Source organism: Prenolepis imparis, unplaced genomic scaffold (genome assembly GCF_030444845.1).
Source record: "Prenolepis imparis isolate NDT839.2.m4 unplaced genomic scaffold, iyPreImpa1.0 SCAF_12, whole genome shotgun sequence".
In the NCBI taxonomy this organism is placed as follows: Eukaryota; Metazoa; Arthropoda; class Insecta; order Hymenoptera; family Formicidae; genus Prenolepis; species Prenolepis imparis.
Window position 1 is genome coordinate 15,564,633 of NW_028141170.1, and position 72,089 is coordinate 15,636,721.

General features: G+C 37.9%; 4 protein-coding genes across 4 annotated transcripts; 3 read left to right on the forward strand and 1 right to left on the reverse strand.

Annotated features, from left to right (window-relative positions):
* The first annotated feature begins 565 nt into the window (after positions 1-565).
* LOC145943445 (uncharacterized) lies at positions 566-1,102 on the forward strand. The gene has a single exon (XM_083050950.1). The coding sequence runs from the start codon at positions 566-568 to the stop codon at positions 1,100-1,102; it is 537 nt and encodes a 178-aa protein (XP_082907076.1).
* An 11,773-nt stretch (positions 1,103-12,875) lies between these two features.
* LOC145943446 (uncharacterized) lies at positions 12,876-39,769 on the reverse strand. The gene is made up of 6 exons (XM_083050951.1): positions 38,388-39,769; positions 14,883-15,288; positions 14,486-14,809; positions 14,003-14,221; positions 13,595-13,814; positions 12,876-13,200 (listed from the first exon to the last, which is right to left on the reverse strand). The coding sequence occupies exons 1-6, from the start codon at positions 39,759-39,761 to the stop codon at positions 12,876-12,878; spliced, it is 2,868 nt and encodes a 955-aa protein (XP_082907077.1). The 5' UTR covers positions 39,762-39,769.
* On the forward strand, positions 28,937-29,656 carry LOC145943930 (uncharacterized). The gene has a single exon (XM_083051851.1). It carries the CDS (start codon positions 28,937-28,939, stop codon positions 29,654-29,656), a length of 720 nt encoding a protein of 239 aa, XP_082907977.1.
* Positions 39,770-64,746: 24,977 nt separating the features above from the next.
* LOC145943447 (ceramide glucosyltransferase-like) lies at positions 64,747-65,676 on the forward strand. Its single transcript, XM_083050952.1, is given in 2 exon segments — positions 64,747-65,350; positions 65,352-65,676. Coding segments are annotated over 2 exon segments (915 nt in total). The 5' UTR covers positions 64,747-64,760.
* The last annotated feature ends 6,413 nt before the right edge of the window (positions 65,677-72,089 follow it).

A 72,089-nucleotide genomic window follows, 5' to 3' on the forward strand; every position in this document is an offset into this window, starting at 1 on the left:
GATAATATGATAAATAGTATTATCAGAGTTTACCATGACGATATGGGTCACGTTGGCTTAGAAAAGACAGTTCGTGGAATTCTCGGTCATTATTGGTTCCCCTGCCTTATATAAGTGGAAAGTGAGGCTATATATTGAAAATTGTATTAAATGCTTAAGTTGTACGATAGCGTCGGGAAAAAAGGAAGGTGAGATGGAGTTGGTGGAGAATTGTACCAAGCCCATGCAAATATTGCATGTAGATCATTTCGGGCCTCTTGAAAGAGAAAAAAAAGGATTTAAATATATTTTAATAATTATAGATTCATTCACCAAATACGTATGGCTTTTTCCTTGCAAATCGACAACTTCCGAGGAAGTCATTAAACATTTTTCTTCACTTTTTCTTTCTTTCGGCCTTCCAATAAAAATAATAAGCGATAGAGGAACTGCTTTTTCATCAAAACTTTTCGCGGAATTTATGAATTCGAACGAGATAATACATACCATGACAGCAGTGGCCTCGCCATAGGCCAATGGTCAGGTGGAACGCGTAAACCGTTTTCTTAAATCCACATTGGCGAAAATGATTGACAACTCCGACGAATGGAAAAAATATTTAGGCAAAGCCCAGTACGTGATAAATAATACCGTGCATAAGGCAATTAATACAACTCCGAGTAAATTGTTGTTAGGGTTCGAACAGCGGAATACGAACGATGATGAATTACGACAGTTTATCGAAAGTTTGACGAATATCGACAGGAATTTTGTAGAGACACGAAATGAATTAAGAGATGCGGCAGATGTTGTAAATCACGCGTTGAAAGAATATAACAAGTCTCAATTTGACAGGCGCCATAAGAAACCGACTAAATATTGTGAAGGTGACTTAGTATTAATAAGGGTCTTACAACATAAACTGGGCACGAATAAAAAGTTATTACCAAAATATAAGGGACCGTACCAGATTAAAAAAGTTTTGAATAAAAACCGGTATGTAGTAGTTGACGTCCCGGGTTACAGTCACTCGATAAGACCCTTAAATACTATCTTATCGGCAGACAAAATTAGAAAATGGATTAAGATATCGGACAATGATCCTGGTGGATCCGACGTTTAAATTTGTGTGAAAAAAAAAACAAAAGTTCATATTGGTGTTTCATTAAATTTTTGACGTACTCGAAAACTCGTAGCGAAAATTAGTTCGAGACGCTAGGACGGCCGAAGCTGTAGGCTACCGAATATATATATATACTATCTGTATGATTTTGGAGCTATGACAAAAGGGCACAGACATTTGAAAAATAACGAAAGAGCGTAAGAGTGGGATAAAGCTTAGGTATGCGAGACCGCGAGAGCCGAGGCAGGCAGTCTGAGTCGAGCGACGATCGTAACGTTATAAAAGCAAAAATCGATCGCAATAAAAGAAATATAATTTGCGCACTATAAGATCGGCCTATTTGTATTACCTATATTTTTATATTGTGGAAACTAATCAGTTACGTTTGTTTTGTTACGTCCTGACCTGTGGGAAGGATAGGCCGCAAGGAGGTCGTAACAATGTTTTTCCCGAAGTCTGTGTGATTTCGGGTCGAACAGACTGTCTGGCCCAGAGGGAGGTCAACGACTAGATAGTCGCTTTTACCTGGCTTATCTCGGATGTCCGTTCGTCGGTCTCTTTTCGGTAAGGGAATTAAATCCCTTTTACGCGGGATAGGACCTTGTGCGATCTCAGGGAAAGTAGGAAGGAACGCAGGGGTTTTAACAAGACGCTAAATTTGCATAAAGTAACAATTTAGCATTTATTCAATATTAAACAGAAATAAACAAGAGATGAAAGAGTTAGACATTTGACTTTGAAATGTATAGATAGTTGTATAATTTTATGTGTGTATGTGTCGTGTTTCTACGGTATCTTCGTCGGTGAGGTCGATGACCTCTGGGTTTTCAGGAGAGTTAGGAGGGGAATCGTTTATGGTTATTACTAGGGGGGAAGGGAATCTAAAAGAGTAGGTGTCTTCTGATAGGGGGAGAGGGGAGTATGAAGGCTCGGGATAGTCGAAAGAAGACGAGGAAAGGAGTAAAGAGGTTGAAGAAGTCGAGGGTGATGAGGTGGATAAAGACCCCGAAAATGAGGTGGAATAGGAGGAGGAAGAGCGATTTCTTTTAGGAGCCGACGAGAAAAACCGCTCCCTGAACTCCTGATAATTGTGGAAGTCGTATCGCAATGCCACCAGTCTAGCGAGTGTTCGCATCGGCCGTGAATTATCTTGTTTCCACCGGAGGGCGCGTTTGACCGCTTGGGGGGCAGCGATTTCCACTGAGACTAGTGGTTATTTAAATCGCGTTGGCGGATTTAATTATTTTTTACGCGATGTGGATAAGTGTACTCAGTACTTGATCTGTACAAGTGGCTGGTCTGTGATGACAGTTCAGTCGACTCTCCGGATGGCTGGGTTCTCTCGAATTACCGAATGAGTAGGATGCTGGCTGGTTGCTAACTGGTTGAGATTGATGGTCACAGTGAGTGTGTATTACACGGTGCGCAAGTGCCAAGATGCAGCCGGAATGAGCGAGTCTTCTTGAAGATTTGTTGCTTTTATACTATTCGTCTGCCCTTCTTGTAGGGCAAAGGGCAGTTCCTGTCTTGTGATTCATAGTCACAAGTTCGGCGTTCTTTAAATCCCTCTTGCGTAAGAAGTTCTTTCTTAATTTGTTCTTTGGTCTGTTGATAACGTGTGTCGAGCGTGATATTTCATCATTACCTATGACTTATCGATTATTGTGTAGGTTTCATAATTTCACCGGTCGAGCTGTTTCACAATCACTGTCTTTTTCCGTTTATTTCTTATAATTAATTTCGGGTCTTACAATTAATACGTTCGCGGAACGCGGATTTGCGTAAATCGGGGAGGAGAAAAGAATCGTGGAGTCCACAGGACGTAACAGTTTATTAAAAGAAGTTATATTAATTTGTGTGCTCCAATAAAGTGATAAAAACTTTTAACCGTTCATTGTAAGCCATTCTGAATTATTCATATCTTACATACGTTTGTAATCTGATCCTCACAACATATAGACGGATCCACGGTGATTGTATGATAATGTGCAACTCCACCAAAGATGAGATTCAAATATCTGTAAGTTTATACATACCGAAGCATTGTAAATTTCTAACACTACCGATTGCAATAATAAGGTCTTCATCTCAGATATGGCGACATAGAATATTTAATTCTCTCGTCTTGGGTCCAACAACCCCGGAGAGAAGCCGTTATTGAAGATGATCCCGTTGAATTATCCACCATTATTTCGACTTGAACATGTCACTTATCAATAGCTTACTTATTCAATTATTGTATCACGGTTTAAATTATGCGCTGAGGAAGACTCAAAAAAAGAGCCGAAACGTTCGCCAAATTTTTATAAATGTTCAATGTATATTTAGACTCACATTAAATGTGATGAAATATTGATATGTTTATTTCATTTGACTAGTACTGCGCCCCAATAACTGCGCTAGAGCTCTCATAGCCAAATCTTATATAGATTGTTTTATGTTTAATTTAAGCAGAGCCATATAGATTGGTTTGTGAAGTCTACCAATCTAATTAATTTATTAGTTATATATAAAATATTTAATTAAAAATATATTTTTGTAATATCAAATTTATAATTAATAATTAATCACTTAATAATTTCATTTCGATCAATCTTATATAAAGAAATGTCTCATCAATAAATCAGCAACAATTTCATGAATAAAGCTTCATATAATAATAAATGTAATAATAAATGTATATTTCTGACATATTGGTTTGTAATTATTCGTTATTCTTGCGAAAGAGTAAGCAAAGAAATTTGAAAGATCTGTGGTATTTACTATAAGCAAAGAGGATCGTTGTATTTTGATGAAATATAACGGGGGTGGTGGCGAGTTCTTTGCTTTTTTATTTTAAGATGTTTGAATAAATATATACTATAAAAAAAATTGATATAACAAAAAAAACCTTTTTTTAAAAAAAGGTTTTTTTTGTTATATCAGTTTTTTTAACTTAAACAAAGGTAAAAAAGGGGCATCAAGTTTACGTATCATGTAAAAAGTGTTATACAAAAACAATGTTTTTAAATTATTGTAAAAAAACATATTTCTATAAAAAATAATGTTATCAAAAAATTGCGCCAAATAAAGGGCCTAGGGGGATAAGCGTGTAAAAGTTGCCCCCGCACGTATCAAGTTTAAATTGACACCATAGATTGGCATCTATGTAACTAAAAAATCCTGCAAATATCAACCTTAAAATTACATTTTTGTAGGAGTTATGGAGGTAGAAAGCAAAATCAAAAAGTGACGGCTGAACCGATTTTTATGAAAAAATATATGTTATAAACATCAATGAGACTATTTTAAGAATAAAATTTAAAAAAAAATTCTGACAAAAATACAAGTAAAAAATTTTTTAATTTTTCAAAAATTTCTTTTGAGGTTATGTTTTAGAGATACACCTCTAATTTTTGTTTTAACTAAACCTTGAAATGTCTACTTTAACATATATTTTTTCCAAATTTTTCATGGAGGTACTTCATGGAGGTACTTCATGGCGAAAAATGATGAAAATCATGCATGCGGTGCGGCTACAGTACGGTTTTAAACTTCTTATTGGGGTACTTTATTAGTGTGAATCCCCCTTGCCTCTCACAAAATGGGGTGCTTTTTTAGTCTGAGGCCCCTTGCCTTTCTAAGGCCTATATCTTAGCCTATCATGTATTACTTCTAAGTCACACTGTATAAGCTGTACATGCTGCGTTCATGCGATAGGCCAGCGTGGCCCCTGACAACGGGCATCATTGCGATTGCGTTTGTTTTAACAGTCTTTGAAAACGTCTCTTACGAAGTAGACGTGTGAGTTAATAAAAGTATTTGTGATTCTTAATTCCGTAATAAATCTCGTCGATTTCCTTTGAGAACCGATTCCACGCTTATCCTCCTGCCTTCCATATCCTGATCATTAAAATAACCAGGCTCTTTCAGTTCTTCTTCTTCAGCTTATAACACTCATTCCGAGTGTGTCCTTTAGAGCGACAATAGACACAGTAAACGTCCTTTAAATGATTGGCCTCCTTGGAAGATGGCGTAGCAACCGCCTTAGCCGCCTGATTCTTCGGAAAAAAAGTCGGAGACTTCCTTTGAATATCGCCAGAAGCCATAGTGATACGATCCATCTCTTCAAGAAACTCATCTATTGAAGACACCCGAAGAGCAACAGCTAACTCTCTCAAGGATCTGCTTCCAATCCCGTTGATCAGTCAATGAATGGAATCCCGGTCTGGTAGTCCCAAATTCTTCATAAGAACTAATTTGTCCATGGCATAATCATGAAGACTCCTTCATAAAAATCCATTTACGAGCCTCTACTTTCTGCATAGCCACATGGAACAGGACTGTTCTTCTAAAGCGCCTTATAACTGCATCTCGAAAATAAGACCAAGACTCTATTAGACTGGTTATATTCAGATCTAACCACTTACAAGCTGTTTTCTTCAGTTTTCCAGTTGCAGCTAGGAGCAAAACATCATTTGAAACTCCATGTATTTGAGCAATTCGCTCAACGGTATGGACCCAAGACTCGACATCCTCATCTTCAGAGCCAGAAAAATCAGGAAGGTGTGTTGAGAGAAGCTTTACTGCTTGAGACGTGGATGCAGTCGAAAAAGAAGACTTCTGTCCAGGAAACGATGAATCAGGAAAAAGGGTTTGAGAACCTGAAGCTGTAGCTGTAGTATAAGGCCTTGCATTATTTAAGTTCATAGCCGCGAACATCTGCTGCATCAATAATTGCTGCTGTTTTGATTGTTCTATCACCAGTGAGCACATTTGCAAGAGCGATCCTTCCGCAGAAGCCGAAGATGCATTATTGGAAGAGTAGCATTTACCTGAGAACTTGTAGCAGTATAAGCCGTATCAGATACCGTTGTGACTGGACAAATAGAAGGTATAGCAGCATTCCCCAACAGGTCTCGGAGAGGTCCATTCCTCTCTAGATGTGACATAATCATGTCTAAACATAGATTCCTATCTGATGGTGGGACGAGGCCATAACGAATTGCTTCCTCTTGAAGTTCGAGGAGCGACAGTACCTCTAACCGCTGGCGATCCATTATCCTCACAGTAAGGACTTGACAACAGCTAGGATGCAGACAATTAACTCCCGCGGCGAGATGAAGCTCGTGTTGAAAACAGATGAACACCACTATATCGTGCCGCAATAAAATGTCTGCTAAATTCTTTCTACAGGAGACCAACAAGAGAGCTATCCTTGTGCACGTGTACTCCACGTGCACAAGGATAGCCGGGGTATTATTATTACTCCGTAGCTCGAATCACAATACTGAAACCACAGTCGTGATAGAGCGAAAAACTATGCTTGATCAAAAATCGCGAAGCCACAAGACAATAGCTAATATAAGGCTTACAAAAAGCCGAAAAAGAAACGCGATCTTGATTAACGAGTGTCGACCCGGCAACGACAAAATCAGTATGACCCCGTGGCACTAACCGACAAAAATGTAAGCGCGACCACGACAAAATCAATTCGGCGAAATAACGACGACGACTTAACCGCGTGTATGACTCACAAGACGGATAGATTGAAGTACACTGACTCGAACTCCGATAAAAATTCGACGACCGAAAACCAGAGAGAACCGAGGGAGTATCCCACTTCTGAACTGAAAGAGCCTGGTTATTTTAATGATCAGGATATGGAAGGCAGGAGGATAAGCGTGGAATCGGTTCTCAAAGGAAATCGACGAGATTTATTACGGAATTAAGAATCACAAATACTTTTATTAACTCACACGTCTACTTCGTAAGAGACGTTTTCAAAGACTGTTAAAACAAACGCAATCGCAATGATGCCCGTTGTCAGGGGCCACGCTGGCCTATCGCATGAACGCAGCATGTACAGCTTATACAGTGTAACTTAGAAGTAATACATGATAGGCTAAGATACAGTGTAACTTAGAAGTAATACATGATAGGCTAAGGCCTTACAGTTATCTTTTAAGATTTTATTAGAGAATTTGACCAGAATGCCACTCGTTATTCCAGAGATTTAGCTCTGTAAATTAAATTATGACGCATTCTTTAGTATATTATGCTTCTTTAATTTATCGAATGGTACAATGATATTTGCTTCTTCGATGTTTCTGTTAGTATAGGAATAATCTTTCAATTTTATGAAATGCATATCTCTGGGAGAAAGATAAAAATATTTTTTAACTAAATTTTTCAGATTATGTATTTGAGAACTTAGAGCTTGATAAAAAAAGGCAATACCATTTAATACTATCTAACATTCATTTCGTGAGTGATTGACCTCTCTCACATAAAAAATCTCTTCCTTAAAATATCAAAATAAGAATTTGATGCGGGGGAAAGGAGAAATATACAATGATAAATTACACAGGACCACAAGAAAATTTTTTTGTTTTGTTTCTGAAAATAGAGTAGGTGTTTCTTATAGATTTTGGGTCCCTGAATCCGAATCTGTAACCCGTTTTACTCTATCACGTTTAGTTTTTTAGATAATCATAAAATGAAGCGAAAAAATGTTAAAAATGGAAGAAAATAAAGGTTTTTTTTAATAACTTTTTTTTTCTAAAGATATGTAAACGAAAATTTAAATTGTTTTGATATATGGGTGATTCTACAAAAATAGGAATTTTTTGCGGCTCTTGTATTTTTATACTTAAATTAACATTAAATTGGATTTTATTTTGAATTAAAATGAAGATAATACTTGAATACATATAGACATATAATAAAAAAGAGGTAAAATAATGTTTTTATTTTCAAAACTTATCTTATAAATAAGAAATTCTCAGTTCCCTGGTGTGTCACACAAACCTAGAATGCAAATTTTAATACATTGTCACAAAATAATTTTAAAATTATATAAAATTTTTATGTGTGATAACTAATTTACATTAGTCACTGATATCAACAACTGTATTATTTATGTTATTTAATTTTATTTTATTGATAAACAACGTTATTAAACTTTGTCCCAAGATTTAATTTTCAGTCCCCTGACATTAAAATTATTTGCATTGTAAAGTCATATACGGTCTCAGCGAAATAGCTATTTGTACCGAATGAATGAGTTTGAAGTAAAGTTAACGTACGTCAGTCATTTTTATTTATTTTTATTTTTATTAATTTCATTTCGCGTGATTTGTTATAATAAATACGTGTTGGGTCAGTCAACTTCTCAGTCCCCTGGTAAGTGTTATGTTAAAAGTTATTGTTTTTATTAACTTTCATTTAATGTAAATTATATATAAGTTTAACTTTTAAGTTTTCCTCAACTATTTAAACCTCTATATAATTCAAACAAGATATTTTTCATTTATAAACCTCAAAATTATCAGTCCCCTGGTTCTCAGTCCCCTGGTTTTCAGTCCCTATTCTCAGTTCCTTGGAAAACAATATGACAGGAGACTAGGCACTAACCGGGAGATTGATAAATGTATATTAAAACGAATGTATCTTTGTATTTAAAGAGCGTTTCGCATTGTTTCTTGAAAGTTATTGGCAGTTATTTTATTATTTTACTTACTTATTCAATATTCTCCTATGAAAGAAATTTTGTGATTCCAACTGAAATATTTTTTTTGTAAAAAAAGATACCAGTTTTTAATTTCAATATAAATTTTTAAATATTTACTCGTTAATTTTTTTATTTAAATCTTAGTTTCTTGGAAATCTTTCCAGTCTCCTGACCATAAGTTTTGGAAAAATGCTCATAAAATCTTAAATACATATTTTATTGACTGGCCGCTTTTATAACTATAATAACATACCTAGTTTCACATCATATGCCAATTATAATCCATCAAATATATTAAAAAAGGATGTGGACAAAAATAATGTCAAATAATTCCTATTTTTGTAGAATCACCCATATGCAAATGGAAATCTATCGATTTGGTTCATTAAAAACCATTTTTGTATAATTGGCGGAAGGGGGACTAATGTGAAGTTGGCCCCAAAAACTTTTGAATAACTTTCACAGGACAAAATTTCTTTTTATATATTTGGAACTAGGGTAGGTGTTTCTAATAGATTTTAGTTCCAATTATATTTTTAAAAAATGTTGTCCTATAAAAGTTATTCAAAAAATTTTGGGGGCCAATTACACATTAGTCCCCCCCCCCCCATTTGTATAAAAATGGTTTTCAATTAACCAAATGGATAGATTTTCATTTACATATTACAAAACAATTTGAATTTACGTTTACATATCTCTGAAAAAAAAGTTATTAAAAAAAAAATACTTTGTTTCCTTCCATTTTTTACAAATTTTTCACTCTATTTTATGATTATTTAGAAAACTAGACGTGATGAAGTAAAACGGGTTACAGATTCGGATTCAGGGACCCAAAATCTATAAGAAACATCTACTCTAATTTCAGAATCAAAACAAACATTTTTTTTATGGTCCTGTGTTACCTTTGATAATAGTATGGACTAAGTTTTAATGATGCACGTGAAATAAATTAGTAAGGCCGATTCTACAATAGGTGTAGTAAGCCCTAAGCCTTAAAAAATTGACCAATTACAGTCCAATATTCTCCTCATACTTGACTGTAATTGATCAATTTCTTAAGGCTTAGGGCTTACTACACCTATTGTAGACCCGGCCTAAACGATGATTCTGAAATATTTCGATTGAAAGCTTGTCAAGTCAATATTTAATCCTTTTCGAAATGTTTCGAAATAAAGATAGCCTGTTACATTTCACCACGAATTTGTTCAAACAATGCATTATTTACAAAACGATTGATGGATGATCGATCACAATTGCAATATCACGTAAATTATTTTTTTTATCTACATAGCATCCAGATTTAGAATGCTCTTGTCATATATCTTATCTAATTCTGTCGTGTATATTTTTATCTTCCTTCTTCCCCCCTTTTTTGATAACTATAATTTATATACATATATCATTTATTTTATTTTGTTTTATTTACTGATAAATGTTAAGAAATTTTGACCGTGTCGTAGCATAGTCTGTGGTCGTTGATCCATTCCTTCGATTTGAACTCGCAGAGGCGCCGATGCGGTAACCGTGCGTACATACACACGTGCACGCATGCGGTCGCGTTTTATTATACAGGGTGATGAAAAAGTATGGAAACCTTGAAAATTCTCGAAAAATATAAGTTTTACAGAAAAGTGTTTCGGATAAAAGTTGTAGGGTTTGAAGTGCACATTACAAAGCAATATTATTATGATTTTGAAGAGTGTTGTCACGATCACGTGAAGATCACTTTCAATTTCTTAAATGGAACCCACTATTTTTTATTACATATTTTTGTAGCTTATTTCGAAAGCTTTCCAAAACATATAATTAAGTTATTTTTTATTAAATACTTTCCGAATTATAAGGCTTAAAATTTACAGTAGTTTGACATAAAAAATAAAATATCTTGTGAAATATTTACTTTTCGGTAATCTTACCTTAATACTTTTATGCACATAATAATGAGACCAACCATTGGTGTGAAGAAAACACATAATTGATTTTTTAAAAATAGGTTGCAATTTATATACTTTTTTTATAAAATATAAATGATTATATCAAAATAAACGATGTGAAAGGCTATATAGAGCCAGCACGGGAGGTGGAGCACAAATAAAAAGGAAAATTAGAAGAAAGGTTTTTTTAATAAAAACAAATTGTATATATAGATTACAAAGGAACGTACGTTTCGGTCCACTTTTTGAACTATATTCAGCGTTGAATATATAAATGTGACAGATTAACGTAACGTAACTTAACAAGGTAACATAACAAGAAAGTAGTTGCAAATATCATTATATAAATATGTATTCAAGAAAGAAATAGAAGGATCTACATTTTGCAATGTATACTACATACATGTGATATGCAATACTACTTATATGTGATGTTCTATATTTCTTTCACAATAATAACTACTTTCTTGTTACGCTGCCATCCTATGCTACTATTCCTTTCATAAGTATATAATTGTTAATATAAAATAAAGAAACAGTATATTTTGCATATATGTCCGTATTCTAATGATTTAAATATGTTTTACATTACAGATACAGAATGAGGACATTGTAATCTTTTGAAATAGTACTAGAGTTGCTCAAAAAGTAATGCCCTACATTATTTTTTCAGAATATTTATTCAACAATTTATACACAATATACATGGTAATCTCAATCAACTTCTATTGCTTTATGCCAGTACGATACATTATATGTATTTACTTGCCTTTACTGTACCAACTTTTGTCCTTTCCACGTAACCATGTTTTCACATTTGAATCACGCCCTCTTCATCTTGCAAACCTTATTTCGCGAAGTGCATTTAATTAAGTGGTTCAAAAAGTTAAATATTGGAAGCTATCGCTAAACTGTGTTAAACATATAATTTAAAGATCTCTGCGAAACAAGATTGGGAAGACGATGAGGGGATGATTGAAGCTGTGACGACATGGTTACATAAAAAAAACAAGAGTTGATACAGTAAAAGCATACATATACTTGTATCGTGCTGGTATAAGGTTATAGAAGTTGATTGAGATTATATTAAAAAATAATATATATTTAAAAAGAAGAAATATCCATGTATGTTTAAAAACATTTCAAACCTGTTTAATAAATAGTTTCTGAAAAAAATGGCATTATTTGAGCAACCCTAGTAAATCTCAATCATATACAAAAATGAATGATATCCCTATAAAAACTTACCTTTAAAAAAAAGGTAAAAAAAGGCGCCTAGTATGGGCACGCCAATAGTGAAAAATTACCCATTGCAAACCCATGTGTAGAATCGTATGAAAAATTACTCATTGCAAACCCATGTAGAATTGTAGTATAAAAAATTACCTATTGCAAACCCATGTAGAATCATATGAAAAATTATCCATTGCAAACCCATGTAGAATCGTACTACAAAAGTAATAATATCAAAAAAAATTGCGCGCCAAGTGAAAGTAGAAACTTTTGTACCAGTGGAAAATTTAAGTTGCAAACCTATGGAGTCGTATAATGAACCAGTGAAAAATTTAAGTTGCAAACCCATGTAGAATCGTATAATTATAGACCTCTCTTCACGCTGAAAGTTGCAAACCCATGTAGAATCATAACAAAAAAATAAGACAAAACACATAAGAAACAGAATAAAAAATTAATACAAACATTAAAAATTAAAAAATTATTAAAATTAATACAAATAATTAATATAATTAATAAAAAAACTAGGCACTGCTAAATTTCAAAATTAACTTTAGCATATTGTTTAATTTAGCAGTGCCTAGTTTTTTTAATTAAAATTTTTTTTATTTTTTTTTATTTGTATTAATTTTAATAATTTTTTAATTTTTAATGTTTGTATTAATTTTTTATTCTGTTTTTTATGTGTTTTGTCTTATTTTTTTGTTATGATTCTACATGGGTTTGCAACTTTCAGCGTGAAGAGAGGTCTATAATTATACGATTCTACATGGGTTTGCAATTTAAATTTTTCACTGGTTATATTCACTTTAATTGTGTAAAAGTTTTCGAAATAGAAAAATATAATCATTTCTGTCGGTACGGCAGAACCGTTTAGGATCCCCTTAATTCATTGTTCGAAATATTTTGATTGCGTTATTATATGTTTTATATTTTGTTATCATCCACTTATTTTTCATCACGCAAGTGCTATGCAAGATGTAAGGTAATCTGGGACGTAAAAACGACAATACATATACATATATAAGAATTCGTAGTAACTTTATATATATATTTTTTTTTATAAATAATTTATAGTAAAAATGTTGTTTTAGATCATCTTTATTTAATGTTATCAATGTTGCTTCTTCGCGCTGGACACTGGTTTGATACGTGCAATTACGCGTTTGCCGATGGAACAGATAATTAATATAAAGTAATGATAAATAATACATGCTACGTAATATAATATGTACGTAACGAAAAGAAGTAATATTAATATAAGTCCTATTATGTCCCATAGTTGACTCTTGTACCAGGGCATATCTCGCGATTTGTTCCGAAGGTGCTGTGCTCCTTTATGACGTATGACGTGCTCGATCCACCAAATGGCATTGTTCAATGGATCGTACGGCACATCATGCAGTAAGTCGCGCAACTTCAGCATATTTTCCTTGTAACTAAAAGTAGAGAGATAGCACAAATAAATTAATTGCTCAAACATTTCAAAATTTATTTCTATTTTCGAAAAATTTGCTTCCTATTTCTCAATTCGTTTATGTTTATAGGTTCTAGAAAATTTCGATAGCTTTAATAGAGAAATTGAGTTCCTATTTTGTGCCCTGACAGTAAACGAACAGTTTTTCACTTAGAGATTTAAAAGAAATGCTTTTGAAAATTGTAGGTTAAATATTTCAAAAATGATGATCTGACTGCTTAAAATAACAAATAAAAGTTAGATTAAAAATTGAGATCAAAAGTAAAAAAAAATTTCGGGATATTGATAACTATAGGAATATGCATATTTTTTAAACGACGGATCCACGACTGATAATAAAAAAACAAAGGAATTACCTAGATTTCGTAATGATCTCATATATAGCCTCTTTGAGCTCGTCTTCGGTCACGTCGGTGATGCTGAAGCTTTTTCCCGAACCATGATTTACCAGTTGCTTTACGTTATAGTGTTGATCGGCAATAACGGGGAAGCCAATTACAGGTACTCCATTTTCTATTGTTTCTTCGGTACTCTGTAAGCCTCCTTGATACATGAAAAGCCGTATGTTTGGATGTGCTAATAAAATAAATAGATAACTTTTATATAATCGATAATTTTCGACGGTATTACATACATTTTTATCTTTTTTCATGTGTCATTTATTTTTATAAATTTATTTCTTAGATATCTTAAAGAAAAATTAGCCATTTTAATCTATTTATCAATATTCCATATAGAGATTTCATGCAATAAAAACTACAAACCTAGAATTTCATGCTGCCGCAACCACTTCCTCATAATAACATTGTTTGGTTTATTCGGGAAATCGGACTCAAACTTCCACACTATATTGTAGGGTAATTTTTCGAAAACTGTACGAAACATGTCACGTCTTTCGATAGATAGAAAATTACCTCTTATATTGGAGCCTAAACTAAAATATATAAATCCTTCCTTCGCGTCATCAATTCTTTCTGAAGGTCCTACAAAAATGTACACGTTTTGCTTTAATTAATTTTACTTTTTAATTTTATGTTGCAACATTGAGATAAAAGCAGTATCTGTATCACATTATATATTAGAAACATTTTGCAACAAAAATGTTGCAACAATGGAAACTTTGTGTATGTATATGTATATTTGTATGCGTAGTATGTTTTCGTGCCAAACGTTTTAAGATGTTGCAGCTTAATATTAGCAGATGTTGCAATGACATTTTCTGTTTACGGTTTACATTGCTCTTATACGCACCTGTGGTAGACTATGGTTCTTCTGAGTGATTTGACGAGATTCTCTTATGGGAATGATTCCGGGAACGTATGCGTTTGGATGATGAAATGGATGATAATTCGCTAACAATAATGCCATATTTGAGGCAAGCTGATGAGCGGGCGGCACGGTGTCCCCAAAATATTTCCTGACCATCTTCTGCACGGGGATAATCTCATATCGATACCAGCATAATTGACGAATGCTGTAGTACGCGTTGAAGAAACGATCTATCAAATTCATATCTTCATCCAAATCATTCGCTAATAAATCCGGCAAATAAGCCCACGATATGGGATTTCCTGCGAGAAACACAATTACAATTGGTGACATAATTGTACACACATATGCACGAATATTAAACATTCCGCTTACCGAATGTATAATGATGAATAGCCATAAGCGGTACCGACGTGATTCCAATCAACGATGCATTGAAGCGGTGCGATAGCGCATAAAATGCGTCGTAAACCAGAGATTTGACTATGATCAAGTCAAACTTTCCGGTGTAGTTGGATGATATTAGCTGTTGCATGACTGGATTGGATAGCGCACTATCGGTCATTTCTTCATTACGTTGATAGAAATCATTCAGAATCGGCCATATCCCTAATTTAGTATACGCAAATACGTCTACGTTCTTGTTCACTTTGTAAGAGGAATAATTCAACTTTACTTCGATGTAATTCTGAAGAGACGAATTGTTCATGGGAGCCGGCGTAAAAACTGTCAACTCATGTCCTCTACGAGTCAGTTCCTCCATTACCGGTCTGAAGGCCACCTATAAAGTTGTGAAGATTAGTATAATTATATCGTTTAATATTTATCGATTTCTGGAGTTATGAAAAGTAATAAGCGATATATTTGAGGCCTATAATTATACACAATATGCACCTAAATTATAATCTTGATATCTTTTAGAAAGAGTCATGGAGCTTTTGTAGTTATAATCGGAAAATATTTAATATATACAATTATTGTCATAAAATGCTACAATACATCATATAGGTATCATAAAATCGTAAAATTTTATCACATAGATTCTTTTTAGATATTTCTCAAATAATTTAGAATACTTTATTTTGCTGTAAAATAAATTTGATAATCGTTGATATAATCAGTCAGGAAAATCGGATTTTATTTTGTTATAATTATTACGCATAAACAATACATGTGTTGTAGTAATTACATTTTCCGAAGTACACGCTTGTCAAAGTCTGTCCACACATAGCCATGTGTAAATAATAATAATAACAACAACAACAACAACAATAAGAATAACAAGAATAACAAGAATAACAATAATAATAATAATAATAATAATAATAACAACAACAATAATAATAATAATAATAATATATGCGGACACCCCATGCTCTCCAAAATTGGTTCAACTTTAAACAGTCGTTCAAGGGCTTAAAATTTAGCTAATTGCATCTACTTTCTGATGCCGAGTGGCGTTTTTCAAAATTCAATATAACAGACTCATTATATCGGGGACTTATATACCTATAATCAGGGGACGGCCAAAAAATTTGGATTTTCAGGCGAAAACCTTTATATATAATTTTGTTGTATTTTGGATAAAAATCGTCATTTTTGTTGTCGCTGATAACGAATCTACATGTTGACATATGATATGCAGGTCCCGCATAAAGTGTTACAAGTTATTTTCTTTACCATTGACATTAGAGATATTAACGTTGGGGGGGTTCTTAAAGAACAAAACGTTATTTTAAGAAAAACTGTAATGCAAAAATTAATTTTTGTATTGAAGATTAAAAAAATTTTTTTGGTTGTCCACTGCTTATAGCCACTATATTGAGTCCATTATATTGAATTTTGAAAAACACCACTTGGCATCAAAAAGTGGATACAATTAGCTAAATTTTAGGTCCTTAAACGACTGTTTAAAGTTAAACCAATTTTGGCATGAGGCATGGGGTATCCTGTTGAGAAAGAATGCCCCATATATATTATTATATCAATTTTTTTTAAATTAAATTTATTTAATTAAATAATGTGCCGTGTGCTAATATAGATTAGTAAAAATAGTAGTAAAACTACATATCCTTAATGATAAATGATAAGGTAGAGCAAAACCAGGCAAATTTTTCTATAAGCATCATAATAAAATTAAAATGTCGATACATATTTAAATTTATAGTACTAAATATTTTTGAAATCGATTAATATGTGTCGCCCGCGCATTGCAATTAAAGTTTCGTAGAGTGATTCAAATTTAGATACTTTTGAATCAAAGTCAATTTCAGTTGTTAAAATAAATGTAGAGAAACTTGAAAGTTTATATCAAAATTTATCTATTCTCTTCCTCTCCGACAATATTTCCTATAATAGAATTATTCAAGTGATTTATTGTGTAGTATTTAAATAATTTCTCAGTAACACCTGAGCGAGACTAACTGAATGAAAAGAAATTCTCTGAGATAAAGAAAGATGAAAACCGATGTCATAAAAAAATTTTTGAAATAACAACAAAAAACAACAGTATTGTGGCAAGAATTAAAATTAAGATTTCTAAGCGACCCCTAAATGTGAAACAAGAAAATTTTCTCGGCAGAAAACAGATGGACTCGAAATACAAAATCACAGAATAGTAAAGTTAAATAAAAAGTAGAGATATATAATTAAAATTAATAAAAAAAAAGCATAGTGTGTATATAAGATTACGAAAACGAAACAGAAGTAAGACAATTTGCAATATAATTGTAGCATACACACACATTCATATATGTAAACACACAAAATTTCCAAAGCACAATTGGTATTAAGTGTATGATTTTTAAATTGTATGTTAAATTGCATGTGCGTACATTCTTTTACAAATCGAGCGGATTTTGTAAAAAATATTGGGTCACTTTTATTATTTGCTTCAAACATTTTTTACGCGTTTCTTATACAAAATAAGCCGACACGTATTTTGGCATTTTTTTTTCGTCAATATTTTCGAAAAAACAGACGGTTAAAATTTTGAAAACTCGCCGATTATGCACTTATTTAAATCGCGATAACTCCGCTTCTATTCATCGTATAGAGTTCAATTTAGGCTTATTTTCAAGGTAATAGAATTATCTTCATTTTAATGTCGATTATTATTATATTTGTTGTTAACTTGTAATTATTATAAACAATTAAAGTATTTAAAGTCATTTTCACTACTCGAGGCCATCAGTTTAAAAATGTAAAAAAAATACCATCGTATTCCTCGATTCATTTTCTATAAAAATAATATTTTTTTAAAATGGTCATTTGATCCCATCTGTATGGAATAAATTAATTTGTACTGCAGGACGCGCTTCGCGGCGCGCGGCGGCGGACGCTTGGTCGTACTGCGCAGCACATGTATACGCATTCGCGTTTGTGCATGTTCTACCGGAGTCAGTTTTTGGTATCTGTTCGTGAGCGGAGGAATATCCCGCACCGCGAGAATGCGAATGCGAACACCGGCACAAGCCTCGAGAGAGGCACGCGATCGGGAACGTTGCGCGATATGAATCGCTATCGGATAGGAAGAGGAGGCGAGAATGACGAGACACACAGTATCACAGGCACTGACAGAAGAATTTATTGCACAGACAGTTACATGAGGAGGCCGACGGGAATTGAAACTGACGGTACGCTGAGGCGTGACTCCGACGATTGACGGAGATCTTGACGCGCGAATGATGTTGCGACGTAATGTCCGGCTCGGTAACCGAGCGGTAACGCGAGAACGGAAATCTTGTCGGGGCGCGGGATGGCCAGCGCGAGCGCGGTTACGCACTTCAGACGCGAGTCTTCCCGTCGGTCTTCACAATAATATTGGCTCTTAATGGAGCGCGACACAGAGTCCCGAAGATAGAGACGCGCCCTGAGCCGCGAGCGCGGGGCAGGGCCGACGATATAAAGTCAAGCGCGGCGGCGGTGCACTCGGCACGATACAATCGCACGCACTTTTCGTTTGAGTTCTTTGACTGGGTGATCGAGCAATACACCCGGACCCGCGATGTCCCAGTTCGGTCGATCGTGGCGCGCGAGCGCACGCGAAGTGCTCCGCCAGCGAGCCTTCAGAAATTCACGATCGGTGAGAATGATGATGATATCGCGGTTGATTTGGTTTCCGCACTGGTGCAGGGCAAGCGATTCGTAATGTCGCTGCTGCTGGCGAAAGACGCGAAACTTGCGTTCGCGACACGGCTACTGAGATGCGATGTGTCGCGTGCGGCCTCCCAAGAGGAACTGAACTATAGATGATCCCGAATAGGATCGGCAACTACGAACTAAATTATAAAAACTGACATTCCTTCCGGTCACTCTCGTAGAGCATGATCACGCACTTAGCCGGAGAGCGACAGGAAGGAAAGAACGCGACAGGAAACATTCGAACCATACGAGAAAGAGAGCGAACGAAGACATACGAACACGCTAGGCTCTCTCTCTCTCTCTCGTCCTTCCGCGATACCGCGACAAGTAAACACGCAGGAATTTCACGGCCGTTTGACATGAGAACTAAAGCTAACGAATAACGCGACGCAAATACGTTCGATCTTGAACATACCGCCCGCCTTGGAACGTCGTTCCAATATTAGCTTCAAAATGGAAGACACGTTAATTAAGCGCGTTGTTAGATCCCCGAATCTAGAAGGACGAGAGAGCTTACATGAGGTGTCCCCGAAGGATAGCAACAGATACATGGTTTTGAAGAGCCGCCCGCCTTGACGAAATAACTTAGATAAAGACGCGGCGAAGTACGTGAAGAAAACGCCAAACGCAAAGAATAAATTTCGAATAACACTTGACGAACTAACGCTAAGAACGCCAAATAAAACTAGAAACGCGAGATAACGCAGAATTGAACGAATAGAACCTTAAACTAGAAACGCGAGAACGCGCGATTGTGACTGCGAATACAGCACAATAGAATCGCAAATGAACGCAAATGAGAGCGCGAAAAGAAAGAGGCGGTGCACTGACATCGAAATATGACATGACCGCGAGTTATGAATTGAACTTAGCCTACGAGATTATCGCATTACTTAAGAGTAATCGCAACGAATAAACGCATAGAAAATGAAAGACGCAGAGCGAGAACGAAAGAAATCGCGAAGAACCTTAAGTTAAACTATAAGTACCAGCTTTACGACGCCGAGAGCGATCGCGAACGCGGGTCCTTCGGGCGATGAGACTTAGAATTTACGCGAAAACCGGAGGTCAGACCTTGTCCGCCCGAAGATCTGAATCATCTGGTAAGTCTATAGGGAGCAGACATAATTTACCGATAGGGCGAACAAACTCCGACGACGTGGTTTTGACGGTGGCCACGCGCGGAAGGCCATCCGGACCAGGATGAACGCAAGTGACGCGGCCGATTTCCCATTTACATGGAGGAAATAGAGGATTGCGAATGAGAACGATTTTGCCAATGGACAGAGGAAGGTGCGGTTTGCGCCATTTATTTCGCTGCTGTAGAGTATTTATGTAGTCTGCGGACCACAATTTCCAAAAGCGCTCCGCGAGTTGCCGAACGGTTTGCCACCGCGAGAGTCGATTTTCCTTCAATTCCAGAACCGACGGCTCCGGAGGGACCGTTATCGAGGCTCCAATCAGAAAGTGACCGGGGGTCAGAAACTGAAAGTCGTCGAATTCGTCAGACAGCGGCGCGATCGGACGGGAATTTAAGCATGCCTCGACTTGGCATAAGAGCGTAGTAAGCTCCTCGAAAGAAAGAGTGTGATCCCCGACCACGCGATGGAGATTATATTTAACACTCTTTATTCCGGCCTCCCACAGTCCTCCGAAATGAGGAGCGGAGGGCGGAATAAAGTGCCAGCTTATGTTATCCCCGGCGGTGATGTTGAGCAGCTGGGGATCCCGAAGCGTCGCGCCATATGCTTTAGAAAGCTCGCGATCTGCGCCAACAAACGTCGTACCGTTGTCCGAGTAGATGGCCTGGGGAAGTCCGCGGCGAGAGCTAAAGCGATTGAGAGCTTGTATAAACGCGGCGGTAGAATAGTCCCCGACTAGTTCTAGGTGGATGGCGCGAGTAGCGAGGCAAATGAAAAGCGCGACATACGATTTGTGGGACTTAATTCCGCGACCGGCAGCCGAACGAACTTTGATAGGCCCAGCGTAATCCACCCCGCAATGAGCAAAGCTCCTAGGCGGAGGGGACACTCGCACGGCCGGGAGATTGCCCATTAATTGCTGCGGAACCGCAGCGCGTTCGCGGACACACGGCACGCACGCATGAATAATAGACTTGACTAGCGTTCTTGCGCGAAGGATCCAATATTCCTTCCGGAGAACACTGAGTGTCAGCTGAGTCCCGCCGTGTAGCGAGCGGAGGTGCGCGTGTGACGCGATGAGCCGAACGAGGGGGTGGCTGGCCAAAGCAATGGGATGACGCGAGTCGTACGGAAGCGGAGCGCAACGAAGGCGTCCGCCGACTCTCAACAACCCGTCGCGATCAAGAAACGGAGTCAGTGGCGCGAGCGAGCTTTTGACAGATACGGGGTTTCCTGAACGCAGCGCGCGGAGTTCCGCCGGGAATGACTCGAATTGAATTTGCTTGAGCCAATAAACTTTTGCTTTGGAGAATTCAGCGGCAGAAAGCGCGCTGCCCCCAGGAAACTGAGCAGAATTGCGCGAAAGGCGCCGACAGCAATGAATGAAGCGAAATAAGTAAGCCGTCACACGAATCAATCTCGGCCACGACGAGAAACGGGATGCGAGGTCCCACGGAATGGTCGGAGTAGCGGCGTGACAGACGCGAAGTTTCTCCTCTCCGGGAGAATCGTCACTGAGAGGCTCCGGCGCCGCGGGCCAATCATCTGAGGGCAGTCTCAACCATGGGGGGCCGTCCCACCATAGATGATGATTTAAGAGTTCGGCGCTGGAAAGGCCCCGCGAGGCACAATCAGCAGAATTCGTCGCCGTGGGCACATGACGCCACACCACATATGGTGATGTAGTCTTAATATTCGCAATGCGATTTGCTACGAAGGTTTTCCATCGCGATGGATGAGACCGAAGCCACGCGAGCACGATAGTCGAGTCGGTCCATCCGAAACAGGGAACAGAATGCAAATTGAGCGCGTCGCGAACGAACGTGATCAACCGGGAAAGAAGAAGCGCGGCGGAAAGCTCCAAGCGCGGCACGGTCATAGGCGAAATCGGAGCGACTTTAGATTTGCCAGCGATTAATGAGACGAAAACCCGACCGTCGGAATTCGTCACGCGCAGATAAACGACGGCGGCATATGCATGGGTGGAGGCATCTGCAAAGCCGTGCAACTCCGCCGAGGAATCTGAGAGAGAATTAGTCCACCGCGACAGCACTATACGATTGAGATTAGGTAACGTAGAATAAAGAATTTGCCATCTCGCCATGATCGCATCAGGGATCGCCTCGTCCCAGCCGATCCTTGCGCGCCACAACTGTTGCATAACTAGTTTCGCCGCGACGGTCGCGGGAGTGACCCATCCGAGCGGGTCGTACAATCGAGCGATTACCGACAGAATTGACCGTTTAGTATTTGGAGCTGTAGGCTCCGTTGACACTTTGAATTGAAATGCATCGTTCGCGGGATTCCAAATGATACCGAGCACTTTGACACTCTCACCCTCAGAGAGATCTTTATGACAGGCTAAACCGTGATCCGAAGGATCGAGATCCGCCAGTAAGACCGATGAGTTGCTGGCCCATTTACGAAGCTCAAATTGACCGCAGCGAAGTAAAGCAATGAGTTGATCACGCTTATCGCGTAGCGCCTCGATCTGATTGTCACCGAAAATGACATCGTCGACGTAAATCTGCGTTTTTAGAATTGAGGCAGCAAGAGGAAATCGATTACCCTCGTCGTCGGCCAAACATTTGAGCACGCGTAACGCGAGAAACGGAGCGCACGCCATGCCGTAAGTGACCGTAAGGAGTTGAAAATCGCACGGGGCGTTACCTTGAGCCGGATGCCACTTTATTCACTGAAAATTTACATCGCGAGAATCTAATAGAATTTGGCGGTACATTTTGGCAATGTCCGCGATATAAACATACCGAAATTGCCGCCAGTTGACGATAATTGATCGCAAATCAGTTTGTAGCTTCGGGCCAACGAGTAGGTGATCATTCAGACTAGACCCGTTGGAAGTAATGTACGATGCATTGAAAACCACGCGCAACCTCGTGGTTGCACTGTCCGCGCGAGTCACGGGATGATGCGGAATATAAACTGAGTGTGACGAAAAGGTGTCATCCGCGACACGACGCATGTGTCCGAGCGTCTCGTATTCGGTCATGAACGCGAGATAGTTGTGGTAAAGATCGGGCTGAAACTTGAAGCGGCGGAGAAGGCATTGTAGAAGACGCTCAGCGGAGCGTTTTGAGTCGCCTATAGCTAAAGGCGGCGGAGATTTGAACGGCAAGCGGACAATATATCGCCCGCTTGCGTCGCGTGAGTGAGTCTCCTTAAAATGAGCTTCACATTGCTCGTCTTGAGGAGAGTAGATGCGCGACGAAGGGAGCTCCTCGATCTCCCAAAACTTTTGTATGTCCTCCGAGAGGGACGTTAATGATGTGCAATGATGCACTGAAACTGCGTGAGAGGAGCGCGGCGCCGAATCCGGAACGGGACCGGAAATAACCCACCCAAAGATCGTCTGTTGCGCAACGGGATATCCGGGCTGTCCTTTACGAACCCCCTCGAGGATAGCCTCGCTACACAGATCAGCGCCGATGAGCAAATCGATTGATTCGGTGCTGGTCGGATCGGGATCAGCCCACGCTAAGTGGTAGAGATGAGAAAGCGCGGATTTATCGACGACACGTTGAGGAGCATAAGCCGTGAGCGAAGGAAGTATGAGAGCGATGGCGGATAAATACGCCGAGGAAGGAATGAGAGGAGAAATTTTAATGTAAGCGGCTTGCCGAGCCGTGCCGGCAGCGCATCCGCCGACGCCCGAGATAGACGTAAGCATGCGAGTGCGCTGTAAACGAAGAGTCTGAGCGAGCGCTTCAGAAATGAAGGTGGCTTCCGAGCCTTGATCCAACATAGCTCGGACCACCACTGAACGGCCTGAGGCCGACGCAACGTGAACACGCGCGGTAGCGAGAAGGACCCGCGGTCGCGAGCACAGAACCGCGGATGCCGAAAGCGAATTGACTGCCGGGACCGTAGCCGACGGCAATTGAGACGGAACCGGCGGCGGAGTGTCTTTCGTCGGAGACACGGAAATTCCTGGCTCAGAATCCGATCCAGTGTGCAGCATCGAGTGATGCCGTTTGTTGCACGACCGACAAGAAAATCGGCTTTTACATTCTTGAACTGAATGCAGAGAACTTAGACAATTGAAACACCGTTTGAGAGATTTCACGGTCTCGCGGCGCTGGATCGGAGTCTGAGCGATAAACTTCGAACATTTATTTACAAGATGCTTAGATCTACACAGCGGGCAGGTTATCGGCGAGGACGCGGACGCGGTTGAGGCGGAAACGCGTTGATGGCCGGCGGCCTTTTGATCGTTTCCGGATTTCGAATGCACTTGAAGAGTGCATTCATCAAGAGCTCGAATTCTGTTTCTCACAAATGCGCACAGAGCTTCATACGTTGGCGGAGTGTCGGAGTCAGTCGCTCGAATTGTCCATGCTTTTCTCGTCGCGGGATCAAGCCGATGCACGGCGAGGTGGACGAGAAAGTCGTCCCATAACTCACTCGGCGTGCGTTTGAGCTGCTTCATGGAAGCGACGGAAATATTAATTTTATCAATTAACGATTGAAGATCCGAGGCCGACTCTTTATTTGACACCGGCAATCCGAGCAACGTAGTGAAGTGATGCGCCAAGAGCCGACGCGGATTTTCAAATCGCCGACTAAGCGCGTCCCATGCACTTGAGAAGTTATCCGCGGTAACCGGAATATTGCTTATCGCGTCGAGAGCGCGACCTTTCAACGACGAAGAAAGATAGTGCATACGCGCGAAGTCAGTCAGCGACTTGTTTTTTACGATGAGTGTGAGAAAGCGATCGCGGAAATTCTCCCAGTCTGAGTATGTGCCATCGAACGGCGGAAGTTTAATGGGAGGTAAATAAGAAAGATTTAACGCGGACGCATCCGTAAGCCCGACAACACTCGCATTAAGAGATTGATTTTCACTTCCGATTGGCTCGAGTTCCTCGAGCCAATTCGTCATGAAGTCTCTCGTCTGTTGATAGATGTCCTCCACCACATCGCGGACGTTGTCCTTGAAGTAGCTCACAGTAGGGCGAGTCGCTAGAGGAACGGCCTTGAGTAGTTGAGCGTGCCCGTCCTGGAACAGCATCCAGCTTTCTTGGAGGTGGGAGAGTCTGCTCCGAATCGTGGGAGCAGTCACGTTCGACTTTCCCATCTTCTTGAAGTTTGAGAGCGAGCGCTCGATCGAGTGCTGCACACTGCCTTGCTTTTGCAGGAGATCCTGCATGATTGCCGAAATAGCTTGCGATTTTTGTCACTAAACTCCCGCGATCCGACACGTCCCGGCGATCCGGCTCGAAGGACCAGCAATATGTTCGTGAGCGGAGGAATATCCCGCACCGCGAGAATGCGAATGCGAACACCGGCACAAGCCTCGAGAGAGGCACGCGATCGGGAACGTTGCGCGATATGAATCGCTATCGGATAGGAAGAGGAGGCGAGAATGACGAGACACACAGTATCACAGGCACTGACAGAAGAATTTATTGCACAGACAGTTACATGAGGAGGCCGACGGGAATTGAAACTGACGGTACGCTGAGGCGTGACTCCGACGATTGACGGAGATCTTGACGCGCGAATGATGTTGCGACGTAATGTCCGGCTCGGTAACCGAGCGGTAACGCGAGAACGGAAATCTTGTCGGGGCGCGGGATGGCCAGCGCGAGCGCGGTTACGCACTTCAGACGCGAGTCTTCCCGTCGGTCTTCACAATAATATTGGCTCTTAATGGAGCGCGACACAGAGTCCCGAAGATAGAGACGCGCCCTGAGCCGCGAGCGCGGGGCAGGGCCGACGATATAAAGTCAAGCGCGGCGGCGGTGCACTCGGCACGATACAATCGCACGCACTTTTCGTTTGAGTTCTTTGACTGGGTGATCGAGCAATACACCCGGACCCGCGATGTCCCAGTTCGGTCGATCGTGGCGCGCGAGCGCACGCGAAGTGCTCCGCCAGCGAGCCTTCAGAAATTCACGATCGGTGAGAATGATGATGATATCGCGGTTGATTTGGTTTCCGCACTGGTGCAGGGCAAGCGATTCGTAATGTCGCTGCTGCTGGCGAAAGACGCGAAACTTGCGTTCGCGACACGGCTATTGAGATGCGATGTGTCGCGTGCGGCCTCCCAAGAGGAACTGAACTATAGATGATCCCGAATAGGATCGGCAACTACGAACTAAATTATAAAAACTGACATTCCTTCCGGTCACTCTCGTAGAGCATGATCACGCACTTAGCCGGAGAGCGACAGGAAGGAAAGAACGCGACAGGAAACATCCGAACCATACGAGAAAGAGAGCGAACGAAGACATACGAACACGCTAGGCTCTCTCTCTCTCTCGTCCTTCCGCGATACCGCGACAAGTAAACACGCAGGAATTTCACGGCCGTTTGACATGAGAACTAAAGCTAACGAATAACGCGACGCAAATACGTTCGATCTTGAACAGTATCACTGTTCTATATCAGGCACAGTACAGTATATTTTTGACTGTTGAATATAGTAGACGATTTGTGAGGATTTCGATTTTTGCGGTTTATGTTTTATTATACGTAGATTTAGTTTTAAGAGTGTGCATTTTGAAATGTAGTATGTAATTTGAAGTGTTATTATATTTTGTGAACAAATGTAAGTATTATTATTATCATTCAATGATGCGTATTTTAGTATCCAATGTTTTTTTAGTTATCCAATTCTATATTCTATCGTGTACATACATACTTACAGTGACATTGAATTATTGTAATTCAATCTTCAATGTCACTGTAAGTATGTACACGATAGAATATAGAATTGGATAACTAAAAAAACATTGGATACTAAAATACGCATCATTGAATGATAATAATAATACTTACATTTGTTCACAAAATATAATAACACTTCAAATTACATACTACATTTCAAAATGCACACTCTTAAAACTAAATCTACGTATAATAAAACATAAACCGCAAAAATCGAAATCCTCACAAATCGTCTACCACATTCAACAGTCAAAAATATACTGTACTGTGCCTGGTATAGAACAGTGATGCCAGAAACTGACTCCGGTAGAACATGCACAAACGCGAATGCGTATACATGTGCTGCGCAGTACGACCAAGCGTCCGCCGCCGCGCGCCGCGGAGCGCGTCCTGCAGTAAAAATTAATTTATTCCATACAGATGGGATCAAATGACCATTCTAAAAAAATATTATTTTTATAGAAAATGAAACGAGGAATACGATGGTATTTTTATTACATTTTTAAACTGATGGCCTCGAGTAATAAATTTTAAATACTTTAATTGTTTATAATAATTACAAGTTAACAACAAATATAATAATCGACATTAAAATGAAGATAATTCTATTACCTTGAAAATGAGCCTAAATTAATCTCTATACGATGAATAGAAGCGGAGTTATCGCGATTTAAATAAATGCATAATCGGCGAGTTTTCAAAATTTTAACCGTCTGTTTTTTCGAAAATATTGACGAAAAAAAAAAAATGCCAAAATACGTATTGGCTTATTTTGTATAAGAAACACGTGAAAAATTTTTAAAGCAAATAAAAAATGTTACCCCATTTTAGGTGTTCGATTTGTAAAAGAATGTCTCATATATGAGTATAAAAATGATAAATACATCATTTCAAATAATAAAAAAAATTAATTAATTAAACAGTAAAAGTTTTAGTTTTATTTTTAGCAGCTATATTGTTCTTGAGAGATTATAAACAAATAGCTTTGACAAATAATTATATTCAAATAATTACATTCACAATAACAACTTTGTCGCGTGATTATTATACTTCTTAGAAGGATCTCTAAACTATGGGCAATATAAATCAACATAGAAAAAAGGTTAAAACTAAAAAATATAAAATCTAATAAAATATAAAATACAAAAAAATGTAAAAATACAAAATAATAAATAATAAAAAATGGAATCAATATCTCGATAGTAGTGATACAAGGCCGGTTCTAACCCAGGTCCTCTGAAGGGGGTGCGGGGCGCGTGGGGTTCTCCATGGCGAGGGGTATGACGTCACGCGGGGCGGGGGTATCTCGTTGGTGCGGGGGCTGACATCACGCGGGTTGAGGTGATGTTTCGACAAAGGAGGGGAAGTTTTCTGAGTGCAATATTTGTAGATGGTATCTTTACGACTTTTTTATGAGGGATCTTAGACATTTTCCCAAAAGGTATAGAACAAACGCGAATGATCGACAATTTTGTACCCTCGTTAGTATAATTTTATTACGGAAGCGCCGATGTCCGGCTGCTCGAACTTGTCAACGGAGCGTTCTAGAATCCATTAAAACTATGTTTTTTTTCATTTTATGAACAAAGTGTCCATTAAATGTCCATAAATCATTAGGATATTATGGAAAGAAATGAAGATTTTAGGGCCGACGCTGCGACGAACATGTCAAAACATTATTTATAGGTGCAGATGTAAAAGCGTTGACGTTCGGCAGCTTTGTACCCTCGCGGAAAATCGGTCGTAAACGAGAGCAAAATATCTTCCTTAATATTTTTTAAGGAAGAATGCAACGTATCGGCGCCAACGTTCGGCAATTTGTGTCCTTACTCCTCTATCCATAAAACCGATATCTCGGGAAACTATCTTTTGAGATACGCCAAATGTTAGAAAAAAAACAGAATTAGGTAAAATACATATAAGGAGGATGAGAGCGCGTCAAACCATAGTACGATTTGAAAGCGCATAGATGCAGCGGTGAAAAAAAGTTTAGTGGCTACTTTTCTTGTGTCAGAAGTGTCAGTGGCATAATAGTGAATAAAAGAAATAATGGAAAACATCGAGCAGAACGAATGCGACCTGTTGGAGCGGTCCCGCCAAGTCACCACCTTGGGTGAATATTTTGCATGGGCGCTGCACTGCGAGGAATTGATCAAACAGCTTGAAGAACGCAGCCGTGTCAAGCGTCCGCGATTCTCGATTGGATATAGACAATCTTTGGTTGCTAGAATCGCGCAACTCGAGTGTATAAAAACTCGATTGCAGAAACAGTTTATATCCAGTGGTGGTGAATACAGTGGCGACAATAACGCGGAAAGACTCGTTTGGCGAGAGATTGATACGGCGTTCGAGAGCTGCATCTTAACCGGTGCGGTAATAAACAATAATTACATCGAACCTCGTCAATTTCTCGAGGATGCCAAAGACATTGTGATCGAACACGTGCAGAAAGTGATGCAAAAACACATTAATGTAAAAGTGAACACGGTGTTTAATGGCGAATTTTTGTTCGGTGATAAACGCGCCAACAAAAGTGTCAATACAAAAAACTATGTACTCTTTCGCACGTCCGATTTACACGAGTGGTACGAGCGCCACGTTATCGAACCCACGCTAGCATCGCTAGCAGAATTTCAAGAACGCGATAGTGGTTGGGCGTTATCACAAATAATTAACTTGACTATAAATATAAACAAGTATAATTCAATGCGCGCGGGATGCCATATTAAATTACCGCGAGAAATTATGACGAAGAGAGCGGTAATTAATGTGCAATCCAGACACAATGCGTGTTTCGCGTGGTCAGTGGTGGCCGCTCTGTACCCCGCTGAAAGACATATGGAACGGGAATTTTCATATCCGCACTATACGACAGTGCTAAATTTACAAAACATTGAGTTTCCGATGACGCTGAACCAAATAAAAAAGTTTGAACATATAAACGATATCTCAATCAACGTCTACGGCATCGAGAGGAAGAAGGAACTATCAATTGTTCCGATACGACTGGCCGATCGAAAAAGAGAAAAACATGTGAATTTGCTATACGTGGAGGACGACAACGTTGGACATTTCGCATGCATCAAAAATCTATCCCGGCTTGTCAGCACGCAACTGAGAAAACATGATCACAAGAAATATATCTGCAATCGGTACGTATATTTATTGCAATAAAATTATATATTAAAATAATCGTAAATAAAATTTTAATTTTTTCTTTCATAGATGCTTGCACTATTTCGGATCGGAGGACAAGTTGCAGTCACATACAGTAGACTGTGGAAAGATAAACGACTGCGCTATCCGGTTAACAAGCGATAAAGACAAGTGGCTCGGCTTCGACAACTACAACAGAAAGGAGCGACTTCCGTTTGTAGTGTACGCCGACTTGGAATGTGTTTTGGCAAAGACTGAAGAAACAACAAATTTATTATAATATATACACAACAATTTTTATATAGGTTTATTATATACATTGTTCGTACAACTCGTTATCCGCGTATAATTCTCGCCGTAGCGTCGATTGCGTTTCATGGTTCGCCGAAGAACTTGAAAATTTAGCGTTACGTATAAAGACTATTTTAACGACAAATGTTCCCATGGTAAATTTAACATCGGACGAGTGGAAAAAATTTCACAGCGCAACGCATTGTCATATATGCGAAAACCATTTGTACAAGACGATACACGCGTACGCGATCATTGTCATCTGACTGGACGATACAGAGGTCCCGCTCAAATTGCAATCTAAATCATAAAGAATCTTTTTGTATTCCAATAGTTTTTCACAATTTATCCGGTTATGACGTGCATTTCATTATCGAGGATATAGCTACAGCGTTCGAAGGGGAAATCGAATTACTTCCGATAACAAAAGAAAAATATATTTCATTTACAAAAACTGTTAAATTGACACAAGACAATTCGAAAAATCATATAAAATTACGTTTTATCGATTCATATAAATTTCTGGCAACAAGTCTTGATAAATTAGCACCTTTTTTGAATAAAGAGAAACTAAAAATTTTACAATCGGAATTTCAAAATTTACCGACAGAAAATTTCAATCTATTAACACGGAAGGGTGTCTTTCCATACGAATATATAGATTGTATCGACAAATTGCAAGATACATGTTTATCGCCGCGCGAATCATTTTACAGTTCTTTGACCGGTGGTACAATATCCGAGAGCGATTACGTGCACGCCCAGAACGTTTGAAACCGATTCTCCCTTCGAACGCTAGGCGAATATAGTGATCTATATTTAAAAATTGATGTCATGTTATTAGCAGATATTTTTGAAAATTTCCGCGATAGTTGTATTAAAAGTTATGGGCTTGACCCTGCGTATTATTATACTCTTCCCGGGTATACATGAGATGCCATGTTAAAACATACAAATATAACATTCGAATTGCTTACAGACATTGATATGGTCATGTTTATCGAACGGGGTATACGCGGTGGTTTAAGTCAATGTTCCAATAGATACGCCCATGCTAATAACAAGTACATGCAATCGTATGATCCGTCGAAACCATCATCATATTTAATGTATTTAGATGTAAATAATTTGTATGGATGGGCAATGTGTCAACCGTTGCCTTACGCCGATTTTCGATGGGTCGATGACATATCTAATTTTGACATATCATCTATCACGCTCGATTCGCCTATAGGCTATATCCTCGAAGTAGATTTAGAATATCCGCAACATCTTCACGACATGCACACTGACCTACCGTTTTGCCCAACACGCGATAAACCACCCGGTAAGCGGGAAGATAAGTTACTCGCAACGCTTTAAGATAAGAAGCGTTATGTGATACACTACTACAACCTGCAGCAGTGCATGCGTCACGGTCTTCGTATCGTAAAGATACATCGCGTATTACAATTCACTCAATCCACATGCGGTTACATTGAACTTAACACAAAATTTAGAACTCAATCGAAAAATAATTTTGAAAAAAATTTATATAAATTGATGAATAATGCAGTATTTGGCAAAACGATGGAAAATGTGCGTAATCGTGTCGATGTAAAATTATTGACAAAGTGGGACGGACGATACGGAGCAGAGGCAATGATAGCGAAACCAAATTTTCATAGTAGAAGCGTCTTTTCGGAAAATTTAATTGCTGTAGAACTACGTAAACTTGAGATGAAATTTTATAAACCAATCTATGTCGGCATGTGCATACTCGACATCTCTAAAACGTGTTTGTATGAATTTCATCACGAGTACATGTCACCGCTCTATCGTGACAGATGCCGGGTAATGTACACCGATACAAATAGTTTAATATATCATATTAAATGCGAAGACGTGTATGAAAATATGAAACGCGATATCGCTAGATTCGATACGAGCGATTATCCAATTGACAACGCGTACGGTATACCGCTTGTGAATAAAAGGGTACCAGGTCTAATGAAAGATGAAAATAACGGTACGATAATGAATGAATTTGTAGGACTTAGAGCAAAAATGTACGCTTTGCGAGTGGATGGTAAGAAAGATACAAAAAAGGTTAAAGGTGTCAAGAGTAACGTTGTCGCGAGAACGATAACGTTTGATGATTACACGCGGTGTTTGAATGAAGAGATTGAAATGACACGTAGTCAGTCATGTATAAGATCGAAATTGCATGAAGTATACACCATTCGCGAGACGAAAATTGCTCTAAGTCCGTACGATGACAAGCGGTATATCATACCTGATTCGACCGACACATTACCATGGGGACATTACCAGATACCCTTATAAAATATAATGTAATATAATGTATGTGCGATATAATGTTATGTAACATATGTATATGTATTTTATATATTGTAATGATTATTGGAAAGGATGTATTAATAAAGATCTTATATATTTTTATATTTCAAATACTTTTATATGTTGTACACATTATATATTTTTTAATTTTTGAGTAATTAATAAATACAGTTTGTATAAATTAAATTGTATTATCCTTATGTATCCAAGAGTTGTGCGAATTGTCAAATTCCAGCCATTTTACGTAAACCTCGTCACCTCTCCTGCGCAGTACTTTCTCCACGAGATATACGTCTGGATAATTCGCGTTATGCAACTCGTCCTCGTAAAACGCTCCAGCGACAGATGTTTTGCGATAGTCCTCGAGTAGATAGGTTACGGGATTAGTACGCTGCACTTTAACAATTTTAAACACTTCGGTTGTCCAATTTGGTGTGTAACCCTTCTCAAAAAGTTTCTTGTACTTGCTAACGCGTACCGGGTCACCTACTTTGAACTTTGCCGGAGCGGCAATCTTTATGTTACTATATACCGTTTTTAAAAGATTATCAGCGATCGCGGGGGTGACGTCGGCGGGTCGCATGCCGATCGTTCGATGCTTGCGCGCGTTGTAATCCGATACGCGTTCCGACAACGCGTAGATCCACTTGTAAGTTCCATTCAGCGAAAACATCTTCCACATGTCGTTCTTCAGCGTGCGATTGAATCGCTCGATGACCGATGCCTTCAATACCGAATATGTAGAATAGTGATTAATGTTATGTTTCCGTATAAGCCGTTGCACGTCGGCGTTATAAAATCCTTTCCCCATATCGGTTTGCATGTTTCTCGGGCATCTCTTGCTATCTCGAATTATCTCGATGATAGCGTCAGCCGTCTCGCTTCCACCTTTACTCTTGAGTGGAATGGCCCACGCATGCTTGCTCAACACATCGATGACGGTGAGTATGTAGTGGTAACCTCCGTTGAAACGAGAGTACGGATGCATCTCGACGATGTCAGCTTGCCACAGGTCATCGTATCCCCGCACTATGACGTGTCTTCGGGGAAAATTTTTCCTTGCCGGAGCGTGCAGTTCGTTCACCAACTGCCGTTTCTCCAAACTATGTTGTTTCTTCGCTTCGTCGGTTTTTCTCGATCGCCGTTTGTCGCTCGTTTTATGATTCATTTTCAGTGAGAGAGTAGTGATACAAGGCCGGTTCTAACCAGGGTCCTCTGAGGGTGGTGCGGGGTGCGGGGGGTTCTCCATGGCGAGGGATATGACGTCACGCGGGGCGGGGGTATCTCGTTGGTGCGGGGACTGACGTCACGCGGGTTGAGGGGATGTTTCGACAAAGGAGGGGGAGTTTTCTGAGTGCAATATTTGTAGATGGTATCTTTACGACTTTTTTATGAGGGATCTTAGACATTTTCCCAAAAGGTATAGAACAAACGCCGATGATCGACAATTTTGTACCCTCGTTAGTATAATTTTATTACGGAAGCGCCGATGTCCGGCTGCTCGAACTTGTCAACGGAGCGTTCTAGAATCCATTGAAACTTTGTTTTTTTTTTCATTTTATGAACAAAATGTCCATTAAATGTCCATAAATCATTAAGATATTATGGAAAGAAATGATTTTAGGGCCGACGCTGCGACGAACATGTTGAAACCAGTGATGCAAGATTTCACGCGCGACAGCCATCTTGCAGTGGAAGGGGTAGGTCGGCAGCGCAGAACGCACCGAAAAGATGAGAACCCTTGTTCTTCGAACATATGTAGAAGAGGACAGGTATATATCTTTTGTCCTTTATTTTCTTTTGATAGAATAGAGCTACGAATTTCGAGCGAATCCGGAATACTGGCGATAGCGAGTAGGCGATGCGACCCAATATGCAAAAAGAAAATATAAAATATAAAAAATATATTTAATATTATAAAATAATATTAATAAAATTAATATATTTTAAACATAAATTAAGTAACTTATATTTAAAATTTTAATTAAAAATAATTATTAATTAATAATAATTATAATTAATAATTATAAGTATATTTTATATATAAAAATCCACTCTTGGCCAATATATATATATATTTTTTTTTTTATTTTTACGACGAGGAATGTGCTCTACACATACCCGCCGCCTCGGGGGAGACTTTGGGTTATGCGGGGTTGGGGTGGTAGCAGGAGGCTACACCCCGCCCGCGCTAAACCTCACCGATGGCTACCTAACACTATACAGCAGCCTTCCAGGGGCCGCTCGTCGCATACTGTTGGAAGACTCCAAATGTCTGTATCATAAATACATGAAATACAAGAACATGACCTCTGTCTGGACATGACTCTACTGGACGTAACCGGGCAAAAGTCACGTCCACGAACTCAAGGGACGAAGGCTGCGCCACTGTGCAATGTCACCCCGTCCCGCCCATCATATATTGCAACGTGCAATGACGGCCCAAGCACCCCGCCCAAACCATCTGTTACAAATATGATGGGTTAACACTCTAGGCAAAGAAATAAAGTTGGATAAATAAGGATACAAAAGAACATGGAAACACATTCATACAACACTCACTCCGATGAGGAGACGTCGGGAGAAGAAGGAGGAGTCCCTAATGCTCTCTCCCTTCTTCGCTCCTCATCTTCCTTATCCTTCATAACGTTGCTAGCGAATTCAGCAAATGCGTTCCAATTATTTTCATCATCTATAACCCTATCTACTATTACAACCAAACCCAACCTATCATTAGCGTCGAGGCCCAAATCTGTTATTATCTTGGACGATAATCAACTCAAGCTATGCATTCCGACAAAGTGTGCTCGGCAGTATCATCTCTAGCCGGACAGTGCCAACAAGCAGGAGAATCCCGTTTGCCTATTTTATGTAAATAGTGTCCGAAACACCCATGACCTGTGAGGAGTTGTGACATATGGAATGTCACACCTCCTTCCTTACGTGCCAGCCAACGCCTAAAATTAGGTTTAATCGCCGCAATTGTGCGTTGACCCCATGATCCGCGGCTGCTCAGCAAGACATCTCATTGTTTAATTAACAATTCTGCCTCTTGCGTCCTAATCGCCGCAACTGAGTCTCGGGTGTCATCCTCCGTACCTCTTAAAGCGGTCACCCGCTCGTATACCCTACTACGCAGGGAAGCCTCCAGGGTCCACGGAGGCATCCGTGCCAGCAAGGCCGCGGCGCTAAATGAAGCCGTCCTATACGCGGATATGACTCGAAGCGCCACAATGCGCTGAAGGCCGCGCAACGGTCACAGTATCCTTTCTGAAGCCGATGTAAAGTTACGCGCCCACACGGGAGCGGCATACATCGCGACGGATGTCATTACCATTGCGTACAGTCGACGCTTCCTCTCCGCAGGACCGCGGAGATTTGGCATCAGCCGGCCCAATGCGCGCGCCATCCTACCCAATTTAACTCCGACGTAGTCAAAATGATCTCGGAAGCTTAATTTACTATCAATCTTTACTCCTAGGTACTTCATAGACGTTTTCGTCTCGATTCTCGAGTCGCCCACGGTAATAATCGGCATCGCACGCGGCTTTTTCTTGTAAAAAACCACAGCTTCAGTCTTATTTTCGGCCACAGTAAGACCTAGATTTCTCATATGTCGTAAAACTGAAGAAATTTGTAAGTTAACATTGATAAGTGCGTCATACAATCTGTCAGAAGAGGCTGTAATCAGAGTGTCGTCCGCGTAGCAAATAATTCGACATCCTTCCTCGAGTCAAGTTCAAAACGCTGTCGAACGCAATGTTCCACAGGAGTGGCCCTAAGACCGACCCCTGCGGAACACTCGACAGGTCTCTCGAGGAGTGCACCCGTATTATCTTTGTAGATAATGTACCTATTTTGCAGATAGTCGGAAACCACACGGCGCAGATATTCGGGGAATCTTTTCCGTTCCATCGCAGTCAGAATGACCTTCCACGGGACAGAGTTGAAGGCATTAGCTATATCAAGACTGACTGCTATGACTACCCTCTCCCTATCGATTACATCGCGTATGCTATCACGAACCGAAACGAGAGCGTCTATCGTGGACTTCCCTCTACAGAAACCAAACTGGTTATTCGACAGCGCATAGTTGGCATTTTGATTCATCCACTCCTTTCCGTGATAATACGCTCAAACGCTTTGCCCAATTCGTCAAGCAGACAAATAGGTCTGGCTTTAATGTCCGCCGATAGTATAACTTCCCCCTTAGGTATAAGGACCAGAACCGCCCTTTTTCAAATATCCGGAAATTTACCACGTTCGAAGCAAGATGTGAAACATTCAGCCACTCGTTTGATCATAGTATGCGGGAGAAGTTTCCAAGCCTTAAATTTAATATTATCAGGTCCAGGAGCCGTGTTCTTATTGAGTCTTTTGGACACGTACTCCTGGACATCTCTAACTGTAACTTTCCAATTCAGATTCCATTCTAAGTTTGACAAGTCGGGTCTATCGTATTCCATGATGTTATTAGGAAACAATTTATCAACGACTTTCCGGAGGTCTTCAATGTCTAAAACCTCCGAGATACCTGGACATGCCCTTCGTAACCTTCCTAATACCAATTTATAAGGAAGACCCCAAGGATCTTTGTTTAAAGTGAGAATAAAGTCATTCCAGGCCCTATTCTTAGCCTTATTAATGGCAATACGCAAGGTCTTCTTGGCAATCCGATACGCATCCCTCTTAACGAGTAGCTCCTCCGGGCTGCAACGACCCTTAGCCCTGCACCATTTCCTGCGAGCAGAGATTGAATCCCGCCTGAGGGAGGCAATCTCTTCAGACCACCAGTATTCGTTACGTTTGAAATTAACGCATGAAACTTTAGGTGCTACAAGATTGCACGCATCTTTCACGCAACGCGTTATCCACTTAATGTATTCATCTGGTAACAAGGAATCCTCCTCCGGAGGAGCCAAATCATTAATGAGTTCTAAAATTTCCATGAAGTATGCCGGATTTAGCTTTTTAAAATTCCAACGTTTCCTGACACGCTGATCTCCGCGTCTACACTCGCCATCCTCACTGATTTTAATGAGAATATACAGATGGTCCGAGAGCGATTCCACATCCCCCAAAACCTTCCAGTCCGAAATATGCGGAACCAACTCAGTCGAGGCCCATGTTAAGTCCACGATAGAACTCCCCTGCGATCGCACACAAGTGGGTACAATACCGTAGTTCACTAACCGTATGTCGCGAACAGCAGACCAACGAAACAAAAGTTCTCCGCGTCTATTTGTATTGGGAGAGCCCCAATAAGCGGATCTAGAATTGAAATCCCCACAAACGAGAAATTTTCCCGATAATCCGCGAGTGTAGCCGTCCAGTTCATCGAGGAACTCCACAAAGAGGTCGTATGAAACATTCGGAGAAATGTAGCAGGATATTATTATTATATCTCTACAAGAAACCGCGACGATGTAGTTACCGCGATATACGCATCTACAAACATGATTACTAGTGGCTTCGCTACGCCACAAAATAGCTGAGAGACCATCTTGACTACAAAACCAACGTGTCGAACTTCTTACGCCTTGAGGAGGCTCAGATATTACGGAAAAACCTACTTCCTTTTCACGCATAAATTGTTTTAGCAAATCAAGTGCGTACCAACTTCGATTTAAGTTAATTTGAATGATATTAATCGACATTATGGGTTATCAGATTCGGACACGAACCTCCGATCCGATTGAAGTCTGAGCCTTTGAACCGGCTGAACGCCGCTAAGGAAGCCCTGATTATTAAGGCAGATATCGGAACCCATTCGGTGATTGGGATCTTTGTTTGATTCTGCACATATTACACAGTTGAAGCGTCTATCACATCCATTTGAAACGTGTCCCGGTGAACCGCATCTAAAACACGACCCGGTTCTGTCGGCTGGATTATTACAATTGGTCCTGACGTGACCAAACCGCCAACATTTGAAACACTGGACCGGTCTTTTTCGAAGTAATTCGATACTAACTTTCGTCCAGCCAACGTAGATATGCCCCATCTCAGCAAGCTTTACAGCCGCCTCCAGAGGACACCGCGCCCAAATAATCCCCATACCGGAACGCATCATCGATACATTGCTCAGTTTGAAGTAAGAAGGATAAAACCCACTTACCTTGGACAATTCCTCGCAGACTTCCTCCTTAGTTGCCGATGGATCGATACCTCTCATTCGAATTTCGCCCGTAGCCTGCGGATTAGAGACACGGACTTCGTCCTCAAGAACCTCGATAAGTTTAGCCTGTAATATCCCAGCAAGCTCACCACCTTTTGGGCCGGGAATCTCAATCACGATCCCACCGTTTGCCGCTCTTCTCATTCGCGTATCCTCGATACCAATCGAACCGAGAGAAATGTTGCTTCTAGCCTTCCTTAGGATTTCAGCATATGAAAGTCCGCCGGGTTTACCAGTTATGGTAACCACCGCAGGTTTTATTAGTTTCTTTGCGACCTTGCGTACCACCTTACGATTAGGGTTAGCCTTCTTAGACACCCCTGAATCCGACTCAGCCGCGTCTGAAACAGGCTCCGATCTACTATTTTTATTCTTGTTCCTATTTCTAGGCTTACCCCTTCTATCAACCGAAACCCCGTTACCGTTATCATTATTAGGATTATACTTAGCATTGCCATCCCTATCATTGTTATTATTATACCTATCCTTATCAGCTACCCGGTTGAATTTCGGAGCATTGGAACGTATGTTAAATCTGGGCGGAATAAGTTGAATGTTTTCTATAATTCTAACACCGCTTCCCTTATTTACATCACTCGCACGCACGCCAATTACATTACTTGGTTTTTTGAATATTTTCTCATCGCTCGGACATATTTTCTCTTCATTTAGACGAATGTTAGTAACTCTATCTAATTTCTTAAACCTATTATTTTCCCTTTTTCCTTTCGGTTGTAAAGTAATCAGAGGGAAATGTCTATCCTTTGTATTTAGGTCAACAGAGGTAACAGGTAACCAATCATCCCTGCGAGTCATATAATCATCAACCTTGGAGCAACCTGGCGTACTTAATTCCTGCATGTTATCTTGCATGTTATCCACTTCCATAGATATATTGTCCTGGGTAGTTCCTTCTATTTCTACAGGCGTAATGCTTTCAGAGTCTCTTATTGGCTTTACCCTTCGTGCCTTCTCTAAGCGCTTAGCCGCAGAGAAGGGCTCGGAAGCCACGAAAGATCCTCCGCCGCCTTTGAATAAGTTTATCTCACCTCGTAACTCCAAAATGTATTTGCGGAGTTCTTTAATTTCCTCCTCCTGTCTGTCGATTTTCCGCATTGCCTCTTTGTACTTCCCTTCAAGTTCATAGTTTTTATTTCGAAGGTGAATTATATCACCTTTGGGTTCCAATTTTTCAAGAAGAGTCTTAGTGATATTGATAGAGACCTCTTGTAACTTTTTGAACCTGCCACTAATAATGGTGGACCACTTGCACTTTTTCCTCTGCCTGTCCCATTCTGCCAGATAATCAAGCATTCTGGCACCCAGGTCAGAAGCAGAGCAATTAAGCTAATCCTCTCTGTCAAATTTCAATTCCTTGGCACAATCACTCTCGGTAACAAAAGCCTCATCTTCGCCTGTTTCCTCGGCCTTCTTAGATGTTTGTGTGGTTCTCTTCTTAACTTTAGGAGATGGTTTCTTTTCCGTTTTACAAGCCTTAATCTTCTTACTTTCTTCTGCATTACAGGAGAACTCGTTAGAGGAGGATTCTAGTTTTTCCTCATATCTTCCCGTAACGAGAGCATTGACAATGCTTAAAACTGCTCTACTTTTATTACTACGAGCACTCACATCACTAGTGTTACCATCAGAAAGAAAATTATTACAATCGTTCTCATTATCCTCTTCTAAATTTCTGTAGTTGTTAGTCTTTTTATATTTTTGTGCATACTTGCGAAATTTACCAGGATCAATAGTCTTTTTAGACTTAATCCGCGTACTTCTACGCGATTTAGCCTCCTCCTCCGGAGAGGTTGACGGAAGCCGAATTATTGACTTCTCCGGTGAAGTGGAAGACAGCAAACGAACGTCAACCGCCTCCACACCAGTCTCAGCAACAGTGGGATTTGGAGCCGATGAAGCATCAACATCCATCTCCTCCTCTTCTTCCTCTTGAACCTCCTTACACAGATTATCAACATCCTCTTCTCCCGTGGATACATCTACTATCTGAGTCTTCCTAGGCCTGCTTGACTCAGTATCGTCTGGTGGTGAAGAGACTGCCCTCCTTTTAATCTGTACAGGCAAAGGGAGGGGAAATTTTTTAGTCTTCACCTCTTTACCTTTTCCACCGCCTTCATTGTCGCCGTCCTCCTTAGATATTTGAGAGAGGCCTGCAATTTCAGCCTGTGCGTCACCCAACGGGACTTCACTGGATTCCCGCGTCAAATCCATTCCTCTATCATATGTACTCAAGTCCAGTGGATCGCCAGTCGTCATAAATTCTAAATTACCATCATCAGCAGTAGCCATATCAGCCTGTGAACTTGCTGGCAGTTCACAAGCCTGCCCCTCGCTGGATGACGACACAGCAGCACCGGGTACCGTGCCACTGCGCCGTTCGGTGGGTTCCGAATCCCCCCCGTGATTAAATTCTGTATCAGACTCAGCCATATTCATTTTAAGTTCGGTTTTTGAACTGGGTGTCCTTCCCATCGTATCCATTTTCTCGCCAGTCATCATAGAAATATCCGTCCGACCAAAACTTAATGAGAGAGTGCTCTTCGTCTCATTACTATCAAGATCGCTTATGTTAAGGCTAACAGATCATCTGGTTTTATTAGCAACAACAACGATGCTACGATCTGTATCTGATAGTAGATCTTCTCTCTCAGCAACAACTACTTCCCTAAGCACATTATATAATTCATCCCTTGTCGCAGAATTCATCGAAAATCTCCGAGAATCCCATGAGACACTCGCTGCGTCTTCATGTCTCGCAGTACTTACATCAGATGAAGGATCAGAGGGAGATTGTGACGATTCTTCACATAAAACACTGATTTCTGCATTTAGGTCTTTCAAATTAAGCACTTGTCTCTGCCTATTTAGTAATATTAATCGCTCCAAGTTCATTCTATTGCCGAAATCATAAAGGATCTTAACATATGCAATAACTGTTCTTATTTTGCATTTAATTCTTAAAGAACTGCCCTCTTCAAGATCACGCAGAGCTGTAACAGCTTTCTCGGTAACGATTTCAGGAGTAGTCCCCTGCCGCAAAATTTGTTCAATGAAATCATCAATGTCTAATAAGTGGGTCATTTTAGCCAAATAATCACAATAATCAAGAAACTTAATAAAGACTAAAAATTATCCTCCGTCCGCGAGGATCACTCAGTGAATTAAATTAATAATTAACGAGGACCCCTAATAGCCAGAGAGATTTCACCAAGTCACCACGATATGATCGCTCAGACAGCCCGACAGACCAGAAGACCCGCCGAATAACGGATCCTTCAAATACTCACACAAGTGTGAGCAGAGGACCGCAAAATGTAAACAATTAAAGGTGAGATTGAAGCAACGGTCCGCCCAGCTACCCGAACAGCACACACCAGAAAATAACCAAACTTGTCTTACAACTTATTCATTTAGATATAGATTGTATCCAAAAGATCAACGAGATCAACGAGAAGATGGAATGATGCACCCCAGAGAGGGTCCTCAAACAGCTCTCTTCTAAAGAATAAGGTTTCCACGATGCATCATCCCATCCTCGACCCTTAAATTAAATTATATAAAACGCTAATGTAATAACAAAACAATCCTGTGTACAGACCTTAATATTTAGTAACAAGTTTACTGTTGATTAATTCGCAATATAACAACTACGATAAATCAGTAATAGATCTAAAGTGTATAAATCAACAAAAACAAAATTTGTCCAAAATTATTGGACCATGATTCATACAAATACCATAAATTTCACGCTATCTAACATATTTAATCTAATAATAATTCAAAAACAGATTTTAAGTATCACATAAACAAATAAATTCATCAATAATTATCTTAATTAAGTCTCATGGAGTGCTTTAATTGCATGTGTACTGACCTTAGTGTAGGTTCCAAAGTACTGTGGTCTAGGCTTAACAGTTCGAACGCTTTAATATTATCCGTGACAGATAACCACGTGTTGTGAAGCAAAATAACCTCTTGTATATCAATAATTATTAGTAATAATCATTTAAGTGTAAATTAACATAAATTAACAAATTAACCGTGTTTGCTAATATCAACAACAGTATGTATAACCAATAGTTATATAAGAGACTGTGTAATAAACAAAATAAACAAATTATGATAAAATAAAAGAACAAAAGCTTATTTAAGCATAAATTAACAAAGCGCCGCTTTATATTTGGTAGCATATATATGATATTAGATATTTTATCTCAAAATAATATACAATAATTAATTCTATTATATATAAATAAATATATATATATAAACAAAATAAAATGAGGAATGTCAAATTCTCCTCAACATTACGCCTGCAAATATTAAATTCAACAATTCAATATTGAGATAGACTTGATATCTATTATCGCACGTCAAATTAACCTATTTATATGTGACACCTGTATCAGCTCGAACAACTTTAATTCTATTAATACTAATAATAATAACGACAACAAGTTCAACCAGTATATATATATATATATTGTTACGTCCGCGGGACCGAATCCGCGAAAGATCGCTATCGACCGCGACACGCAACCGCCGTTCACTCGTACACCGTGAAATAAACGTGCTCTCGTTTATAAAGGAAAGACCTTTATTATAGAAACGATATGAAGAAATATAATAAATGGGAATTGGAAAATATTAGACCGAGAGAACCGAATATGTCCGCTCGTGACAACCGCGGAACTCGGACTCACAAAAGACAGCTGTTCACCAACAACCCATAGCGACGCCTTGACAACGCGATGTTCCTCGATCTCACGGAAGACTCGATGATCTTAGACGGATACAGGGACGTATCGCAATACGGACGTAACAATATATATATATATATATATATATATATATATATATTAATACTTTATTCATCAATATTATAATAATAATATTCCCCTTAGAGATACCTTATATTGAGCATCAAAATAACGAAACTAATTAGTTATTCCATTGAGCATCTGTGAGTCACTTACAAAATAGTTATGCGTATATTATTTATAATAAATTCTTGTTGTTAGGTCCATCGAGCTAATAACATGATAATCCTGCGGACCTTCCAACAGCAACGCCAAAGCCTATGGTTACTACCGCCCAGAAAACATATATCCCGTGACAGCGAAATACAACCAAAATAATTTGCAAGAATAATACAGAACAATTGTAATTGTTTTAAAGTCGTAATACAATTTCATCAATGGAACACTAAATAAAATACTAACACTTAATAGTAACGTAATTTAATCAGAGAAAAGATTATTTCTAGAAGTTAGTAATAAGTACTTTGATACACCCGTTGTATAAACTCTCACAAACCCTGTAAAGCAATGGATTGTGCTGTCACCTCTCACAAGATTGCCAATCTCAAGTATATTAAACATGAAATTATTATAAATGAGTAGAGTATCAGAATATTGTATCAAAACAAAACAAATCGCAAGATAAAATAAACTCAGCAAGAATTACTAAAGTCCGTCTAACATATACCATGTAGTCTAAATGTCTCGAACCATGCTATTGTTAACAACGTCCTAAATGATATATTTATCACTTTATCACATCCCAGCAATGCACAAGTGCACAATAGTCTCAGCCAGACATCCAAAGCTATCCTAGGATACCTAACTTCTGGCTATTCCACAGTTTATAAACGCGCAGAATTTACGCGACACCAAGTATATGACCTCAAATGTTAATCATAGCACAAACGCATGCGCGAATGCATGTACGTCATCACGTAGTTTGAATACCACCTCAATGCCAATCGTCTTACGTGGCATATATGACGTGTCAGTCATCACAATTAATAATTAATTAAATTCTTAATTAATGTATATACATTACCGTTATTTAACGATCACTATAATAAGCCCCGTTAATAGTCTGCAGCACCACCAAGATGCAATTCCACTGAATCGAGGACACGCTTATGAGAGTACCAGAATACACTGTCTCTAAAATTAATTCACTTGAAAATAATAACTATTAAAGTTTATTATTGCCAAAAAGTCATTCCCAATACACTGGGTAGTACTAATAGAATTATCACATTAGCACAAAGTCTATACGTGTCTCTGCCACGTCATGGCCAGCGACAACCGCCAGCAGCACTCTATCGTTAATTATGCAATAATTAACTAACAAAACCGCACAAATAATATATCTGTCGACAGATAATCACTCCTATATGCCGTGTAACACAATTTTAGTAGTCAAAACTACAAAACTTCAATTAATATTCCTCCTCGTATGCGGAGCTCATCGAGACACATCCGCACGGCTCGGCGCACGCGAGAGACTCCTTGGCCAATATATACGCCTTTCTATTAAAAAAGATTTTTTATCTTTAAAGAAATAATTGTAATAAAATAATATTTTAATTTATAAATATTGTTTAAGATTTTATTCTTTTTAGTCTCTATTTATTTTGTACTAATGTACGACGTACATATTGTTGCTCAACGGAAACCGCGAGAAGGTGGTGGTTTCTTCCGTCAAAAAATTTAAAATATTGTATATTGGGAAATGTATTTCAATCATTATATTCGGCTTCCCAACGAGCCGTGTTTATCTTTTTTGCGCGTGTTGATCGTTTTACCGCGCGTCTCGTCTTGTCAAGCAGCTCTCCAATCAGCTGTTTGACACAATAACAATCTAGACAGGTTTTTGACATTTATGTCTTCGAAATTCGTCGAGTCAGCTGTAGACCGTTTTACTATAAACATCTCTCGTTTTCGAGCAATTAGCTCTTGATCAGTATATATATTTCGCTTTAACAAATAGTATAAAGTAACGAAAAATGTGTGTTGAATTGACGAAGCCCCGAAAAGCTCGTAAGCGAAGTTTTGCAGAAGCTTGGCTTACAGACGACCGATACAAATCTTGGGTATGTAAAGTATCATCTGATAGTAGTCTTTATTTTATTGCAGTATATGCAATAAAGCTTTTTCGTGCATTTCAACATACATATTAAGACATGCTGACTCCGCGTATCAACAAAATAATATTAAAAAGAATACATTATCATCTGATAATAATAGTAATGATAATGTTGAGATACCAATAAAAAAATCGCGTAAATCAATATTTAAAAAAGAATGGTTAGATATTGAAGAATTTAGACTTTGGTTGCGTGAAGTGCCACATGATGAAAGTTTATTTTTTTGTTTGATTTGCGATAAATCTATCGCTAGTAGTTTATCGCAAATCCATCGTCATGCAGAATCCAAAACACATATAAATATATATAAAAATATCTAGAAAAAAATCAATGAAATTTAGAAGATTTAAATATGCAAAATAAATCTCTTTTGCCATTTAATGAGCGTAAAAAATCCGCGGAAATCAGATATGCAGCATTAATTGCTGATAAAAACATTTCTCATCAAAATGCAACAGAGATTCTTACATTTTTCAACAAATAGGAGAAGATCCTGACGTATTCAAAAGCATGAGCATGAGTCGAACGAAATGTAAAAGCATTATTACAAACGTTTTGTGTCCGATTGAGACGGATCGTGTCGTCAATAAAATTCAAAATACAAAGTGACAATGATATCATACATACTAAGCTTCGGTCAAGTTGGAAAACATGTTATTCGTACCAATAGTCTTTTTACTTCTGTTTCCGTACTTATATTTTACTGGTTGACATACTCGAAGAAAAATAAGGACTGAGAAAATGTGATCGTACACATGGGTAACATATACACATTAATAGTTTGTAAGATTAATAAGAATTTATATATAAAAAAAATTTTTTTTTTTTTTAAATTTGTATCATACTTGTAGATTGAATTGCGGCTGAAGAAGTCATAAGTAAATGCACGAAACGTTCCGCATTAAATAAATTAAGTTACAATACTAGACATTAACATCGTCACTTTATTTATTTATTTATTTCCTGCTCGAGAAAAGGCCTAATATTTATTACTTTTTAATTTCTAATTATCGAGCCAATTAATAATTGTATTAATCGATATTGATGCCAAAGATTCAAGCGCAGAAAAGTTGTTTCAGGCATTTAAATGTGAAATGTGGAAACTGCAGATACCATTTCCAAATATTGCTTATCGTGCGATAACGCATCTGTTATGACAGGGAAATATTTATCGTTCAAAAAAAAGTTGGAAGAACTATGTCCACGTTTACTAACTTTAACATGCCCTTGCCACTCCGCTGCATTAGCAGCGCATACTGCATGTAATAAAATACCTGTATTGCAATGAATTTATAAAAAAAATTTCTAATTATTTGAACAGGAGCCCAAAACGTACAGCAATTTTCAGAGAATTTTGTGAATGTTTCCAAGAAACAAATCGCAAAATATTAAAATTATGTGATACACGCTGGCTGTCTCATTATTTATGTGTCGAACGACTTCTTGAATCTTGGGATACAATTAAATATTTTCTTACCGAAATGGTTGTAAGGGAAAAAAAAATTCTGGAGAATATCTACTGTCTATGATGAACAACGTTGAACTAAAAGCTTATTTTCTTTTTAAAATATACTTTAAATTTCTTTAATGCATTTAATGCATTTTTTCAAGCATTAGAAACCAGAATTCATTTATTACAACCAAAATCCCAAAAATTTATTTTTCAAATCTGCAAAAATTTTTTTAAAAGAAGAGCATTTACAATCATTTTCTGAAAATATTGCATTCTCTCTAAAGAAGAACCAAAAAGATCTTAATGAAGTTACTTTGGGTTCAGAATGTGAGGAATATCTTAACGAATTACTACTGGAAGGTCACGTAGACATTGTTAAAATTATTCGAGAAAATTGTTTAACATTTTATGTGACTGCTGCAGAAGAAATTCGTAAAAGATTACCAATAAATGACACATTTTTATCACAATTAATAGTTTTTCAACCATTTGTAAGCTTATTTTATAATAGAGAAACATCATTCAATAACGTTTCTTTCGTCATTAAAACTATTAGCGATTTTGATGAAGATGCTTTAAAAAAAGAATGGATTGCATTAGAATCAGATTTTACAATGGAAGAAAAACAAAGCCTCACTAAATTAAATTTTGATAATGCTTGGAAAGAAATTTTACAACGTCGAGACACCAATAATAATGCTAAATATCCTAATTAAAAAAATGTTATAAATACTATTAGATCGCTTTCAAATTCTAATGCCGATCCGGAGAGAATGTTTTCTCTTTTAAATAATGTAAAAACAAAAAAACGTAATAAATTTTTGTCGGCTTCTGTTAATGCTATTTGTGTATTTAAATCTGCATTAAAGACGAGGGGAGAAACAGCTATAAACATGCAAGTTAATGAAAAACATTTGTTTCTTATGTCGGCGGACAAATTATATGCTACTGCTGTAAAAAAATAAAAATATTTTAAAGCTACATGCTGCAGACGCTGATGTTGCCGACATATCTGGTCCCTCGTCTTATTAATAATACATTTTATTTAAAAGACGTCATGCTTATAAGCATGTAAGAAAATTGTGTATATAAATATATATATACACACACACACATACACATAATATATTTATATGACGAAGTATATTGGGATGCAATTCACTTTTTATTAATTAATTATATATAATTGACTTTTTATTTCTTTTTTATTTATTTTATTAATTTTTTTATTAATTTTTTTTAATTTTAAATACTTATTTATTTATTTTTATTATTTTATAATTTTAATATTTTTTTAATAATGACATTTCCCAATATACATTTTAAATTTTTTGACGGAAGAAACCACCACCTTCTCGCGGTTTCCGTTGAGCAACAATATGTACGTCGTACATTAGTACAAAATAAATAGAGAATAAAAAGAATAAAATCTTAAACAATATTTATAAATTAAAATATTATTTTATTACAATTATTTCTTTAAAGATAAAAAATCTTTTTTAATAGAAAGGCGTATATATTGGCCAAGAGTGGATTTTTATATATAAAATATATTTATAATTATTAATTATAATTATTATTAATTAATAATTATTTTTAATTAAAATTTTAAATATAAGTTACTTAATTTATGTTTAAAATATATTAATTTTATTAATATTATTTTATAATATTAAATATATTTTTTATATTTTATATTTTCTTTTTGCATATTGAGTCGCATCGCCTACTCGCTATCGCCAGTATTCCGGATTCGCTCGAAATTCGTAGCTCTATTCTATCAAAAGAAAATAAAGGACAAAAGATATATACCTGTTCTCTTCTACATATGTTCGAAGGACAAGGGTTCTCATCTTTTCGGTGTGCTCTGTGCTGCCGACCTACCCCCTCCACTGCAAGATGGCTGTCGCAAAGTGGCTGTCGCGCGTGAAATCTTGCATCACTGGTTAGAACCGGCCTTGTATCACTACTCTCGTTGCATCCTCGTTGCGATTCCGGGTTCGGCAAAGAACGAGATTAGAAAAGCAAAAGATTAATAATTATCTAATAGAGTTAAATCAACTCTTTTTGTTATGTGGCATAGTAATAAGATTATATGTATAATTAACAGTTAAATCGATTTAATCGATTTGTTGCATTGTAAAAGTAGCATTGTAAAATGATTAATAGTTTACGTATAATTAAACATACAGAAACAATCCTCTCTATTCCCCTAAACTCCACTCTCGAAACACTCCATCCGTTTCATCGGATGCATTTTTTTGTAGTGCCCCTTCATCCTCTATGTAACCTACCCAAGTCTCTTTCCCTGTACTCATTGTCAGTTACACTTTCCCTTACATACATATGCAAATCATACAACCTTCCCCGCTCCTTTCTTTCTCTCCCCCCCCCACCAAAAAAAACGCACGAATGTATTTTGTAGTAGCTCCATAATACATCATCCGAATTTCTATAATACACCATGTTCTTGCTCAATTTTCAGAGTGTTCCTTAAGCCCCAGGAATTTTTTCATGGTTTTATCGTATTCAGGAGATCAAAATCTATAAAAAAAACTCTACTTTTATTTACACCTTTGGGGGCCAAATTCGGTATCTTTTTGACATTCTCTTTTGACAGTAACAAAGCATTATTATATAGAAAGAAATTCTGGATCTTAAGTGAAAAATATCTTTATAATATATTATATTCGTATAAATTATGTGATAAAATTTTTATTTACATCTCATCTAGTTTTCTTTATTTATATACCGACGTAAGTAAGAAATTTAATATCTCGCATTGTATACAAGAGCACGCTTTTTTTGTGCAAATCTCTACAATATAAAGCGGATAAAGGCCATGTAGATAACTGAATTTTAAACATAGCTGACACACAAGATGCGAGGTCTAATAAAGAGCACCGCTTTAAAATATTTTTATATAACATTTAACACCTTGACTATACGGAAAACGTATTATTTGAATATATTTCTACAAGCTATACAGCTATACAGCTATACAGCTATATAGTTTCTATATACATATTTAATGTATAAAATAAAGCTTCCTTGTATATAAATCAGGGATCCGGACCGAACCGGAACCAAAACCGATAACCGTTCTATAATCGTTTTTTTTTAGTAGAACCGAAACCGTAAACCGTATTGAAATTCTTTTAAATTTATAACACCGGAACCATAACCAGACCGTTAAATTATTTTCGGTTTACGGTTCTTTTCGATATTTTTTTCTATTCTTGCGCAAATGACGAAAATGTGGTAACAGCCTGCTTGAAGTGCAGTACACAAATAAAAAATAAATTATTTTTAAAATGTTCTGAAATACATGTATTATCGCAATATCGATAGCTGTGAGGATAGTATGTTTTCCGTTATACCAGGTGTCCCATTTTAAAGGACCCACTCAAATATCTCATTGTCAGAAACACTGCGTTAAATCGAAAAATGTTTCCTACAAAAGTTGTAGAGTTTCGAGGGGGACATAACATAGTAATATTCATTTGACCTTGGGCGGGGTCTCCAAGGTTAGTGAAGGTTAACCTTAAGTGAAAATGAGAATGAATTTTGAAGAAAATAAAAAAATGTTTCAGATAAAAGTTGTTCAAATTAATTAGTAGAAAAAGATGTTATAATAAAAAATATGGGTTTCCATTTAAAAAATTTATTCTCACCTTCACTTGACCTTGGAGATGCCGCCCAAGGTCATATGAATATTACTATGTTATGTCCCCCTCGAAACCCTACAACTTTTGTAGGAAACATTTTTTGATTTAACGCAGTGTTTCTGAGATATTTGAGTGGGTCCTTTAAAATGGGACACCCGTATATATATATATATATATATATGTGTGTGTATATATATATATATATATAATATAGATACATATATATATATTTTCTTGTATAATATAAAGTGCTGTTTATTTATATGTCATAAAAATTAATAATAATTTTTTAAAGTAATATAATTTAGAAATCAATTTAATTAGAAAAACGAAAAGTAAAAATTTTAAAAACCGGAATTGTAAACCGAAAAAATCGTAATTTAAACGGTTTCGGTTTCCTTTATTTATCAAAAAACCAAAACTGGAACCAGAACAGTTATTAAATATTTTATTAAACCGTAACAGAAACCGAACCCTAATTTTGTTTCGGTCCGGATCCCTGAGATAAAGAAATAAAAATTTAAATGTAATATAAATGTCTTTTTTTAAACTAATTACGCGTTAAGGAAAGTTAAGTTAAAGACAACTTCTAAAATTATTATTCTATTCAAAGTTAGTTTTAAATAATAAAATTAAAAAAAATTATTTCTCAATATGTATTTTATTTTATTTTATTTGGCAAAAATTCACGAAATTTTAAAGATATTTAAAAATAGACGCATCCTTTAAACAATGGCGTCGTTTAAGAAAGCTTTAAGGAAGCTTATACATATACAAAATATTACTTTACAATAAAATGATAAAATTCTTTATATAATAAAGAAAAAACCTGATGGCTGTGAGATGGCTCCACTAAAATCACAAGGATGCGAGCAGCATCAGCGATGATCGATAGGATCGACACTATTAAAATTGATTTTAACGACATTTTACAGGATACGCACACTATCCTTTCACGACTGTCGACTTCTCTAAACTGAGGCTTCTACTTGTGGGATGAATTCTTTTTCTAGTTTCCATTTAGAAATTTTAAAGTATGAGTATAATTATACTGATAAGATAACTTAGATAAGTGATGTTAGTCAGAGGTCTGAGAGCTATGTGTTTCCTAGTGCATTACATCTATATATAAGATAGGAAGAGAAAGATTTTTAAGTTTACAGATTGATGTCTTGAGAACAGATATGAACGACTGTCGTACCAAGATAATTTATAATACATATTATTTGATTCTCTAGTATAGTTAAACTATATATATATATATATATATATATATATGTTTTAAGTATACAAAGATACATTTTTAAAACAGATGTAAATGTTTTTGCATATATTTATAAGTTCCGTTTCTATTTTGAGACTAAAAGATCCTGTACAAAATACATAGAATTTTGGCTTTCAGTGGAATTGGTTATATTTTTGATATGTTGTAGTTTAAGGCATTCTGATCAAAAGATGTAATAGCCTCAAAGCTAAATAATGGACAGTTACTTAACAAGTTACAACCAGTCAAACAACTCGCAAAGTCCTAATTTTTCGTGTTTGATTAGCTGTAAATCAGTAACCATCTATTATTTAGCTTTGAGCCAATTACATTTTTGTTCAGCAGATTATAAGCTACAACATATGAGAAAACCAACTGATCTTACTAAGAATCAATTTTATATGATTAGTACGGGATTTTTGAACTTATATAAAATCCTAGATATATATATATGCACTGGCCGATCCTGGGGGGTGGGGTGGTTAAACCCCCCCCTTGCAAATTAAAAGAAACAGTTTTGCTGAATCCGTTTAAAAAATTTAAGTAAAGAAAAACAAACGTTAAAGAGCTATTGACGTCGTTGATCCTGGAGTAAAAGCTAAGCATAAAATCAAAAATATTAAATTAAATAATTTTGCAGAACCCCCCCCCCCCAATTATACACGAGAGAATAATTAGAGATTATCAGTTTGCGCAATTAATTAACTTTCGCGATTATAAGAGTATTGAAATGACAATTTATAGAGACAAATATTTCTCGCGATACATTCATTTAAAATAGTAAGCACAAAAGATGGAAATTATAAATTATTTGCTTATTTGTTTATAATTATAAATTATTGTTTATTTTATTGCGACATTTACAAGCGATGGTTGATATTCTTTAAATATGCTTAAACGTAACGTTTTGCCTTACAATTTAAACTTTCCAATGTAATTTGCTAATTATTTTTGGATAGAGAATGTGCAATATGATATGAATCGCAAGATCGAATGTTTAAAGGAACGACATACCGTGATACATCAAGCGTTTATTAATAATTAATTTGAAATTCAAGAGACATAATATTCTCCATGCATTTATTTCGTAATATATTAAAGAATCTATAATAACAATAAAAATTGTTACCTCGTATAAAGCATAGCGCGATATTGTTTATCTGCGGCCTTGATTCGCACGATAGAGGTGTATTACCTTTCGAGATGCGATCGCGAAAAATAACGAGAAATATTAAAGGCGATTATCTGTTATGATTACTACAAGTAGTAATTTATCAGTTCGTACGATTAACTAATCTTCACGATAAGCAATGCGTAAAGGTGAACGACAGATACCTATTTATCTTTCGCATATATTTCGTATAATATATTAATTTGAAGTAGAAATCATGTAGCGATTGGAAAATGGGAATTATAAATAGTTTTATTGCAATATTATAATATTACATCTCTGAATATTTTCAAACTCGAATATATTTTGCACCTTGAGTTTTGAATTTTTCGTCTATTATCATATAATAAAAAATTCGCGACATTTATTGTGAATTTGAAAGACTAATATATTAATCAATGATTAATTAAAATGATTCAAGTAAGGCATGTTATATCAACATATTGTTATAGTAATAATATTCGTGAAATTTTTGTTCACGTATTTTATGCGATTCTATCTAAATCTAGCATATGAGTAATCAGTATATATCATAAATTTCCCGATATTATAGTCTTTAATTTTAAATATCATATTCTTACGAGTCATCAAATGTGACAGTTAATTTAATTGCGCAAGCTGATAATTCTTATTTGTTTGTAGAAAATGTGTAATCGCATTAAGTAATATCTACGTACTTGTCATGATCGTATCTTGAGAGATAATGTAATGACATTTGCAGATTTATTGACGTTTTTGTTGTTGATTAGTGTGCACGTAATTGTGTTTTCGTGAATAAATGATATGAGAAAATAGAAATGGAAGAATAAAAGAGAAAAAGAGGACAGTAACTGACAACGGTAGAGCAAACGAGGAGGAAAGGTGAATAATATATAAGCATTATAATTTATTTAATTTATTATTTATTACTTAAAATATATTACTATATAACTAATTAGAGTCTCAAAATGAGTTGGCGATGAGAACCCGGGCGCAGTTAATAAGGCGCATATTTATTTAAATGAGTAAACTTTAATATAAAGATAGTTTACATAGATAATGATACATAGCGATGATAGCGTACGTTTCGGCTCTTTCTCTTTGAGCCTTCTTCAGCGCATACAATTAAAAGATTGACTGTCTATTAGACGAAATTTAGTTTGTGATGTTCAAGACGTGAAAGACTGCTACCTTCCATATTATATTCAGCTAATCTCGACGTTATTTTTTCACTGGGTAGATAAGCCCAGGAAGTCGATAATGAGAAATATATTCATATCGTAAAATCTGTAGGTGAAAATTCACTTTTTTTATGGAAGGAAGCTTATTGTAAATGTTAAAATTTTTTTATGTATTATATAACAAAAAAGAACGAATCAAAATAACTTACAAATTTGTAGATCTCATTATTGTACAGGGTCGAAAATTGTAACGGGAGTGTGGAGTTGTCTAAAGTGTAGCAGAACGATCGCATTAACATACTAAATGTTTAATATTCTTAGAGACCAAGTTTTTTTCGGTTACTGATATCACTCATCGTGGGGAGAGTGGTTAATTTAAATCTAGGATAAACATGACAAACCGGTACATTATGTAAAAGTCAAAGGAGTTAGCTAACGAATAATAGTCAAATAAAAGTTAAGTGTATAAACAATAAATAAACGTTTTAATTAAAAACTGAAAGTCACGAGAAAAAGAAAAGAAAAAAAAAGAAAACACTATAATATGCTAGATATTTAATAAAGGACTAACACATGAAGATGTTTCCCCTTTTTTTCTCTTTTTTATATCTTAGGCAATCTATTAGTTACAGTAAAATAAGAAGATGGTAATTGTTCTGTATCTGTATGTGAATTTAGGCTGTTTTTTTTGTCTCTTAATATATAGCATTTCGGAGACGAGTCTTTTTTCAAAAATAGGTTCGCTATCCAAAATTTGTATTTCGTCCCAATTAAAATCATGGTTAAATTCGAGCCTATGTTCGGTAATGACAGAACGATTTGCTGTATTTCTTTTAATATGGTTACGATGTTCAATAATTCTTGTATGTAACTGTCTGCTGGTTTGACCCACATAAGAGGCGTCACAATTATTACAGTTTATCTTATAAACTACATTCATGCAATGTGCCTTTTCTAGTGGGTCTTTGTGGACTTTTATGATGTTGCGCATCTTACTAAGTCCCGTGTATGCGATTCTAGTTGATCTTTTTTGTGATGGTTTTGAATTGTTCCGATATAGTGGGAACATACGGTATAATAAAGAAGAAATTTCGCTCTTCGTTCTGTTTACAAATGTTGTTCTTTTTATTTAAGTAATCGTTGTTGAATATTGTTTTTAAGCGATTTCGTATCGTTCTGAAGATAAATTCTAAAGGATAGTCATTAATTAATAAAATTCTGATGCACATTTCAAAGTTCTTTTGATGACATGATGGATGAGATAGAAATATCGCTCTGTCGATTAAACCTATTATGGTGCCACGTTTTTGGCAGATGGGGTGTTGAGAATAAAAGTTTAAATATCTGCCGGAAAAAGTTGCTTTGTGGAACCAATCAGAGATATTATTATTTTTCAAATTTAGAGTTAGATCAAGAAAATTTAATTTATCATCTTTCTCAATTTCTAGGCGTGAATTGTAGGCGGGGATGGAACGAATTAAAAGTATTTAGTATGTGGTTATAAAGAGAAGGAGGGGCCGTCAATATGATGTCATCGACGTATCTTATGTAAAAAGATGGAGTGAATTGGAAAAAAATGCGTAATCCTTCTTTCTTTTATAATATTAGACACCAATATGGACTTATTACAGTTCTATTCTAAAAGAATCGTCAATAACATTAGAAATGACATGTTAGAAAAAGTTTTTACGAGTTTTCGTAAAAGAATAGAATTTTGTATACAATTTAGATGGTGCGCACTTCGAAAATATTTATCATTAGTTTACATATGTGATTATTAGCACTTTTTTCATTACTTTTCATCAATAAAATAAAGTGGTATACAAACATTTTATTTATATCCATTAAAAACTGCAGATTTTCCTCTTTTCAACACAATTTTTGTTTTCTCAATAACTGCATGCATTAGAAAATGACAGCTGATTAGTTTCAGCATTTTCCTATGGGACACCCTGTATGTATACATATATTAAATTTTTATTTAATATGAGAAAGTTGTACGGTTATACGGTTGCAAAACGTGGACTGTGGCGGAAGCAGATAAAAAAAATTGGAAGCATTCGAAATGTGTTGTTACAGGCGCATGATGAAGATATCATGGATAGATAGGATCAGCAATAGAGAAGTATTAGAAAGAATGAAGGAGGAAAGCAATATGGAATGCGATAAGGAATAGGAGAGATAGAATGGTAGGACACTTGCTGAGACACAAAGGATAAGTTCGTGACATATTAGAAGCGGAGATAGGAATAAAAAGAGGCAGGGGAAGGCCCAGACTAGATTACTGCTCGCAATAGTCATGGGTTGCTCCACCTTTAGGGAGATGCATGATGCATGCATTGGTTCAGAATAGGAAAGGATGGAGATACGCGTCCAATCAGTCTTCGGACTGAGAACTCTATGATGATGATGTGAGAAAGTTATCATTATATTAGGTTAAATTAAGAAAGCCATTAAATTATCATTATATTAAGTAAATCCTCAAAAAATTTTTTCTTCGAATTTATGTAATTACGTATTTTATTTATGAACGGAAGAAATAGATAAAATAAAAATTTAATTGTTTGTAATAATTTTGTTTATATATTAGTTATTTAAAACGTTGCTTTATAATCTGAATATATTCTGGCATTTTATAGATCAGTGTTATGTATTACAATTCTGCTGCTGTGCGTCTTGGTGCTAAATTATTTTTTATTTTAATTTAAGGTAATTGATTTACGATTATTAAATAAATATAAGATACTTGCGTAAAAAGAAGAATATTAGAAGAAAACGAAAGATTTTTTCTAACAAAATAATAAAAAGATTTGAATTGGCAATAATAACAAGTATAATGGTAAAAAAAAAAAATACTTAATATTCTTTCTTCTCATAAATTATTTGATATATGTAATCCAAACACACACATATTTTTATTTCGATATTTATTATTATATTAAAAAATTAACATTTTTAGTTAAACGTAATAAAAATGTACTAAATAAATATAATATTTTAAAGAGATTTATGTTACATCAAGCGACGCGGTAGCGGCGTGCCGCCGAGTATTAAAAGAATTAATTTTATTTATTTTATTTTAAAGTATTAATAAAATGAGATTGAGACTAACGTCAGAGCTATCGCGCCGCTACCAAGTAGCTTATCCGGAGTTTTCCTGTCAAATGATCTTTCTGTTAAAATATTTTCAGAACTAAAGCCACAATAAAAAATCTAATGACATTTCGCTTTATAATATGAATATAAGCTTTCGATTGCGACCAGTTTGAAGGTGATTAATGCAGTCAGTCCTGAGAACTCGAAAATTTTCAACCGAAATATTGTGTTACGTCCAGACTCAAGGAAGGAAGAGTCGAAAGGAAGGACGTAACTACTTAAGTCGAACAACGCCAGGTAGTGCGTTTGTTCGAGCCGAACGAACGTGTTTAGGCCCCAACTAGGTCAACGACCGCGAGGGTCGCTCTTACGCTATTTAAAGGGCGTTCGCTCGGTCGTCCCTTTTCGGCAAGAGAATTTAATCTCTTTTGCGCGGGATGGGACCTTAGTGCGATCTCTGGACGGAGGAAATGAGAGCGGGTTAATCAATTAATTAAACGCGAGTTCATAATAAAACTAAGTTTTATTCATATAAATAAAAACGGTGAAAAGACGGATACATAAGTAACATTTAACTCGGGCGCGGGATTTAATCTGTAAATAGGTGTGTGTGTGTGTGTGTGTGTGTGTGGTTCGCGGGTGTTACATAAGTACGGAGGTCATCAATCGGGACATGAAGGGGGGAGAGTTTATTGTCTAAATGTATTATGGTCCCGATTGGTTATTACAATACTAACATCACCTTAATAATTAAATAACCAATAATAATAATGTATACATGTGTGCGCGTGTGTGCGTATGTGTCATGGGAGTTCCCGAATCTGAATGGTGGAGAAAGGATAGGATCTTAATAAGACTTGCGCTGGGACGGCCAAGGGACATACCTACGCTCAGGAACATACCAGGGGATAATCTCTTCAGGATTTGCGTCGATTAGATGTTGATGCAGGGCCTCATGATCTACTGGGTCCAGACCGATTGTAAAGGTTCCTTCCGGGACTTCCCTTATCCCCGGGAATTGATTAATTAACCAAGCTCTGAATTGGTCGTAGGTGAGCTCGGCATGCGATTCCTTCCGAACCGTCGTCGCTGAGATCTATCGTCTCAAAATCTTTCGGTCGTTCCCGGTTTTCGGAGGGCGTTGGGGAAGAGGGAGGTGAGTCCCCAAGGGTAATAATGGAGGGAGCCGGGGACGGAGATCGAGGTGGATCGGGGCGTGTGGGAGAGAGGGGAGGTGGAGGAGAAAGGTTCCGCTGAGATTCGGCAGGTGATTCAGGTGAATCAGCGAGAAGGAAGGGAGGAGTTCGCTCCTGTTCGGTGGGTTCGAAGGGAGAGGGAGAGGGAATTCGCGGGGTTCCTGCGTATTCGGGGGATGAAATCGGAGAGTAATAAGGTGGGTCGCGGTTAGTATTACAATTTTTTTCTTTGACGTAACTATTAATAGTGTTAATGTGTTCTCTAGCTAATATTTCGAGTTTTTCGCGGAGTAATTTATGGTCGTCGGTTGTAGAAAATAAGTCCGCCGTAGCCCGAGCCAACTCTCGCCTTAGACGACGATTGCGACGATTTCGGGACCGCTTTATGACCCGTTGGGAATGGCGTGTAGTCTCCACTAACAACAGCGATATATGAGAGCTGTTCTTCGAGAAAGAGTCCTTGAATTCAATATTTATTTAAGAAGTGAAATTTTAATATTTATTCCGAAGAAATTTGCATCTTTGCAATTTTGTTTAGGGTGAGGGAACTTTGCGAGGGCTCGCACTGCAGTTATGCAGGAAACCTGACGGATACAAGGAAAGGTCGCGGCTTGCGCTGCAGTTATACAGGAAACCGTGGAACCAAGGCTCGCACTGCAATTATGCAGGAAACTGTGAAACCAGGGCTCGCACTGCAATTATGCAGGAAACCGTGAAACCAGGGCTCGCACTGCAATTATGCAGGAAACCGTGAAACCAGGGCTTGCACTGCAATTATGCAGGAAACCGTGAAACCAGGGCTTGCACTGCAATTATGCAGGAAACCGTGAAACCAGGGCTCGCACTGCAATTATGCAGGAAACCGTGAAACCAAGGCTTGCACTGCAATTATGCAGGAAACCGTGAAACCAGGGCTCGCGCTGCACTTATACAGGAAGCCTTCAGCGGGGGAAGGAAGGGTTCAGGAATAATTAATACGAACTTCTTCGAATATTAGGTAACAGCTTTGAATAAAAGAAATTAATTTATTCAAGAACTCTTTTTAGTAGAGTGAGATTGTATATGCATATAAGGGGACTTACTACTTATGGCGTGCGTCGATAAAATGTTCGGTTCAAGATCGGCCCGTTGTAGGATCAGTGGGCCTCTAGGTCTGGCTGGTATATTCAATTGTTGTTATGCCGGAAGTTTACAGAGTTTCTCACTGAGTGTTCACGCTGATCTCACACTAAGAATTCGCACTGAGAATTCTTTCGCGCACTAAGTGTTGCAGTGGAGACGCAAGGAAAACTGTGGATGTTCGATGAAGAACGTTAAGTGTCGCTCCGCAGAGAAGTTCGCGTTTATATCCCGGTTTTTGATTCACGCCCTCCATTCCGCCTTTTGACAAAATCCTGCTAATAGAGATTCATAATCGCGTTTTTAATATTTTGACTTTCCCTTTCTATGGGGAGCAAGGATCGACGAATCAAAAGTTTAGTGCAGGCGTCTGCGAATCGGAGCTCGCTTTCCAAAAACGGGGATGTCGAGATTTCGATATCGGCGGCGGTGTTTGTTGTTAGTTTTTCCTATATCGTGATATTTGGCGTTTGTTAGTGCCGCTTTTATCGGCGGGTTTTCGCTTTATTGCCCTCACGTGCGCCTTACAGCTTGTTTGCTGAGAGGCGATGCGTGTGGCATCTTTTTAATCTTTATATTTTTCGCCGCTTCCTCGCGAGAATACCCGCAGGTGTGCTATCTTATTTTGCACACTTTCGTTTTCATTATTTGTTTTCCCCTAATCTTACCAGGAAAGAATTTGCTTTCGGCGCGTTCTCGCCGTCGTTGTGTTTTCCCGATTTACAATGTTTGTCGGTTTCTCGCGAGAGTTTCCGCTGCGGTGCCGCTTCGCTCGGCACGTTTAATTTTATCAATTCGTTTTTCTAGTTTTCCCCTCAAAGGTGGGCTCGCTTTCGGCCCGCTCTCGCCGTCTTTGTGTTTTGCCGATATGTGATTTTTAACTTATTATTCGCGAGAGTGTCGGCAAGAATCCGCTTTCGGCATCTTTCCGCCCGGTCTTTTTTATTTACCGATTTGTAATATTTATCGGTCGCTCACGATATCTGCAGCTGTCCGTTTCGCTGGGCACGTTTTCGTTTTATTATATGCGTGCCACTTAGATTATTATTATCTCTTTTCTTCCTTTTTTATTTACCTAACAACAAACTTCGCCTTGGTCGTGGGGAAGAAAAGAATCGTGGAGTCCGCCGGACGTAACAATTGAAATGTTTCACATTTTATTTTAAGACTTTCAGCTTTCAGATCTCACGTACATACTTCGCACGCACACACTCAAAGCGATTTTGTCTTTCAAGGTATCACTCACAACGTGCATGGACGAATATTCATTTGATGATTATTGCAAGTACACCTTAATAGGAGATAAAATTACATTATGTGAGTGTGCAGATGTGTGAGTATAAACCTGTCACGATTGAGCGATGCATTTTGACAGTTCAAACGTATATCGAGAGGTTAATAGTGTATATTAAAATAGTGATTTCAGTATATTGGTTAATTAAAAAAATTTAATTTAATTTAAAAAAATAGAGATAAAGAAGACAAAGAAGAGAGGAAGAAGAAGAGAAAACAATTAGAGAGAAAGGTATGTATACTTTATACATATATGTATATGCCATTATCCTTTCTAATTTATATTCACTATTTTATGAAGAGCTTTATATCATATTGTTAAATATTATTAATAAGTAAAGTATTATTATAGTTAAATATACATTATTAATATTATTTAATTTTATTAATTATATTATTAAATTTTCTTAATTTTATTTATTTTTGAGCTGCACATTTTCTAAATATGTTTTTAAATTTTATTTTCAAACTTCGAAAAATGTTTACAAAAACATATTTGCATACAATATTAAACTTTTTACATACTCGGCGTGTTTTTTTTCTTCTTTGAAGATTTTTTTATGGTTTAAAAGACTAAAGACAGATTGTTCTAACTTTTTGGTAAATTTTATCCGACAGATAACATATCTTCATCTCTTTTCAGATAAGTTTAAAGGACGATTCAGATACATCCGTATTGTATCCGTGATCCGTTCCGTACTGATACGGATACTGAATTACAAGAATATGTAATATAAAATTAATGGAAACGATATTTTCATCAGTGCACGTCCGTGCACGGGTGCTAGATTCGATCCCATATGATTAAATGCAAGTATTTATACTGTATTCGTACCCTCAATGTCTGTCCCGGCAGCGCCGACATCGTTCGCGACGAGATTTTCGCAGCACGGACGAGGACGTGCCGATGCTGATATGTACAAATACACTTCCGTATAGCGTTCAACTTTTTTTGTGTCATTTGCATTAGTCCGCTACATCAAAAACAAAAAATTAACAATGAGAAATTAATTGAATTAGTACGACAACACGTCGAACTATATGATCTGTCGTACTCGAAATACCTGAATGGAAACCATAAAGAAAAAATATAAAGGTATTGCTCAAGAGCTTAATTAACAAAGTAATTTTACTCACTATAAATATTATTTTACAAAAATATATAATATTTATGTAAATATTTACCTTTATTATAAACATTATTATATTTATACTATTTTATTATAAACATCATTATATTTATTATTTACTTATTTATTATTTTTTACTTACATTTATTTATTTTTCATAATTTTTTTATTTATATATGTATATTATTCTATGTATATTATTCTTAAAACTTATTTTCAGTCTGTGTCTGTAAGACTCGGTAGAATAATATAAGAGATAATTATTAATATAAGAGATAAATCTTTGAAAAAAAGAGTAATAACAAGTGGCCAATCTATTGTAAAAATAAATAAATACAAATACAAAGATCAATTAAGTTTCTTGAGTAGTTTTTTTAAGGAACGCGATATTGTGTCTAATATAAGTCAAGATGTGGAAACACAAGTGGAATTCAATAGATGGCAATAATGCAGACAATAACAAAACCATTGAAACGGTTTCTAATGAAGATAACGAAAGGCCAGAGGAAACACCTGATCATACAAAACGTAAACCCATATCTTCGATTAGGCAACAAAATTAAAAGCACCAGAAAGCGCTGCATCTATCTTAATGAAGTACATAATAGACAAAAATAAGAAAAAAAAAATATTCTGCATCCTGTTGACACTTTCCTTAAAGGACTTGCTCCCATTCTTAAAAATCTTAGTTCATATTTCCTTAATATAGCAAAAAGCAAAATTTTTTCAATTATCCAGGAAATAAAATAAAATAAAATAAAATAATGGAGTAACAAAGACAATTACAAGCAAATAATAGACATTATTCAAGTATTCCTGACTATTGTGCAACACCAACTCCCATCTCAAATAAACATGCAATAGTGTCATCGCCATTGTCATCAACAATGCATGCATCATTACATTCCCCAATACCTTCAATATCTAAATATTTTACTTTATAATTAATCCCCTCTTATGTTTTTCATAATTTCTTCTTCGTATTTTTAAAACGGCTTGTTCTCGGCTCAGGAAAATCCTAGCGAGCTCGGGTTTTCGGCATATGAAAATATTAGAGTGACAACAGCTTTTTTTTCCATCTGGCGAGAATTCACAACAGAACGTATTAGTTACTTTATGAGGGGATTGGCTTCGCGGAATTGTTTTTTCCGCATTACTAGTGATTATTTTATTTTACTTTGTTTCATCTCAAATATTAGTGTTCATTAATATATTTTAACAATATTTTATTATTTAACATTATCTTTAACATCTGAATATTTAACTTTATTATTTAATTTTACTCAGTTATCTCAAATATTTTGTTCATTAATAGATTTTGTAAAAGGTAATAAATAATAAATAAAAGATAATGAATAAAATTTCATATATATTATGACGACTTTTCTTGTAATTGATTAAATCAAAGGAACGGAGCAAGGGCCGTCATCAAAAAAGATATTATCTAAATTCGCGCGTGAGGAACTCGGATGTCGGGCGTTCTGCGCGTACCGCAGCAGAGAAAAAGGTCGTGATCTTCGCGATACTTTAAATAATGAAAGTTGGGCGTCAGACGCGGTCTTCCACGCGTCAATTCGCGAAACGATAACCAAACACCAAACCTTGGCCGAAATACCGCTACAGGCCGGTTAGCTCTCCTAACAGTAGAGGGGCAGGGTAATGTTGCCGCGAAATTATTAGACTCGGAGATATCAAAAATCGCGAGAAAGGACAGACACAAGAATCATAAGTTTGCGTGGAGACGAGACAAAAAAAATAAAAAAGACGCGAGATAGGTAACAAAAATAATAATCAAAATTTATTACAAAAAAATAGAAAGAAATAAAAAGAATTAAGTGAACAATAGAATCAATAATTTGCAGAACAGAGAATAATAATGAGCAAAAGAAAATAAAGTGACAATAACAGATTAATATCAATTATTCGCAAGCTAATCTAAGATTAGAACTATGAAACAACACGTTTCGGTATTGTACGGAACAGCAGTTAATAATTACGGCACAACAACAGTCATGAGAGTGCCGGGAATAATACTGCGCGAATGATTTTAAATTTATCAGGAGGTTCGACAACGAGACTTTACAACTTACTCACTCAGCACGAGTCGAAGGCCAAGACGAGAGAGGTTTTCCCATTATCAATACTCACGTAAAAAAAAATCAAAGTATTACGAATCGGAAATTACAATAATTAAGATATGTCGGGGAAATCGTACGCGCGATCTAAAGCGGCGAAATCGATAACCGACGGCCGGGCGACGTGGCCGGGAATTCTCTCTCTCTCTCTCTCTCTCTCTCTCTCTCTCTCTCTCTCTCTCTCTCTCTCTCTCTCTCTCTCTCTCTCTCTCTCTCTCTCTCTCTCTCTCTCTCTCTCTCTCTCTCTCTCTCTCTCTCTCTCTCTCTCTCTCTCTCTCTCTCTCCCTCTCTCCCCCTCTCTCCCCCCTCTCCCCCCTCTCCCTCTCCCTCTCCCTCTCCCTCTCCCTCTCCCTCTCCCTCTCCCTCTCCCTCTCCCTCTCCCTCTCCCTCTCCCTCTCCCTCTCCCTCTCCCTCTCCCTCTCCCTCTCCCTCTCCCTCTCCCTCTCCCTCTCCCCCTCTCCCTCACTCTCCCTCACTCTCTCTCTCTCTCTCTCTCTCTCTCTCTCTCTCTCTCTCTTTCTCTCTCTCTCTCTCTCTCTCTCTCTCGAACATAAACCACAAAAGTATGTGCACCAGGTAGAAAACGAGAGAATCCCACTCGAACAAGACACTGGCGGCCCAGGAAGTGAAGCCGCCGAGGACGAGGCATTCGCCGAGCTCCTGGAAAATGAACTCCATGTTATATACTCTTTACGGCTTCGCGATATTCTTTATGATATTCTGGTCAGGCATGTGGGTCGTGCACGTGCTGGCGTTGATCGCCGGCCGCTGGAAGCTACACCGGAAGACGAATCAGGCGCCGAGCTACGAGACCCCGTTGCCGGGGGTATCCTTCATCAAGCCGTTGATGGGAGTCGATCCGAATCTATTCGGCAACCTCGAGACCTTCTTCACCATGGAGTATCCCCGGTACGAGCTTCTCTTCTGCGTCGAGGACGACTCGGATCCCGTGCTCATGCTGGTGCGCAAACTCATCGAAAAGTATCCGGAGGTCGACGCCAGACTCTTCGTCGGCGGCTGCAACGTCGGGGTTAATCCCAAGATCAACAATATGCAGCCGGCGTACGAGGCCGCCAAGTACGAGCTCGTCCTCATCAGCGACAGCGGGATCCGGATGAAGGAGGACACTCTACTGGACATGGTCGGTCACATGACGGATAAGGTGGCCCTGGTCCATCAGATGCCGTTCACCTGCGACCGCGAGGGTTTCGCCGCCGCGTACGAGAAGATCTTCTTCGGGACGGTACAGTCGCGGATGTCTGGCCGCGGACCTGCTCAGGATAAACTGCCATACCGGCATGTCGGCCCTCCTGAGGAAGTGCATCCTGGACGAAGTCGGCGGTCTCAAGGCCTTCGGCATCTACCTCGCCGAGGACTTTTTCTACGCCAAGTCGTTGACGAATCGCGGCTGGCACATCACCGTCTCCTCGCAGCCGGCCTTACAGAACAGCGGCCTCTGCGAGGTCACCTCCTTCCAGGCGAGACTGCGACGATGGGCCAAGCTGCGGGTGGCGATGCTACCCACCACCATAGTTTTCGAGCCGCTCAGCGAGTGCCTCGTCTATATATCTATATTAATATAAGTAGTAACATAAGGCCGGTTCTAACCCATGGGGCAATGAGGGGGGGGGGAGAACCCAGGGCGCGGGGGAATGACGTCACGCGGGGAGGGGGGATGACGTCACGCGGGGAGGGGGAATGACGTCACGCGGGGAGGGGGAATGACGTCACGCGGGGAGGGGGAGGCGTCCGCGGGGAGGGGGAAGCGTCCGCGATTTTGGTACCGGGACCGCGAGGGGTCCGCGGGGAGGGGGAGGCGTCCGCGAAAGACCGCATGAAGCTTTGTTGGTGAGGGGTCTGCGGGGAGAGAGGAACGCGAAGGAGAGCGCGAGGCGCACGCGAGAGAGATGACGCAAGCGAGGCGTATATGCAAGAGCGAGAGAGATAGTGCGAGATGGTTAGGTAGCGAGATGATGCGGCGATTGAGAGCGCGAGGTGTTGCAGCGAGGCGTATATGCAAGAGCGAGAGAGATAGCGCGAGATGACGAGAGGTAGCGAGATGACGCGAAGGAGAGCGCGAGAGCTGATGCAGCGAAGGAGAGCGCGAGGTGCACGCGAGAGAGATATCACAAGAGCGAGAGAGAGATGTTGCGAGACGATGCGGTGATGGAGAGCGCGAGAGCTGATGCAGCGAAGGAGAACGCAAAGAGAGAGGCGGACGCGAGAGAGACTTTTTTTTAATAATATTTAATTTTAATTAATAAGATTTTAATAGGAGGAAGGGGAGAGGACTTATTCTAAAATAAATACATTTTTTTAAATATTTAAAGTAATTTTTATTTATAACTGTGTGTGTGTGTGTGTGTGAATTTAAAATTTAAAATATTATATACATATAAAATATATAAAGCAGCGCCATGATGATCGAACCACATGGGTCGATATGATATTCCATGACGATCGACCCATGTATCACCACTTGTGGTACGAGGCGGTGCGTGAGGTGGTGGCTGCGAGGTGGTGGTGGCTGCGAGGTGACGGTGGTTGCGAGGCGGCAGGGCAGAACTCCTGCATAACAGAAATTTTTATTAAATATATTTATTTTATTAAACAATTTATTATTTTAATAATTTATAAATGAAAAGAAATACTTACAACAATTATTCTTCCTCAGAGGATTCTCTATGCTCAGCATAGGAAAATCTTTTAACGTTCACCTCGAATAGGAAAGAGCGTTTTTTCGGATCATCCCATAGTTTCATATCCCATAGTTGATATTTTAGAGCATCAGTATGAGGTTTTTTCAAACCGATTTCACGCCCATGTATCGCTTGCACAATTGAATTAACCGGAGTGTGTGTCGAAAGCGCAGGAACACTGGTATCTATGCTTAAGAAACGTTTGCGTAGCAATCTTCTTATTTCTTCAAGTCGCGCGATTCGAGTTGTCCGTGACTGCAAATTTCCAATTAATAATTTCTTGGGGTTGATTTGCATTCCGAAAATTCTCATTAGTTCTTGCGGGCATTGTCCTTCTAACAAGTTGATACAACCATCACAATCTGGCTCCCACATCCAGTAAATCGTTTTATCAATTTTACGTGGAGGCAGTCCGAAAAAATCCCATTCTTTCAGGTCAGCAGCATTGCACAACACAAGTTGTTCCAGTAATTCAATGTATTCCTCCAGAGTTATCATCTTTACAACACTTGCAGAATTATATATCTTACAGTTTCATGCAACCGCACAGCACGAGCATGCAAGTATAAGTCTGCTACTCTATGACACGACACATATATTATAATGTTGCTCCCCTCTTGATTTTAATTCTACATCTCTCTGTTCTAACTGGAGTATCATGTCTCAGCTAGCTCATCACTTTTTAAATCTCCAGAGAACGAAGAAATAGTTTTGTTAGCTATATCTTATTGGGAAAGAAATAATTAAACACACAGTTTAACAGTAAAATAATTTATTTGTTGCAAGCATTATAAATAATTTCATTTATAGCACAAGTTATCAATTCACAATCTATAAGTGATTCGCTATTAAACATATTACTATCACGTATCGCCTTTGCGGCATTGCTCACATCGCGGATATTATCACATTGTAAAATATTTACAAATTGTTTAAATTTTTCATTAACACTATGAGTATTCTCACACAGCCAGGAATACATATGATCAATACATTTGTCGAAATCGAATAAATGTAGTAACGTTGATGGTTTCATGTACAAAGAATTATCAGATGAAGTAATTTTTATAATTTTTGAAGTATACATGTTAACCGCTTTGAGTGTTAGATCACTAATCCATAGCGGAGTTTCAGTTAGCTGCTCAATGTCTGCTCGTTTCCGCATTAGAGATTTCCATGTTTCAATGGGTAATATTATTTGATTGCCTCGATTATCACCGAGAGCCAATTCCACATAGGATATTATTCCGACGCTGATTCCTATTTCCAAATATTTATAGGATGTTGCGGTTAGAGCATATCTTCGCCCAAGTATACGAGTCGCACGCTGAATGCTATAAAAATAATTAGAACAATATTTCAAAAATTATTTAAAAATCATTATTTAAAAATCTTTATTTTGACAAAAAAAAAAGAATCGAAACTTACTTGTCACTTGTATTCTTAGACATTTCTTGTTTTGGAACGTAATAATTCATGCTGGCGGAGTACATTTTTAAAAGAACCTTTCACATAAGTGATTGATACAATACTAAATCATTATTACAAGTTTTTATTGATACAAAGCAATGGGGTGGGGATTATTGCTGACACAAAATTATTTTTAACCAATCATCAAAGCGCCGATGCACGATTGCTATGACATCATCCTCAATGAAATATTAAATGTAAAATAATGCAACATATCCAAAATTTCAAGCGTCAATGTACGACTGCTATGACATCATCCTCAATGAAATATTAAATGTAAAATAATGCAACATATTCAAAATTTCAAGCGCCGATGCATGGCTGCTATGACATCATCCTCAATGAAATATTAAATGTAAAATAATGCAACATATCCAAAATTTCAAGCGTCAATGTACGACTGCTATGACATCATCCTCAATGAAATATTAAATGTAAAATAATGCAACACATTCAAAATTTCAAGCGCCGATGCATGACTGCTACGACATCATCCTCAATAAAATATTAAATGTAAAATAATGCAACATATCCAAAATTTCAAGCGTCAATGTACGACTGCTATGACATCATCCTCAATGAAATATTAAATGTAAAATAATGCAACATATTCAAAATTTCAAGCGTCAATGTACGGCTGCTATGATATCATCCCCAGGTGTTCAAAACATATGTAACAAAATCACAAGAAAATGCAACATAATTAAAATTTTCGAGCGCCAATGTACGGCCGCTCTCATCTTGAGATGAATCTCGCGAAATGTGCAAAAAATGTATCAATTTCAAGGTCAAATCATTTCGATACATCATTCATACGTAACAAAATCACAAAGTGCAACATACTCGAGTGCCAATGATCTCTACGATTAAATAAAAATGATGGTAAAGAGGCATACTATGTCAATATCTTTGTCAGAGGTTCAAGAAGTACATCTCAAAAATGGCACAATTGGAAGCAAGTTTGTTGGAGCAATCCGCAAGGGTGAATTCGGTGGAAGAATATATTGTGTGGGAGCAGCAATGTGACGAATACATCGAATCACTGGAAGAACAAAGTCGAATAAAACGTCCACGATTACCGATCGGAGTTCGACAATCGCTTGTCTTCCAAATCGCGCGTCTCGAAGGGTTGAAGAATTCGGTACGCAGACGTTTTATACACGCAGGTGCTGGAAGCAGTTCGCGAGACGTCGGACTCATATGGTGAGAGATTGATACGGCGTTCGAGAGCCGCATCTTGACTGGTGCGGTGATAAACAGCAATCACATCGAACCTCGTCAATTTCTAGAGGAGGCCAAAGACATTGTGATCGGACACGTGCAAAAAGTGTTGCAAAAACACACTAGTGTGAAAGTGAACATTATGTTTAATGGTGAGTTTGTGTCGGGTGATAAACGCGCTAATAAAACTATCAATACGAAAAACTGTGAAATCTTTCGCACGTCTGATTTGCGCGAATGGTACGATCAACGCGCTATGGAGACCACGCTAGCATCTCTCGAAGAGTTTCAAGAACATGATAGTGGTTGGGCAGTGTCGCGAATAATCAATTTAATTGTAAATATAAACAAGTATAATCCAATGCGTGCGGGATGTCACATTAAATTACCGCGAGAAATAATGATGAAGAGAGCAGTGATTAACGTGAAATCAAAAGACACTGCATGTTTTGCGTGGGCTGTGGCCGCTGCACTGTATCCCGCTGAAAGAGACGCGGATCGCAAATCTATGTATACACATTACACAACAGTGCTGAATCTCCAGGACATTGAGTTTCCGATGACGTTGAACCAAATTAAAAAGTTTGAACTATCAAACAACATTTCGATAAATGTGTACAGTATCGAAGAAAAGAACATTGTCCCGATACGTCTCTCGGAGGAAAAGAAAGACACATCAACTTGTTGTACATGCAAGACAGCAATAGCGTTGAACATTTCGCCTGGATAAAGAATCTATCCCGGCTGGTCAGCTCGCAATTGAGCAAAAACAATGACAGAAAATATATCTGCGATCGGTATGTATATTTATTGCAAATTATATATTAAACAATCATAAAATAATTATAAAGTGTTTATAATTGCTATTATCTTTTACAGATGCTTGCATTATTTCGGGTCTGAGGACAAGTTGCAGACACATATGGTAGACTGCGGAGAGATGAATGACTGCGCTATCCGGTTACCGAGCGATAAGGACAAGTGGCTCGCGTTCAACAACTTTAATCGCAAAGAACGACTTCCTTTTGTCGTATACGCAGACCTCGAATGTGTGCTGACAAAGACGGAAGAAGAAAAGAATTTATACCAACATCACCAAATATTTAGTATAGCATATTATGTACATTGCTTATATGACGATTCGTTATCCGAATATTATTCTCGCCGTAGTGTAGATTACATTTCGTGGTTTTCCGAACAACTTAAAAATTTAGCGATACGCGTAAAGAATATTTTAGCAACTAACGTCCCCATGGTAAATTTAACATCTGACGTGTGGGAAAAATTTCATAGCGCGACGCATTGTCATATATGTGAGAAACCATTCATACAAGATGACGATACACGCGTACGCGATCATTACCATCTGACCGGGCGGTACAGAGGTCCCGCGCACTCAAATTGTAATCTAAATTATAAAGAATCTTTTTGTATTCCGATAGTTTTTCACAATTTATCAAGTTATGACACACATTTCATTATCGAGGATATAGCTACAGCGTTTGAAGGGAGCATTGAATTACTTCCGATAACTAAAGAAAAATATATATCATTCACAAAAACTGTCAATAGTACCAACGATGACAAAGATTGGAAAGCTTGCATAAAATTACGATTCATCGATTCATATAAATCTCTCACGACAAGTCTCGATAAATTGACATCTTTTTTTTTTGGATAAAGACAAACTCAAAATTGTACATTCGGAATTTCAAAATTTACCGATTGAAAATTTCAATCTATTAACACGGAAGGGCGTCTTTCCGTACGAATATATAGACTGTGTCGACAAGTTGCAAGATACGTGTTTACCGCCGCGCGAATCATTCTACAGTTCCTTGACCGGTGACACAGTATCCGAGAGCGATTACGCGCACGCCGAGAACGTCTGGAACCGATTCTCCCTTCGAACGCTAGGCGAATATAGCGACTTATATTTAAAAATTGATGTCTTGTTATTAGCAGATATTTTTGAAAATTTTCGCGATAGTTGTATCAAAAGCTATGGACTCGACCCCGCGTATTATCATACTCTTCCCGGGTATACATGGAACGCCATGTTAAAACATACAAATATTACGTTCGAATTGCTAACCGATATCGACATGGTTATGTTTATCGAACGTGGTATACGCGGCGGTCTAAGTCAATGTTCCAACAGATACGCTCATGCTAATAACAAGTACATGCAGTCGTACGATCCATCGAAACCATCATCATATCTCATGTATTTTGATGTAAATAATTTATACAGATGGGCAATGTGCCAACCATTGCCATATGCAGGTTTTCGATGGGTCGACGACGTATCTAATTTCAACATCTCGTCAATAGCGCTCGATTCGCATACAGGCTATATCCTCGAAGTAGATTTAAAGTATCCACAACATCTTCACGACACGCACACTGACCTACCGTTTTGCCCGACACATGACAAACCGCCCGGCAAGCGGGAAGATAAGCTTCTCGCAACGCTATATGATAAGAAGCGTTATGTCATACACTACCGCAACCTGCAGCAATGTATGCGACACGGCCTTCACGTTACAAAAATACATCGCGTATTACAATTCACTCAATCTCCATGGGTCCGAAATTATATCGAA

Bases quoted from the DNA above. Each gene is read 5' to 3' on its own strand.
- LOC145943445 (XM_083050950.1), top strand. From the start codon at position 566: ATGATTGACAACTCCGACGAATGGAAAAAATATTTAGGCAAAGCCCAG.
- LOC145943930 (XM_083051851.1), top strand. From the start codon at position 28,937: ATGCAAAAACACATTAATGTAAAAGTGAACACGGTGTTTAATGGCGAA.
- LOC145943446 (XM_083050951.1), bottom strand. From the start codon at position 39,761: ATGCTTGATTATCTGGCAGAATGGGACAGGCAGAGGAAAAAGTGCAAG. The intron at 13,815-14,002 runs GTTTGTAGTTTT...TTATTTTATTAG, and splicing joins GCGGCAGCATGAAATTCTAG to CACATCCAAACATACGGCTT. The intron at 13,201-13,594 runs GTAATTCCTTTG...CTCTACTTTTAG, and splicing joins GAGATCATTACGAAATCTAG to TTACAAGGAAAATATGCTGA.